The sequence below is a fragment of the Melozone crissalis genome, unplaced genomic scaffold (genome assembly GCF_028551555.1).
Source record: "Melozone crissalis strain CALT ecotype California unplaced genomic scaffold, PUWL_Pcris_2 ptg000023l_1, whole genome shotgun sequence".
NCBI classification, from domain to species: domain Eukaryota; kingdom Metazoa; phylum Chordata; class Aves; order Passeriformes; family Passerellidae; genus Melozone; species Melozone crissalis.
In genome coordinates this window covers 22,927,004-22,990,578 of record NW_026535801.1, presented here as the reverse complement: position 1 = coordinate 22,990,578, position 63,575 = coordinate 22,927,004, and the positions used below count along the sequence as shown (strand labels likewise).

Genomic DNA, 63,575 nt, shown 5'->3' with positions numbered 1-63,575 from the left:
CTGGCGTAGTTCAGTTTGCATTATGTTGTGGATATAGCTACAATTTTCACTAAACACTACATAAAGACATATAAAGATATTAATATTCACTATATTAATGCAAGTATGGCTGCAGAATATTAACATAAAGCTACTATACAGCTTGGCAATCAAAAAGTACCACATGATGGGTTGCTATGGTATCTGCAAGCATGACTTTTTTCTAAAGCAATATTGCAAACAGCAATACAGCATGTAATTCTCTGACCATTTTTAAGCATGACTGTTACAGATACTTACTACTTTGGAAATCAAAACAGTTTATTACACTCCATTTCAGATATACATTGTTTGAAAAATATTTTGTGCTGTTTGTTAATCAGCCGTCACATTCCACAAAGATGATTATCAAGACTGCTGTTAAAGAGAAAGTAACATGCTTTTAAGACAATAGAAAATGGAAGTGCAGAGCATGTCTGGAACTGCAGGGTTTGATTGTTATAAATTGTTTATGAAATGCCACTCCTTATTTTCATCAAAAGCTTTTCTCGCAGCAGATATCATGTGTGCTTCAGCATGCAATTTTTCCTCTCCAGAGGGATGAGAATGTGCCGCAGTTTACTTTGCTTGGGCTACACTGCAGTCTTTTTTTTTAAGGCAAGCACTAGAATATGTTTCTTTCCACTGTGCAACAGCTCCCACTGATCAGGGAGGAAAATTAAATATGCTGAGTGACAGAACCTGCATGCTGTATCACACAGACAAAACCTAGTTGTGCTCTAAGGATGAAAGAAATGGTACCATCCCCCACTGAAAAAGATGTTGCTAATGCAGAGGTTTGTGAGCCATTAAATATTCCTACACTGCAGAGATTTCAGATTATTTCTCCTAATGCCTTAGTGAGCTAGATAAGCCTTTCTGAATCTATACTATAGAATAAATATTGTAAGGATTTTCTATGTCCAAAAAAATCCCCTGCATTTTTAATAATACTTCATTATACATATTATATATATATACATATATATATAAATATATATATGTAATATGTATAATGAAGTGCAAATGACACAGATACTTTCATATATGATTCTTTAGAAGGCTGGGGCTGTTTCAGGGGTGCACCATAGGATTAGATGAATAATGCCTATTAAGAAAAGTAAACCCAAAGCTATTTGAGGAATTCCTCACTGCATCAAACCCTTCAGCTGTAGCTGCAAGCTGAGATGAGCACGGCAGTTGTTACCGACGTGGTATCAGGTCTGGATATAGATCCACATGTCCTACAGGGTACAGAGCTGAAATCCAAGGAGCGGCTGTCTCAGTCACAGAAGTGCTGACAGTGACCATCTCCGCACCACCAGAGCGATTATCAGGCTGTACCGAGCACAAGCCCGCTCCCTTCAGTGCCAGCCGGGCTCTGGCGGTGCCCGTGCCCGCGGCCGGAGCTCGCCGGTGCCGCCCGTGGCTCCGACCCGCCCCACCCGCCCGCAGCAGCCGGGAGATGCTCCCACCGGCCCCTGGAATTCACCCAAATTCCTGCCTGAAAATACCAACTACCCACGAACCTATTTTAGGTGTCTATGAAAACAAGCGAGAGAACAATATCCTACCTATTCCCCCTGCTACCTTCTCCCTTTTTCGTTTTTACAGGTGATTCCGTATGATGGATGCGGGACTTGTCTTTAGAAGTGACGTCTTGTCCTTAGAAGTGAAACATTTTTGTTACAAGACTGAGCCAGACCAGGATTTGAAAAATTCCAAAAATGTTTCACTTTTATGTTCCCATACAGGTTTGAGGAATAGTTGAGGCTTTTTTGGAGGATGGGGAAGGGAGTTGGAGGTTGATGACACCTTCAAAAAGTAAAATACACCAATATTCCTGGATTAGTAAGAGACAGCTCATTTCTTAGGCAGTTTTAAAGGAGGTTTTCTTACTAATTTTTCCTTCTCTGTGAGCTGGGACAATAAGAGAGTGGAGTGGCCTATCGCTCTAGGAATTTTGTTTAATGTTTTGCATAATGATTTATGACTGATCCATTACCTGAAACCACTGTCTGGTATCAAAACTAAAGCACAGATTTATTTCATACCTGCGGGTTAAGGAGGAAGTCTGCAAGTCAACTGTGTCTTCCATAAGGTTTTTACCTTCAAGGTATACTGGAATGATTTCAAAGAAATACAGAAGTATCCAAATTTATTCAAATATATACACTTGGAATCCAAAAATATATTACTTTTTTGGTAAAGGTCTGAGATATTGCATTTAAGATACTAAAAATGGAGTGACTCCAGCTGTATAATTCTTTCAATAGCCATAACTTTAAAAATAATAGAAATTGTATAGGGTAAAATTATTTTATAAATGACCTTATATATTCCTGTGCACTACCAAATTTGTAGAAAAATTATTACACAAATATTTTATGCTTATTCCACATAGATTTTTCAATTTACCTACACACCCATCCAGCACTGACTTAACTTTAAACAGCAATTTAAGAGTATAAAGTAGAGTATTATTTTAAAGTATTTACATTATTACATTAATACAAAATTATTAGCAACTGCCATATTAAAATATTAGGTATTCTGGATTAGAAAAAAACATCCATATTAATTCAAATCAGGTATAGCTACTAAAAACATGCATATTATCCTTCAAAGCATAGCATAGTTCAGTGTTTTTTCCTGTTAGTTATATTGGCCCAAGCATACAGCAGCTTCTCTTCACAAAAGAAATGAGAACACACACACACACACACAAAAAAAAAAGCATTAATCACGCCATGCCCAGGTCCAATGCACACACACCATGTCCCTCATCCTGCCACCTGTGTGCAGCAACCTCCAACCAGGGACCAGCCTGAGAGCCGTGCAAAGGCATCAGCTGCCTGACGACGGCTGTGACATGGCCCCTAAAACCTCCAACAGCTCCTGTTCCCTCCTCTTGGCAAGGATGGATTTCTTCAGATAGAAAGGAATTAAAGCAACTCTGTTATGCTCCCATGGGGTTATTCTGGTGACAGATCCAGGCTGCCCTATCCCACAGTGAGCAGTGTCTGCAGGAGCAGCTGTGGAGCCATCCCACACTGGACTTGCCCAACAGAAAATATCACTAGAGCTCTTCCTGGACAACTCAAAAATTTGGCAAAAAGACACATAGCTGAAATACATTATTTTTTCTGAATTCTAGGAAACCTCCTCTGGTCAGGACAACATCAGCATTTCATTTCATCTTGATAGTGACAAGTTGAGACTGAGCTAAGTCATGAAGCAACACGTGATCTAGAAGTCTAGATCACCTCACTGCTGAAGTGGCTCCCCTTTAATTTTACCAACCATTACTTGTTAATATTTATAAAATTCATACAATAAAAGACAAAGACTAAAATAATTACATAAAAAGGTTATGTTTATTCTTTTAGGTTGTTAGCAATGTAGTTATTTTTGGTAAAACAACTTCCTGCATGCAGTTCATCAGTATACTATGAGCCAATAATTTCCATAAAAGCAGGAGACCATCAATATTCTAATTCTTTTATAAGAAATGCAAAGTGTTTCACTGTCCATTGCACAAGTTCACTATTCATCCTCATGAAGGAAGATTTTTGAATAACAAATTATATTTAAAGTGTTTCTACTGCAGTGTGCACCAATAAGCAAAGGAGACAGTGTGATATTAACTCTGGGGAAAAAGTAATGTTCCTATGACTAAGATCCCTGAAAATTAATAGACAGGATAACATAAAAAAAGGCCTTCTATCTTGTTTCACATAAAAAGACCTACCAACAGATCAGGAAAAAAAAAATTTGTACTGTCCATTTGTTTTAAAATTATTCCTTATTAAAAGCTATTTAAAGCAATTAGCAGAAATTTTCCATTACACATTGTATATTATGTTTCTGAACAGTAAAGTGCCAAAGACAGACAGCAATAAATATTAATAACAACAGGAAAATATGTATAATTTCTTATAATGAGTAAAAAATGTTATAAAATAAACTATTCTTAAAATAAGAATAATAGATATACATTATCATTTTCTTCTAGCCCCATATTTTAAGCCATCTATTTGTCCTGTATAGTCCATTACCTTACTGCATATTTGCTGATTACAAGACTCACACAAAACAAAATCTTTAATAGCAGCAAACTATTGCTTACTGGTATGAGGAATGACGGTCTTGTCAAACAGTTTTTCTTTTTAGCATTCACATTTCTTCCCATGTTAAACTTTAACAGCTGTAGGATAATAGCAGCAAGCATGCATCAGTTAGAGCTTCCAATTATTTAAAGTATCACAGAATATATCATAATATCTACTGAAATGTTGTAAGCTAACTTACTAGGGTACATATTTGACACATATATGGTAATTAGGTCATTGCCTCCTTGTTCAAAAAGGTACCACTGTGTAAAACAACTGATTAAATAACAGAGGGTATTTTACTTACATGTATATTGCCAGCCTGAATGCAAAAAAAAATCATCTAAATCCCAGTGCAGGACAAAGCTGATTTCACTACCTGTTTTTGGTGATCTCAGCTCTATATGGAAGGTTACATTACAGTGGATACCTGTCTAAATTGCCAAGAGGGCGTCAAAACCACCTCTTTCATGCACATATTTTGTGTTGCTATGATCCATCCCTGCAAAGTAGAGAAAATGAAATCTGAGGTACATATTAAAGTAGTATTTGTCCCCAAAGGTACTCTGCTATCAACTTATACTCATAGCTTTATTTTCCTAAGTGGGATACACTCATGAGAAATGAGAAGTGTAGCAACAGACTTTGGAATAAAGTATGGAAGCTACTCACGATACTACAAGGTCAAACATACAATTTTAAAAAAAGATATAATTTCCTATAGGCAGAATTTGTCATTTGTAGCTCTTCTGTGAAAAGAATTGTTTGAATGTTTCAGGAATTATCAGCTATCTTGTACACTGAAAGTAATTTTTTTAGTAGTTTCACAATTTTCCAAGCAGGAGCTCTATGTAGCATCATTTATTTGTATCTGAAATGGACAGTACAATAAATTAAAAACTACTAAAAGGTAATAAAAATAAATACATTAAACTTAAAGGCTAAGTTACCAACCTCTTTTCTGTGAGAATTTTTCCCTTGTTTGATTTACTGACAAATTCTTTATCTGGACTCTTGGTTTTTTTTATAGTTTGGTCCTTCTTTGATCTACACCCTGAGGTTTAGTAATCTGGAATTCTGGCTTTTTGCATTTAGAAGTGGCTTGAAGAGAACTATGTTCATATTATGACGCCATAATTACATATTCCTGACATTTGTGTTTCTCGGCACACAAGAGTATTATTTAGCGTTTATCGAAATAAAGAGTATTTAGATTTTTTTCTCAGCACAGTAGAACTAATAAAGCAGTATGTTATTAAAGCAAATGAAATCATGAACAAGAACTGACACACGTGGAACACAGAAAAGAGATGAAATGTACACAGTGGATACACTTACTCCACAAAAATACAGCCTTATTAGGACCCCTTAAGGGTTCCTATATTCCAAGTAGAAATTTTGTGTCTCCTCTCAATTAGTAACAGCTGATAATCAAAACAATTGTTCTGCAAGTTTGTTTCCCTGTTGCCACCAAGGGTTTACTAGTGATGGATCATTTTCTTGGACAGGCACTGTCTGCAGTAGTGGGTAAATATGTAAAAACTTATAATTTTGGCATAATCCTCCAGTAAGAGTGCTACTGACAAAAACATATTTTCAAGCTTGCAAACATTCATCATGGATAAAAGTGCCTTTTATTTTTTGTTTCCTCTTCTGTCTTTTCCTTTGTCTTCCTTTTCTGATTTGTCATCTTCATATTTTTCTTTTTCTGGTTTTGTTACACTATCATAAGAAGGCGGAGCTGTGGTGGATGCAGACATATTCATTTTCTCTGGAGACGAATTTTCACTCAGCTTACCAACAATCACATCCTTTTTGATAAGCTGATCACCCCCATCCTTCTGATACATAAATGAAAGCTTCTTTACTGACTGTCTCAGAAGATGACGTCTGTAAGCACGCTGAATGATAGTGGCAGAAACTTCTTCCTGCTTTCGTTTCAGTGTGGTTGTAATTGGTTCATAGGAAGCTTTAGAAGGATTGGACGCCATAAACCGATCTTCCATCTGTATTCTGAGGGCGTCCATCTCCCCACTTTCCCCCAAAACACGCTTTGTGAAAGCAAACAAGATGTCAAGGCAGTGAATTCTGTCACCGCTCACCACAGGTAGATCCATTGCAATGAGATGAATTGTGTTTGGTTTTGGTATATTAAGAGGAGGATCTAGAGAAGCTGCAAAATCAGACAGTTTGCTGTATTCTATGAATTGTGTTGCACCAGGATCATATTTTTCCCAAACCTCATAAAACATCTCAAAGTCATCCTCACCCAAGGGTTCAGCGCTTTCCTCAGTAGCAACACTGAAGTTCTCCAAAATCACAGCAATGTACATGTTCACCACTACCAGAAAGGATATGATAATGTAGCTGACAAAGAAGAAAATCCCAACAGAAGGGTTGCCACAGTCACCTTTCACAGAGCTCCCTGGATGATCTTTATGGGGGTCACAGTCTGGATCTCCACTGTTTAGAATTGGGTTGAGCAAATTATTCCAGCCAGCGGACGTGGTGATCTGGAACAGGCAGATCATGCTGTTGCCAAACGTTTCAAAGTTGAACATGTCATCAATCCCATCTTCCTTCTTGACATAGGCAAAGTTGGACATGCCAAATATGGCATAGATGAACATGACCAGGAAGAGCAGCAGCCCAATGTTGAACAAAGCAGGAAGAGACATCATCAAAGCAAAAAGCAGAGTGCGGATTCCCTTAGCGCCTTTAATGAGGCGCAGGATTCGACCGATCCTGGCAAGTCGAACAACTCGGAACAAAGTGGGTGACACAAAGTACTTCTCTATCACCTCAGCTAGAAACATACCTGTGAAAAACATAAAAATAAATTAAGAAAGTAAGTTTTTAACACAGATTACATTTTCCACAGAAAATGTAAAATAATCAAGAGAAATTAAAATTAAGTAACTCTTCCAATTTTTGCACAACTTGATAAAGCATTAAATACACATATAACTATATTTCATTGTGAACATAGGAATTTCTTACCTATTATTGAAAGAATAACAACCACAAAATCAAAAATATTCCAGCCAATGGTGAAGTAATAATAACGGAGTGAAAATATTTTGAAGACACATTCACCAGTGAAAAGGACAACAAAGACCAAGTTAATCCAATATAAAATATTTTGCATCAGTTCAGACTGGTCATCTGTTTCTATCATCATTGTGATCATGTTAAGACAGATTAGAACCATAATGATGATGTCAAATAGTTGCTTGGTTACAATATCAAACACCAGACCTTGCAATTTGTTCTGAGGGAAGAAAAAAGAAAAGGTTATAGTATTTTTATGTAATAAACATCTGTTTCTTCCCTCCCATTTCATTCTTCCTCTCCCAAAATATACAACCAAGCAAAAGGCTCAAAAATCTAAGTAAACCATTGTCCAGTAATTTATATGCTAGTTCAAAGTTTTTCTCTCAAAACTCAACAAGCCTATATATTTCTTCATGTTCTTTGATTCTCTGTTTTCTGAGGCATATCAAATATGAGAGATTTTTCCTGCAGAACAGACATGTGTACATTTCAATTCAGAATGAAGGGGTAACTAATTAGGCTGAAACCATTTTAGAGTTAAAGGAGAAATTTTATTGTAATTGATGTACCACTGAGATTTCTCTCCAAATACAGATGACATAAGAATTGCACTATTCTTACCATTGGTCGAGGTATAGGTTTTTGTGGTTTCTTGGAGCCCAGCTTCTTCATTGCATTGTAGTATTTCTTTTGCTCTTCAGTCATGAAAATGTCTTGGCCTCCAAGGTAAATTAATAAAAGAAACCCCAAATCTGATTACAGACAAGCCTTCATATCCATTAATTCACAGCATTGCAGCACATGGTTTAAAAAAGCCCTTTAGTCATCCTTATACATTGTTACCAAAACCGAAACATAATAATTATTTCAAAGATTGTTATAAAATATCTGATGAATCTTGAAGGAAAAATGAAAGAAATTATGGAGCAAAGAAAATCCCCAAAAGTTCGATCTATTTCTTATTAAAAAAAAATACATACCTGATTAATTCAATTAAATAAATTTAAAAAACTAAACTCAACTTGGAAAATACACATTTCATAGACACTTAATAAATCTAGCATCATGATCTCCACATTGTAAATCAATCTACTAAAAATAACACGTTTCAAAGGTACAAAGATACACTGTGAGCATATATGCCTTCAGGTAAAACAAACCAAGAGAAACAAATTACTGATTTTCCTTCTCAGGATGTGCATCTTACCATTTGACTATAGGTATCTCAGATCAAATGATATATGAACAGTGTGTATGAAACTTGATCATCCCCCTACACTGTACCTAGATCATCAGAAGCATGGGTTTACTTTCGGGTTTCTTGTCTGAATAAAAGGATTTCTAGACTGGTGTAATGCATACATGGAACACTTATCAGAAATACAATTTATATTTTCAAGTAACTTGTTTTATTCCTTTCATGCACTTGTTTGTAATTGTATTCCAGGTATGCACGATATCAAAGCACTGGCATATGGAAATCAACTTCAGAGTCAGGGGTGATTCTGTGACTTTGTCCCACTGAATTTGTCAAATGTAGTGCCAATCTCATAGACAAAGTAATGATAAGTCAGAATGAAGGTGTGTTTAACTTTCAGCTGTGTCTATATATTGACATGAAGATTTAGAAGGCAAAAGAGACCATCTTTAACAAACTCTCCTCATAAATCAAATATTCAAGTAAAATTAACTTCTTGAAGAGTAAAAATTTTGGAAGAAAAACAAGAAGTTGATTTGATAATTATGGTGGAAACATTCTGTGACTGTTGGAATACTTCAGTCAGTGGGAAATAAAGAATAAAAGAAGAGAGCCATAAAGAAAGTGGGAAGGGGCTGGGGATTTCTTCTTCTGCTGTCTCCCTCATGTAATGGCTATCATTAGAGATCAAGCCATTCTTGTCTCAGTGCACTGTCCCCAGGGAGAGTAAAGGCCTCAAGGCAAGATAACACACAGGAACCACAGAAAAGCACAGTTTAACTACACAGAGACAGTATGCTGCAACACGAGCTCTTTTCCCATTCATATCCCAATGTGCCCAAGTGTCAGTGATATTAAAAAAGAACAATAGTAAGAAAAGTACTGCTCTTTCTTTCTTTTTTTTCTTTCTTTCTCTTTTCTTTCTTTCTTTCTTTCTTTTACTATGACAAATTTCAGACACTATAATTTATCCTTGCATACATTTACTGAATGCTCAACTACAATGAAGTATTGTGAAAATGAAACATGTGGTACTTATCTTCTTTTTTTGTTGGTTGAAGTTATCTATGATGACACCAATGAATAAGTTTAGGGTGAAAAATGATCCAAAAACGATAAAGGCCACAAAGTAAAGGTACATATACAGGTTGTGTTCATACTTGGGCTGTTTCTCTACCTATATAACACAGGAAAACAGCAAAGCATGACAAATAACGGTTAAGACAAATCAAAGATCCTGAGCAGGAGGAGAAGTTGCATCCAGATGTACAGGGGGGTAAACCCAACTCTTTTGGAGCATACGCTACACTTGCCTCATATTTGAACTTGAAAATCTATTCAATACAGGTTTCTGTAATTGCACACATTGCAGGACTTGCCATTCCTTCCCTCTCTGTTTTCTTTGATGAAATTTGACATTTCATGTAGGTCCTACTAAATTTGACAGAAATGTACAAATCTCAAAAGCAATTCAGTTCCTACAGACTATATGCAAATCAAGAGCTGGATTGAGGAGAGATGCAAACAAATATCAAGATTAAAAGAAAAATAGGTAAAAATTAGCAGATTTGGTTTTTGAGATCATCAGAGTCTGCAGCTCTAGATTAGCTTTTGCAGTGATGCCTCTTGACTATTTGGGTTATTTTTGAGGACACAGAAAAAACTTTTTTCCTGATCTGTACAATCTCAGACATAAACGAATAGAAAACTAGATCTCATTATTTTGGATTTTTACAGAAGAATTATTAGATTAGTAGTAATTTATGTAGCTTACAGCTATAATTTTTGTTACCTAATAAGCACTTTGTGGGCATAGATTGTAGAAAATTCATCAGGGCTTTACACTTAATTTTTTATATTTTAGATCATTTCAACTACCATTCAAGAAGTTTCACATCAGTCTTAGATTTGTTTTCCCTCAGTAAATTTTATATTTACATAGTAGATTTAATATTGCACTCACTTCTGTAGAATCAACTGCAGCATACATAATCTCCATCCATCCTTTAAATGTTGCCTAAAAACAAAGTTTGTTAATATTTTCTATCACAGCTCCAGTTCTGAGAACATTCTAAATAAACCAGTGTCTTCTGCAATGTATTTCTGTTCATAAATATAAAGAAAATATTAGAAGTCTGGTGCATTACGAGTGAAGCATTCACAGGAAGTTCATTGCTGCAGAATATCTCCCTCCAATTCTTAAAAAACACTGAATAAATTCTAATCTTCATGGAAATTCATATAAACACTCTGCGAGATGAGTTGCAATCAATATCATCATACCAGAGAGACAGTGATTTATCTCCCAGGGAACAGTGATGTGCTGGCTGCCATCTGTGAAGCATTACCTGAACAGGAAAGGCACTGTGCTATGTGACATCCCAGTAAAGCCAAGCCTCTCGTGTCAGGATACAGGGAACCTGCATGACCAGCTAGTCCACCTGCACAGGATGGTGTGGGTCACTCCACTGGAAACAGGGAGCTCCAAGCAGAGACTGAGTGAAGCTGCCCAGGGACTCAGTAGCTCCTTAAAGTGTGTGCCATCTAAGCCTATCACAAAACTCAGCCTGGTGTCATCTGCCAACTGCTGAGGGTGCACTCAATTCCAATACTGATGTCATTGATGGAGCTATCAGATAGTACTGGTCCTGGGGCAAATCCTTGAGAGACACCACTTACACTAAGCCACTGACTGTAAGTCTTTCCACACAGCCATCCAACCAATTATTTATCCTTCTAGAGGGTCCTCATCAAACTTCCTCTGAGGTCAGGAAAGGTGTGAATGATGTTAACTGCAATCATTACACAGGTGAACTGTGAGTGCAATACATGCTACAAATACTAAAAGCAGTGCCACTCTCTAAGCTGGTAATTTATGCAATTGGCCAGTGCTGTTTAGCAACAGCTACTGTCACCTCCAGAAGTAAACAGATGGCAGCCTGCTAGCACAATACTAACTACTAAACACTACCAGTTGGAAATCTTTAAAGGCAGAATAATTACCAATTGTTTATGAGTTCCCAGGAGCAGTTTGTCAAATGCACCCTATTATAAATATATATGCTTGTCTTATTGGCAATTTACAGACACTTTCTCTAAAAAGGCTCATGCCTAGAAATCTAATGCTCTCTTCTTGTTTGAAGACCAGATAAGTTCTAGAACCTATCTATAACAACCATGGTAAAAATATTAGTCAATATGCCTTAACAGATAAAGAAAATCTAGCTGCAGTTCTTAACCAGATATTTTAGCTACATACTGTATTTCCATAGCACTTGAAAAGGTACTAGCAGCTGGGTGCCAAGCAACCTTTTATCCATCATGCAAATATTAGATATTCCTCCTTTTACAAAATGGCCAGAGTATCACATGCTTACAATAAGCAACATTAATTAGCTCCACAGAACAAAATTATAAAGACAAATCCATATGCGTTTGCATATGCAACATTGAAAATTATAGAATTAAACGATACCACCACTAAAACTAAGGGTGGAAAATTTATGCACTTACCACTTGAAGCAGAGAAAGATAACCAATTGCAACATTATCAAAGTTTACTTTCACATTTTTCCACCGAACATTTCCAGTAGTCCTGTTCATATCTTCACACATACTTTTATTACTGACTTGTTCTGGTGTGAGCATCTCATTATTTGTGGTGTTAACACAGTGATAGAACTTGCCAGCAAACAAATTTACTCCCATGATGCTGAAAATTAGCCAGAATGTAAGACACACCAGGAGTACGTTCATGATGGATGGGATTGCTCCAGTAAGAGCATTCACAACCACCTAGTCAATAAACACAGAAAAAAAATTAAAAACAACACAAGAGTTATTTATTTTTTTAATCTAGAAGATGATTTAATGTAAAGTATTACATTACATTGAAGTAACACAAATAGAAAAGTAGTAATGCATGTCATATAACCCAACATGCAACTGTTGGCCTTACCAATAGACATTGAATTAGTATTATTCCATGCTTTTATAATTTGGCATATTTTTAGGGATTTGTTTTACACATTATTTCCTTTTTTTTTCCTTACCCTCATGCCTTCAAAGCGTGACAAAGCTCTTAGAGGTCTCAAAGCTCTTAATGTTCTGAGAGATTTAATTGCACCAAATTCTGAGAAACCAAGGGCAGTAGCTACTAAGCTAACCAATGAGACCTAGAAGAAACAAAACAAAACAAAAGCACTTTTCTAAGTAGCTTCAAAACAGAAATGCCTTGAGGGGAAAAATTTTGATCTGGATATTGGGAAAAAAAAAATTCACAAGTTCCCTAATTTCTCAGTGAAAATAAATTTTAAAAAAAAGAAGAAAAGGAAATTAAAGAAAAAATTAGTCTAATATTGCATGTAAATTTCAGAACAGTTTGAACAAAAACATACTTTAATCCATAATACTATCTGGGGATATGTGCGTATGTATATTTTTATTTTTTAAAAAAGTAATTTCCTCACCCTCCATGTGTTTGATTGTGGCTTGGACAGCCTGTGATACCAGCTATAAACTGGCTTCTACATACATAGAAATCCTAAATAGAACATTAGAAAACTGGAAAATTCAAAAGGTGTGTTGCAAAAAAGAAAAAAGGGGAAATATTACAAAACATCCTGTAATGATGTGCATGAGACAGAATCCCAACCTCAGCTTCATTTCAACTTTGTTTCTGTAATTATCAAATAATATAATTTCACAAAAGTACATTGTTATCATAAGCTGGAAAAATCTTTGGATTTTAAAAATTGTTTGTATTTTGGACAATTAATGTGCCTCCTTTTGTGGAAGAAAGGGTTTAATCCACAAGAATTTTTGAAACCTTCAGTACAGCTGGATTAACAGCTCAAAAGTTGATTATCCTGCTGGTTTCCAGTGAAAGTCAATGACTTGTGTCCTCACTGAACCCCTTACTCCAGATGGCTATCTCCTGTTGTGTTTACACGAGAAAGTCTTCTGCAGATTTCTTTCCTCTAAGGGTAGCTCAAGCAAGCTGCCAAATATGACACAATCCCATCTTTGCTCTTCTCTGTGATACCATTTGTAATTGCACATGGAAAGCAGAGCAAAACGAGCTTTTTTATTTGTTTCGGGGCTAATTACCTGTTTCTGAAATAACTGTGAACATAACAATGGGTAAGAACTTTTGTCTGTATACCATAAGTCTTTTCCCAAACAGGGAACAGCTGGAGAGCTTAGGCTGCTAGGTACAGAACAGTTTGCCTGAAAAGATTCTGTAAAATGTCTCACAGTGATAATTTAACTTGACTGGTACTGGCAAATTTGTTCAATGCTAGCTGGATAAAGGCATAGGACCGAAAGATAAAACTAAGATCTATTTAAGCAGTTGAGGGCAGCACCTGCACGCTAAACCAGCAGGAAGAGAAATAATTATAATTCCTTGTTAGTGGCTGAAAACAATAGCAAGTAAGTCTAGCAATAATATCAGAAAAAAGCTAAGCAGACCACCATGACTTCAGGGGTGGAAGAAGTGGGTTTACAATACAGGAGGTCAAACACTGGAAATTGCATTGCTAAGTAAGGCATTCTCCATTCAAAACAGAGTATCAGCCTGAGCTGTCTTGTCTAACCTTGAGGTTAGAGCTACTTGAAAACTTCCAGTGGTGCCCCTCAACACAAATTGTTATATAATCTGCTGCTGTAGGACCACAAAATGCAGACACTCTGAACAAAAGATTAAGATGGCTACATGAAAGCACTAAGATTGCTAAAAAAATGAAGAGCCCATACCTATCCACACAGATACACGGTATGCCTAATCAGAAGAATTGATCTTAAAACTGAATTCAAGATCATAATTTCCCAATACAGGCTTGTACAGAGACACTAAATCTGAATACTCCTTAAATAGTAAAATATTTACTTATTTCTATTTTGTTTTCTTTCTTTTTTACCAACGACCGTTGTAATGGGAAAAACCCTCAAAATTTACGTATCACAAGCTTCTGGAAACATACTGTCTGGTTATTCATAGTATGAAAAGAGTCTAAAACATGGCATCAACAAATTTATGCAAAGGTGACAGAATCTATCTAGATGATTGCTGCGGATTTCCCATTGATTATATAATTTTCATAATTTTTCACTTAAGTTATAATAAAGAAAAATCAGAATGCTATAGCATCCACAAAGAAAGCAAATATACAAAAATTATATATTCAGCCTTACTCAAAGACAGTCCTAACTTTTTTTCCTTTCATGTGCTAAGGTTATCTTGTTTTGGAAAATTTAGTCTTAGGGGAGGGCCTTTATACTTGCTAAGTTTCTTACAGGTCAGTACATCTTTTCTGGGAATGTGTTGACTTTTTTCTTGGTGTAAGTATTAACTGGGAGTTCACAACAAAAGAAATAGAGAGGCCATGAAAGTAAAAAGCAGGAAACTGCATATCCCAGAAAAAACATATCATGTATTTTCTCAAGTCACTGAGTTAGTCCATTTGCTGAGAATGGGGATCCACTGGAAAAAGAAGCACAGTTAAATGAGGAAGACAAATAACAAATGCCACTTGTGCCTTTTCTTCCAAAAAGCCTACTTTAAAAAGGGCATTAGGTAAGTTTCAATTCTAAAGATAGGGGATAAAATTTCTGTCCTAGATTCCAGGTACCATCCAATCAATAGAGTTTTCTTTTGTCCACTTGTTGAATTTCTAGTCCAACATTTTCACAAAAAGAAAGAACTCCTTTAAATGAACATATCATGCAATGTCACTAATTTAGTTTCTCTGGAGTGCAATGTCAACACTAGCTTTTAATGTTATTGCTGAAAAACAATTCTCCCCTGCAGTTCTTTGTCAGCGCCCCATTAGCCCAGGATCAAATGCCCAATCCCAAGTGCTCACTTAAATTCCCCTTTCCTTTTCTGTGTCTGTGTCCTTCTTGCTCTCTGCTGCCACATCCAGCAGACTGAAATCAAATCTGTAAATTGTGCTCCCTCACCAGCTGGGACCCCGCACAGTAAAACACAGAACACATGGTGTCAATGGCAGCAAAAGGCAGATTTAGTTACACACTGGATAACTGCAGCAGGGTCTTATTCACCAGTATGTATTTTCCATTCCTTTAAACCAAACTTATATTATTCACTGAATGTATCTCTATCAGACTGAAGCTACATAAAACCACCTGCCTAAACAACAGAAACAGTCTACTTGGAAAGGATAGTACCTACATCAACAATCAGGAAGTCCAGCCAGCACCAAGCATTAGTGAAGTAAGTCTGAAAACCATAGGCCACCCATTTTAGCACCATTTCCAGAATAAAGATGTAAGTAAAGATTTTATCAGCATAGTCCAGCAGGACCCTTATGGTCTTGCGCTGTTCAATATATATATCTTCAAAAGCCTGTAAAGAATGGGTTACATATAAGTCAGATATTGAAAAGCCTTTGAAAATTACAAATTAAGCCAGAACTAAATGAAAACAGCAAAGTAAAATCACTTTCAACTTTATATGCTTTACCTTGAAAAACCAAATAACAGAAATTACAATTACATTCTTTCTGAGTTTTAAATTTTATTGTTGTCTGAAAATGGAATTACAATAAAAAGTCAGAGGTTGCCCAAAAGATTTTTAGAAATTTCAATTATATTCAACATAGAATTATAATTTTTCACCCTGAAAAGTCCAGCCAGGTTTGTCAGAAGCCACTCTCATTATTACATCAACTTAAATTAACAAGAGACCAGATACTATGTTGATGATCTCTAGTGAATTCCTGTGGCAGGAGCTGATGGCAAGGTTTCAGTAGTGGGAGGCTGTAGATGTGGCCACTGTGAGAAGAGGCCAGGGGACTGTTTTGTGCCAGCTCTACCATTGACCCCACACAGGAACAGCTGGGCACAACAATGAAGCTGACAGTAACTCTGGGAAAACATGTTTAAGAAAGGGCAAAGCACTGCATGCCCATATGAGCACTGAGGGAAAAAGTGAGAGAAACTACCCTGCAAACACCAAGGTCAGCTAAGAAGGAAGGAAAGCACCTGGTGCTTTAGGTGCTGGAGCAGAAACCAAGACAATATATAACAAATCCTGTGTCAATTAGCAACCAAAATCAAACCAAATATGTGAAGCAATTAATGTCCCTAAGAATAGTAAAAAGAAATTCAAGAGTTCCTCTGTAACAGTCCAGAAATACTGCAACTAAAACTGCAGCAAAAAATTAACTAAGAACATGATGAATTCAGTATCTGCTTTGGGGGACAATTTTCCGTTTAAGTAGAACAACTTTTTCATGCGTACGTTTCCCTTTTCACGATTTTTGTAATTTCTTAGGTAAGATTTTTTAGCATAATCCTTTTCATAAACATACACGTCACCTAGTAGTCATCAAAATTTTAATGTAATCTAAATTAAATGTAATACACAAAATATTCTGGGAATTTAGTTCGAAGTTTTCTTCAAAGGCAACTTCAATGTTTTATTCTTAAGGAATACATGTGTTATAATACTAAACTTAGATAAAACATTTTTATAGGTACTATTTCTATGGGTGCAAGCTCTACTTACCAGAGCACCACTGCTGAGAAGAATCATGAAGACAATGAATGATTCAAACCAGTTGTGCTCTACTATGTTGTAACAGGTTTTTCGAAGGTTCCACCAGATTCTTCCTCTTGTGCTCTCTGTACTGCCTCTACAGCACTTAAACTTCCGTACACAGCCTAATTGCACAAATATTAAGAAACTGTTATATGGTACAATTTTCATTATCCTGAAAAATAAAATTATTCTTAGCTAGCTTCTGTTTCACAAAGTTCAAGTTACTTCAGGCTACTTATGCCACTTATCTTTTCAATTTTATACTTTGTTTTAAATTGAGTGTACACAATTTTTCCTCTACTCTGATGGTACATCAAGTTTATAGTAAAGGACAGTCATCTAACGGAACTAATTTTCATTTACAAACACATTTAAAAATTTATATTATTCAGTTTATATACAGATAATTAAAGAATATATGCAAATTGTCAGGGAGTAGAAACAACAAGCATACATAGCAACTTCCACATGAACTTGTTCAAGAATACAGAAGGTTCTTCTTTTAAAAGAACTGCTGCCTTTTAGAAAACGTTCAAATAAATCAGAAATTCATACTATTTTTTACAATGCTGAGGAACAACTGATGCTCCATGGGCTGATGAAGGATAACTCTTTACATAAGCAAATGTTTTAACAGGAGAAAATGAGAGCTTTTCCAATGTGATACAGATTTGTGGCAACTGAACACAGAAATTTGCCTCACATTGGAGAGCTCCCAACTTTATCATGGGACCTCAAGGCACTGTTAGTAATGAATCTCAGTAACTGCATAGCCAAGAGTAGCCTCCTTAATTCTTTAAAAATTATTAATCACATAGAAACAAAATCAAGTTGACATGACTTTAACCAATCCCAAAGGCATTCTGGTTTTCCTGTGAAGTGTCATTAAGTTCCTATGTTACAAATAAGTTACACTGTATTTCATCATCTCAGCTAAAACAGCTACCACTGTGAAGAACATGAGCTACCTTACCTTCAACCACTCAACACGCATATATACTATGAAAAAATAAATCTTATGTCCAAGAATGAGTTGGACACACAAAACAAGGATAAGGAAGAATTTTAATATATTGTCAAATTATTTGAGAAGGGTACATTTTTTTGTTGGATTTTTTTTTTTTTTAATTAAGAACTTGATATAGTCAATTCATCCCCACACTAACAATTCCGGTATATAAAGACCAGTAAAATAATACTTCAAAGGACAAAGGTTCCAGCCTAATATCAAAGATGTCTGCAAAACAGTGAACTAAAAAGTATGAACAAGATAGGGGAGTTAATCCTGGACCATATTTTGTTCTGAATTATTTTACTCATGATTTAAAAGGAAATTAAGATCCATAATATCAAAAAAACCCAGATATTCTTTCCTACATAGTAAATTTCAGTAGTCCCCTAGAAGATGCAGCTATTCAGAACTAAAATAAATCAAAATATTTAAGGACCTGCAAGTATGCTGTTCTCACTTCTTTACTTAAATAGATACACAGGATCTCGTCCACCTGTTTTAACCCACAGTATATTTATACAACCTCTCTCCCCATTAATGGTGCAATCTCAACAAAAGTTTATTGTTTGAGTCAAACTCTCCATTGAATGATGGTGCATTAGGAAGTGATCAATCACATGATTTCATTTTAAATTTCTTAGTAAAGTGAGCCTAGTGTAGGGTTTGATCTTGCAGATTTCACTACTGACAAAGTGATTAAAATTAAAAGAATTACTGTCTGCTGAGAATAAGTTTGTAGAATTGAGCCTAGCAATTATTTTAAAATATTAAAAATTACTACATACACACATATTGAACTTTGCTTTAACAAACAGTACTTTGTAGATGTCAGTATTGCTATCTACAGCAGGCAAAGTTAATCATACCCTAAGACTTGATGAATTACGATCCAGGACTGCTATAGCAAATAGCTTCCTTGAAGAGCCAATGTTTGTTGCAAACAAGCAAAATGTAATTGCTAGGCCCAAATTTTATTTCCATACCTTCTGTAAAGCATGCTTGTATCTCTGATGCTTTTTCTGGTTCACTTTCACTTTTTTCTTCTCCAAAGACAGTTAAATTAACTGTACTTCCTTCTGATGAGCTGGAAAAATCTAGCTTCTGAAAATAAAATTCAGTTATATTTTTACTTTACTAATATTGATATTTTTAGAAGTGTAATTAACCAAGCATGCAACACCATGTGCCGATAATAAGAACAACCATGTTTTTCACCAGAAATACAAAAAAACATCCACACATAGCAGTCAATGCTGTTGAAATGTGCATAAATTGCCACTTTCTATCTACAGATTGTACAGCGTATTATGGAATCTTTCATGGAATTTCAGAATTTCTAGAACATTAACTGTCACCAAGTTGATTTGCTGGTACATATTCTATTTATTTTGCTTTCTACTATTACTTTCTTATACATTTCAACTGGCATTAATTTGCATTCTTCTTTGCCAATGCACATATGTAGTACATTGTGCATTCTGAAACTACCCATTACTCTGGTACACATACCTGTACAGTCAACACTCAGAAATAATTTTGGGTTTTTTCTGGGTTTTTTTAAATAATTAATATTATAATTAAGTCATATTATTAAAATGATCCCCAAACATAAAAACAAACATACACACACAAAACCCCAGCCCCATTCCAATACAAGAATAAGTAATATATTATTTTGCAATCCGCCTGTGTACTGCAGAGATGTGGAGATTTTAAGGGAATATGTGGTGTCCTGTACACTTAAATTAAGTATGAGTACCAAACTAAATCAGAGTAGTTTTGGTCACAGCATTCTCTGACATTTTACAATGTTACCATCAAGAAGTATAAAACATCTGTAATGAAGTCACACAAGTAAATGTCTGTAGGGAATGATGTAAGCATACTTTATAAAACAACCTCAGTTTTGCTAAATCAACACCAATTTTACTAATTTAGTTATATTTTTATGATTAAGAGATATCTAAGAGTTACTATCCAATCAAGTTGTATTTACATCTCAATTGTTAAATGTGAAAGGACACGACTATTTTTGGTAATAAATATTTTTTTATGTCTATGAAACAATACAGCCAATATGATAACAATAAGTAACACTATTCTTCATTAACTTAAATTAAAAAAATTTTTTTATATTGTCTACTTTCCTATTACTTTACAAACTGATTATCTGGAATAGAACACCCATAATACTTATGTTTACTGTAAAAATGTATTTTCTTTTTCAGGAACATAATTTCAAAACAGCAATACTCACATCAAACAACTTTTCCTATCATTACCTCTACTGAACCCAGGGATAGCACAACATGCCTTCCACAATTCTAATATTATGCTGCTTTCATCATTCCATGACATAGCATATATAATGCAAAATGTTGCAGTGGTGGTGAGTAAACTAAAACAACTAAGTCAGACTATTACTTTTAAAAGATATTCTTTTTAAGAATAAAGAAATTTTTTGTCATATTATTAATAAAAAAATGATAGCAATGTGAAGTACCCTAAGTAATTTGAACTGTAAGCTTAGCAGATGACATTAATTCAAATGAAAATATAAAAGATGAACAACCGCAAACAAAATAGTAACTGAAAAGAATCAATATGTTTAGAACATGAAGCTATGTATTTCATTTAACTCATGGTAGAAGAATCAGAGTTTAGAGCTTTTTAAAATTTATTTTTAATTACAAAGGGCAATTTTCTTTACTCTAGAAATAAAACTAGAGATTCTGTGAACTATTTTGATATAAACCAGGTAGTCTGGTCTCCTCTTCTACAGATGGTGTAGAGTATAATCCTACTGGTTGAAGAGTTACAGATTTAATTAAACATTAGTTCTCTTTTTTATGTGAGGGGCTCATACTTTTCACTGAGATACAGGTATCAAACAACAACAGCAACAACAACAACAACAAAAAGTAATCATAAAAATCAATGTGCATAGCACATTTCTAATTAAAAATTAGAAGTCTAGTTTATTTGTTATTTACAACAGAAGTCTTTGCAGAAGTCTAACTGATCTGGGGAATAACTCCAGGAAGAGAACTTTAAGGAAAGACAGAAATGTTCCTCCTTCCACTTCTGAGGCCCTTAGCTGCTGTTCAGTTTACTAAACAGAGGTAAGAAGGCCACATTAGACGTACACTAAACACTGGATTGAATGGAATAACTTAGAAAAAATTGCCACACTTATCTATTAGAAAAAAGCACGGCCTTATTATGCAGGGAAGGGTAAGTAAGACAAAGTGACATTCAAATGAAAAAGATTTGTGTATTTTTCAGTTAAATGACTGGAAGCTCCCAGTTTACTGGTTTGCATGCTGCTCTATGCTGGTCCAGACTCATGTAAGCAGAAGCTTGAGTTAGGAGCAGTGTCACAAAATCAACATCCATCAAATAAGACTCATCCCCTAATATCTGGGACCAGTAGATGGGATATCACGATTCCACTCTTCCCTACTGAAGTGCCTTTTTGAAAATAGCTTCAAAAATCCCTAGAAAGGTATTTTTCTATTCTTTCTGAACAGTTTAGTGTTCCCTTGTACACAGAAGAGACACCTAAATACTTCCAATATGTAATACAGTGCAAAAGAATAGATGGAATATAATGGTTCCACAACAAATCCACACAAATAAAAGCTGTATTTTCAAAAGGATTATCTCAATGGTAAAGAGCAGAACTGTCAAACTACAGAGAAGAGATCATCAGGAATAAGAAACGCACAGCTTGGTACAATTAAGTGAAATAAAAAAACTTTGTAAGTTTCATGGTTCTAGAGTTTCTGAACTTAGAGGTTTGGGAGTGTAGTTACTCCTATTTTGTCTTTCTAAAAGTTGTCTTAATTTGATCCTTATTCCGAGTCTTCCTATTTTATATTTCTTTATTTTTTGAACATCCTTATTTATGTAGTTTTAAACCATACAGATTTATTTAGATACCTGCATAGAAATTTTGGTTAATGCTTTATGATTGTCTTGATAAAAATAAAGCAATTGGATTATGTTCACAAAGAAAAAATAATTTATGCTGAAGAAGAACACTTACATAAATGATTCCCTACATTCCAACCTTGCAGACATATATAAACTTCATAACTAGAATATAACTACATCATTACACCCATATTCAAGGAAGCTATGCATATGTATGAAAAATTACATTTGATTTTGATTACATTTGATTCCTAGGAGTGTATCTATCATCTTATATTTTAGCTTCTCTTACATGAGAAAACTGAAATGTGAATTACAAAAACATTGTGAACAAACACAAAACAATTTATATAAAAGATACTAACATTTTAGCATACAAATAACTCTATATATGTAATATTACAGAGGCATTGGTCAAAATGAATGTGATCAGAAAATGTTCGTAATTACACGACAGCTAAAAACATAGTACAACAGATGAACAGAAAACATCAAGTGAGGACAACCTTCCCATTGTCATAAAATCATAGGTTGATAACCTCTTTTGATCTTGAAAAGTGCTGATGCTTAATCATTCAGTTAACAGGAATAAAACTTACAAAGCATGCATGTTATGCCACAGATATAGTACAGAAAATACCAAAGATGCAACAAGGAGAGAAGAAGGTGTGGGCGTTGCCCTCGGTCATGCTGTGATGTGAGTCATGGGACTCGGCTTACAGAGCTGCACATGTTCCCACTACATTGCAACATATGGGGAAAAAGATACTGGAGCTGAGTAGCATGCAGGCCAATCAATCTCAGAAGTGATCAAATATGTATGATTTGTTTAGGTAACCTGTGTAAACATGCTGACACGCTGCTCTGCCTGGTTTAAAAGCACCAGTCTCGACTGATCCAGCTTGATTTTACTCCTGTGAGAGAATGGCACGCAATGAAATTAAAATATGGTACCCTTGAGGTTGTTTGAGTACTGGAAACAGAAGTGTGGATTCCTACTTACTTAATATATGTCACACATTTGCAAAATATAATATTTTTAGGTGTGGATTAGAGCTTTAGGCATATCCAAATATATAATGGAAGAGGTAATATTAGCAGAACATCTGAAGCTCATAGATGGAAACTGGACTTGGGCCTGAACATAAATAACACCCAACAAACAAAAGCCAAACCACCACTGAAAATCCCTTCACCCTCAAATCTTCCTCCTCCAGAAAAAAAAAAAAAAGACCCAAACAAAAAAGAAATACAGATGCACCCACACTATTTCAGCTTTAGGTATCCTTTAAGTGGTAGTAACTAGACAGAATTTAAAACAACAGAAACATATTTCTCCTTGCATTTCATTTTCAAGGTCTTCACTAGATGCTAATTAGGATACATCTAGGTCCTCTCTTTCAGAAAAGAGCTGCAGGCAAAATAAAAAGTAAATCATACCATGTTAAAAATGGAAACGTCTGCATAAGATTTCCCCAGCATCTTTAAATATTTAACTGAATGATTTTAAGAAAAATTTCAAACAGTTCATTATGGATTGTAGCAGATATAGCAATGAAAAACAAAACCTCATGCTGAGCAATCAACCTCTAAGTTCCTCAATTTGTCTTCTGGTATAAATCTGATCTCACTTCTTAGCAATGGCTTCTCAAGGGTTCATCCTATAATGTAGCTATGTAACAACTCCAACACAAACTGCTCCATTTAAAGGGGAAGTCTGAAAGAAAAAGCTGAACTAATCAACAAGATGAAAGACCATTTCCCTACTGACTATGAACAAGTGTACACAAATAAGGGGTGTTTTCTTAGTTCAAGTATCTCCTGTGGTTGCCAATTCTCAGCCAGTTTTCCAAATCTGAGGAAGTGAATAGTGATACTGGATAACAGTATCCTATAAATGGCTAGTGCTTATGTATAATCTTGAATATCAGAGGTAAGAAGGGACAGAATTTGTCACTCAATTCTAAAATATAAAATACTGAAGAAATAGGTGTCTCCAACTGAAGGCTAATTTCCAGGCAAGTGGTAGATTTCAAGTTAAATTACCCAGATTCATTAAATATTCCTTCCACAAAATCCAAGTTTTATTAAAACACTAAGAAATCCAATATTCTTCAGTCAGATAATAATATGTAAAAGTTGCAGTAGTTATTCAGAAAATATTATAGCTTCATTACATAGAGTAGTTTCTGTTTTAAATGGGTAATAATACTGATGCTTTGCTATAAAGAAGCCTCTTACTAATCTACAGTCTTCTCAGCTGAGTGGTCAATGTAACATCTGCAGTAACACAATCTTCAAAAAGCAGATGGAACAAATCAAGGATCAGGAAACAAGCTACTGAAATAACAAAAATAAGTGTAATACTACTGAACATAGTAATCTGTAATAAAAGAAACACCTAAAGAATACTTTGTTACACCTTTCTAAATTTAATTTCACTACATTTCCCAGGAACGAAATTATCTTCTAAACATTGGAAGTAATACTGGCAAATGAACTGCCCGTTCAAAACAAAACATCTGAAAACCTAAAAAGCCCACAACCAATCAAAAATCTCAGACTCATCAACTGAATGCCCAAAACCCAACCATACACAAAGAAAACCGAAAAAAACCCAAAAGTAAACAAAAAAAAACCAACCCAAAAAACCCCAAAACAATGCAGACAAAGCAATCCAGACTGGAGTACAGCTGTCTGCACAAGTGATGATATTCTATTTATGTCCTTGTGTCTTCAGGTGCCAGAGATGGTGATACCAGACACAGTTTGCTCGAGCCACAGATTGCAATCTGAATTTTTAGTGTCTTTCAAAATCCTGCCAAAATCCATGATCTTGCTTTTCCCCTCAGACTGAAGCTGCTAACAAATGACTGCAGTCCTAGAGATGACCCAGTTTAAAATCAGACAGTTTTCTTAGAAATGACTGGTTTAAAACTCCCCCCCAAAAAATAAGAAATTAATATTTTTTCATTCAGTAATTCTGTTTTTTTCCTTGAGTTTTTAGTTGATATATTCACATTATAATACAAACATTGCTCGCTTAGCTTTCCCCCAGTATTTTGATTTCAGAACATGAAAACTGTTGCTACTGCTCTCATCAGCCTGAGTCAGCACCTCTGTTAGGCTGATTTTCCTTTAAGAATATGAATATTCTTTATTATTATCTTCCCTAATATTTTTAAATAGCAGTTGACCTACATTTAGCTCACAGAAACATTACAAAAGACTGGGTTATAAAAAACCCAGTCTTTTGACACTATTTATTCTGTACATAAGTACTAACTTCTCTATTCAACTAACAGTTTGGTAGTTGGCTTTTCAAGCATCTTTATAAATGGGTTCACATAAATTTATACAGTTCTATCAGGATTTCCTACTCTCTCAAACTCCACTTTCCCACTTCAGATTATTCACACTCTGTACAGTCCAAGAATCTTGAGTTACAATTGCTTTGCATTTCTAAGCAGGAAGAATTGCACTATGAAACAATACAGTCAGTATAATTAATTTGTCTAAAATATAAAATTTTTAAATTTTACCTCCTTGCTTTCATCCAAATCTGAGTCACTGCTAAACTCTTCTGTATTCAGACGTTCAAAATCAGACTCTCCAACAGCTATTGGTACCGTAACAGTAAGGCTTGGGTTGGTTATGAATGGTGCATAATCATTGTCACCTATAACAGTGGCCATTCCATTTTCAGTTTTGCCATAATTTTTATCTATCCTTTGTTCAGTGGCAGTACAGTTGGGAGTGCAATGGTTTCTCTCATCATTCTGATCTGTTGCTGTTCTTTGATTTACAGCAGCTTGTTTTCCCAAACAAGGCCTTCGGATACATTCACCTGCTTTTTTCTTCACATAATCTATTCCCCTCTGAATCCTTGCAACAGCAATCTGCAAGTTGTTCATTTCATTATCATCGTCTGTAGCAGCAAGGTTATCTGAACTAAATGAACTCAGCAGCAAGGCCAGAAAAAGATTCAATACCTAAGTAAAATAAAAAAAAACAAAGACAACAGAGCTGATTTTTCCCATTTTTCATCTACATGCTTATTATGAACACATTATAAACACAGATTTTGTGTTTTCATCTACAGTAACGATTGTGAAAGTACACAGTAAATAAAATGCAAATGCAATTTAAGTAAAATACCTTCCCTATACCTCAACAGAAGGGATTTGATGGCTTTACATTGCTTATGTTTGTAGAAGGTCAGAAATTAATGATTCTTTGGCACTGTCTGAAGAGATTCAACATGTTTACCTTTCTAGCAAATCACAGCACTCTGATCTATGCAGGAAACAGATTTTCTATGTGCTGGTCCAAACTCACACAAATAATTTTTTTGCATGCAACTTAAAAAATGAGGAATGCACCCCACCTTTCAATGCCCAAGTCATCCTTTTCCCACAATAAGACAAAACATAGAACACACATCAGTCACAAAAGCCCAGAGGTTACCAGGAACTCAAATGCCAAAGCAGCAGAGTACCAGCTCTTAAAATCTTGAAATCAGCTCTCCCATCAGCTTGGAATGCAAGAGGATAAAATATTTTAGGAATACATAAAGACAAAACAGCACTGAACATACAGCAGGGATGTGTGCTCATGTAAGAAGTTTTCCCAGAGCTATGGAATAAAATCAGAATATGGTAAACACTGTGGAAATATTCACATAGGTGGATACTTCATTCCACAAAATTCAATTTTCTGGTATAGAAAACTACTTATGGAGTTTAATCAAACAACTTCACAGTTCTCTTCATTATAAGACAATAGATTAATAGAAAATCCTGAAGCAAGTGGCTGTGCAACTAGAAGCAGGGCTGTCTTAAAGATACTTACCTGACTCCTCTCAGAAATTTTATTCTTAAAGAATACGCACAAGACGGCTAATTTAAAAATTAGCCATCTCCTCTGCTACAGAAAATAATTTAAAGCAGAGATGTTTAATAACAGAGGGAATGAGAAAAGTGGTGCAACAGGGAGAGCAAATAATGTCTTAAATACTGATGAGTTAAAGAACATAAATAAAACATTTAAAAAGAGAAATTTATATAAACTAGTGCAAATCTGATGCTTTTCTCCGAAAAAGAAAAATGCAGATATATTACAGGCCATGTCAGAAATATCTGTAGAAAACACATATGAAATATCAAGCAAAAAAGTGAAGAAGCAAAAGAAAACCTGAAGTAATTGAAGCTGGGATTTTTCCTGCATAACAACTTTCCTTCTAATTCAAGTTTCCTTACTCCATTTGTGCAAAATGCTGGTGGTGCAGCAAGCAGGTCTCAAAATGGCATATGCTTCGGAGTCTTAAGAATGCAATACCAGTCATTTAGACAGGAGAGATCAGAAAAAGATTTACAAAAAGGTCCAATAACCTGCCTAAGTGTGATTGGAAGCAAGGACTAAATGAGTTAGGGAGAAAAGGCCCTGCTATATCCTCTTCTGCAAATAGGAAACTTCCACTCTGGATGTCCAACATTGAGGGTGCCCTTGCTCTTCTCTCCCACTCTAGGTAAGCAGGAGCAGCACACAACACCCTGAGCACCTGGAGCTGCACACTCTCACCCACATCCTCTGAACTGCACTCTGAACCTGGGCTGGTTCATCAAGCCAAGGACTCTAGATAGGACCAGAAATCTAACAAACAGAAAACTCCATTTCAAAACTCAGACTCATAACAAATCCAGACAATAAAATCATATTTAAAATCACATTAATAATACTTTTATAATTAATTACTGGTTCTCTTACCTTTCATATTCTAAATGAATTGTAAAATTATTTTGACTACATACCACTAGGTTTCCAATCACCATGACCATCATGAAAACAATAAGGCACATGGTTTGGCCTGCAACCTCCATGCAGTCCCACATGGTTTCTATCCATTCCCCACACAGCACTCGGAATACAATCAGGAAAGAGTGGAAAAAGTCGTGCATGTGCCAGCGAGGGAGCACACAGTCACTGGAGATCTTGCAGACGCATTCCTTGTAGCTCTTCCCAAAGAGCTGCATCCCAACCACAGCGAAAATGAACACAATGATGGCCAGCACCAGGGTCAGGTTCCCCAGAGCCCCCACTGAGTTGCCAATAATCTTAATCAGCATATTTAGAGTTGGCCAAGATTTTGCCAATTTGAAAACTCGCAACTGGAAAAAAAAATACAGGGATTATTAGCAGTAGTTACAAAAATGTTATAGAGGTAGCAGTGTGTTACAAACTAGTGACTCTCAGCAAGAGCAAAAAGAAAAACTTCAACATCATTCCAACAACCATAACTTCCATAGCATTTCATGAAACCCACACTTTTAAAATGTAATAAATTTTAGACGTTGCTTTTTTTTCCCCTGTGTGGTTTTTTTTTGTAGTGTTTTGCTTGTTTGTTTTAGCATATTTATGCTTTTCCACATGAAAGAAACAGCACACTAGTTGTATTTGTTCAGACAGTGGATTCTGAATACATACACTTTGGATATTACATGTAGAAACAAAAATATTTTTCTAATAAAATGAAGATTTTTTTTTTTTGCTAAGGGGAAAAGAAAAATCAATCTTCTTAAAACTTATTAAACCCATGAATTTTTTAATTCCTACATTTAAAAAAAACACCTCTAGACTTCTTGCTATTTCCAGACATGAAAGCCAACAAGACTACAAAGTTTTCTACTTCTCAATATACTCTAAAAAAATTGTACATTTCACTAAACTTTACTCATTCATGTTTAAACAATTACAATAAAATTACAGCTCTTTCCCCTTAAAGAATAATTGCTTCTGAACAGTAAAATGGCACACAGTATTCAATGATAAATAATTTTTAAAACAACCTGCAGATATACCCTGTGTCATTACTAAAAAGTATACTAAAAGGTGTCTTATTTATATGAACAGAGTTGAAATACAAATATAATTCATTAATTAATGCAGATGTATTATTTACCAATCGGAATGACCGGAGAACGGATAATCCATCCACATTTGACAAAAAAAGCTCCACCAAACTAAGAGTAACTATAAAACTATCAAAAATATTCCAGCCAACTTGGAAATAATTAAAAGGATGCATGGCAATTATCTTGAGAACCATTTCTGCTGCAAAAATTCCAGTAAAAACCTGAAGAAAAAAACATTACTGTTACTTTATGGATGAATATGAAGACGCTGAACCCACTGATAAAGAACAATTGAAGTAAGAAGTACCATCCCTTGACAGCAGGATGTCACTAAGTAAAATTATCACAAGCTGAACCCCAGAGAGAAGGTAAGTAGCAACATCAAAATGAACTGCAGCATAAATATGTAACATCAGTTAAAGCTAAGGTACATTTAGTATCTACTGAAGAATAAGCTACTCCGAACAGGCTTCAGTTTGCTCCTTTTATCTGCCATCTATCTAATTAAATCTAATTAAAGGAACTTTCCCCAGCAAGATAATGCACTTGCTCTTGTCAGAATGGAAGCTGCTTTAACAAAGGTGTGTGGGAACACATGAATTGGTCATAAATTGGAGTGATGTACCATTAACAAAGTCTATATAACAACTCATAAGTAAGCTTATCTTCTCTAACGGCCAAAAAAAAGCTCAATTATGCCAAGGCTTGAGTAAGTAAAACTCCTTTCTGACACTGAATGCCTCTGACATCTTCTGAAGCAGCAGGCAAACCACATCTCTGAAATAAATTCCTTGTATTTACTATAGATGTATGACCACCAGTATCTACAAAACTGCATAAATTGCTATCATTCATGAGAAAGATCAAAAAAAGTTCAAAAAAGTCAGGAGCATTTTACAGTCCCTAAAATGCAGAGCTACAGAGTTCAAAAAGGAAGAAAGCAACTGCTGAAACCATACCAGTGTCATAGTGGCATACTGGCTGACTGGGAGCACACAAAAATTCCTGGCATGAAGGAACACTTACACTCACACATACTAAACTACTCCATTACATAGGAAAGGTAGGAATGGGAGTTTTCTGGGTAAAACATACAAACACAATCACAAGACAGCTCTCTGAAACAGTTACTGATCCTCATCTATTTGTCTGCCTTATCTTTTCCTCAAAGGCATCCTGCATGTATTTTAAACAGCTAGATGAGATATTTCTCTTGTACAGATAAGGATCTCTAATTCCAGGTTAAGGTGAAAAAACTGAAATATATCCATATTGAATAAAAAAAAAAAATCAGCATATAATTTAAATGCTGATACTTTGACTCTTTAAGTCTGAGTATGTTACCAACATGTATTAGAATTTCACATATTCCAATAATCAAATTTTTTTATTATTTTTCTAGATCATAATTACCAGCATAACCAATTAGAATAAGCATAGGTTAAGAAGTATAACATACCTGTATTATTGCTTTTATAAACAAAATAAAGCTACTTCACCAAACCCAACTCACACACTGTCTCCAGTAAGGAACAAAACTCAGCTGTACCAATAGATACTCTTAGAATAAGTCACACATTCTTTGCCTTCCAAATTGTTATGGTCCAATCAAATAAATGGTCTTCAAGAAAATCAACACACAGTAATACCAGTGAAAAATAATAATACAAATTAGCATTCAGCTCTTTTTGTGTTGTCAATGGTACTTAGACTAAAAAGGATCTAACTTGACTCCTACTTATTTTTGTAATACTAAACAAAAACACGTCAGATTTCTTTCAGTTTCATGTAATTCAAACTCTGGCTTTTGGAAACGCTATTGAAGAAGTCGTAATACAGAAGACAAAATTTAAGATGCAACACCTCTCATATACTCTTATATACAACATATTCCAAATGGTATTTTTAGACTATTTTTAGTACAATTAAAACTTTAATATTTATTTTATGGGATGACAAAAACTATAAAAGCAATTCTATTCCAAAGAGAAATCAGGTTCCACCAGTATAAAATTTTATGGATTGAAGGACTTACCAGATTTCCTACTGTAAGTACAGTCTCAAACTGCTTAGTCATTGGATAATGTTCCATGGCCATAAATAATGTGTTTAAAACTATGCAAACAGTGACAGCCAGATCAACAAATGGATCCATTACAATAAATTCAACTATACTCTTCACTTTTAACCAGGGCTCACAACAATCCCAAATCAAGAAAGTATGGGCAAACTTATCCCAGCAAGGTGGACATTTTTGTCTGGATCCTTCAAGTTCTGGAGAAAAAGAGAAATTTACAGTGAACAAGTTTTGGAGAATGTGAAAGTAATTTTTTGTCTGGTTTTTCAAGTTTTAAACTGTATACCTGGAACCACTAAGGACACTTGGAGGAACATCCTCAGATTTCCAGGAACTTAATTTATTGTTTCTGACACAAAAGCTTTTAGAAGACTTACAGAAAAACCTCAAGTGTTCTGAGCAAATTCTTTAAAAACATGTCTATTTTTAATAACATATGATCTTGTTTAAAAAAACACAAAAAGCCATAAGAATTATGCTTACGATTAGGGATCTTTTTTTCAATAAAGCTTTCAACTTCAAAGTCCTTTTAAATGTCTAAGTACTTATTTTCAGGAAAAAATAACATTAATTTTAGCCTTAAAAGGGTTTTGAAAATTATTCAAGCTTTTTTCATTATTTTCACTAGTAGTCATTCCACTGTTCAAAGCAATCCTTGGACAAATTTTCTTCTCCTTATTAACTAAAGCCTGGCCTGGAATTTTCTCTAATATCTTTATGGTATGGTTAGTGGCAAATGTATCACAAGGCATTTCTTCCAATAACTGCATTGCTAAGCATGAATAACAAGCATAAAACACATACATAGTACCCATTTTAATTACAATGAGTTTTCTACATCAGCCTGCTTACCTGCTTCCTTTCTTTTTTCACTATGTGCATGCACTTTGTTTCCTGTTATTCAGTTTATATATTTGCAATGACTACGTATTTTTTTTCTTCTCTATTTGTATTATGGTATAATACCTTCAAGCAATCTAAGACTGTGTCAAGAAACTTCAAGTGTCTGCAGTTATAACATACCTTCCATTCTGTTTGTGATAACATCAGCTAGACTCATGGCCCTTTCCCTTAAATCAGGATCCTCCAGCAACTCCATTGGTATTTGATACGAACTTGTACGTCTGTTTTTTATTCCTATTTCTGTGGTAGTGCTCTAAAAAAAAAAAAATAAAAGGTGTGTAAATTTAATTCAGCTTTAGAAATACAAGAAATACTGTGGATTTAAAAAAAATTACTATTTTCATTATATACATCCTAATACAAGTAATACTTTTAAAACATTAAGAAAAACATTTGGATACTTAGTTCCCATACTTCCACTGCTTTATACTCAAATAACATTACTCCACTTTAGACACCAATAAATTTTGGAGGGGGCTACAGTCAAGAAAACAAAGAAAGATTTGCAGAACTTGTGTAAAAACAATTCCCAGTTCTATACTTGCTCTACCAATATTTCCATTCTAAACTAGTTCATTCACAAGACCCTTCTAACAGGGGATTAATGCTAGGAAGATTCTGCAGCAACTATTCCATAAAATAAAGTTTTAAAGATCAGTTTTGATCTCTATACCCATTCAAAACTTATTTAAATTATATTTTCTAAATTCAATCATTATCAACTCTGATTTATTTTATGACTTTCAACTGAAGTAACAGCATAGGTCTGACCTCATTGATCCCAAAAATAAATACTTGTTTTTCATGACTTAATTTTAAAAAATGAAAGTTGTGTTCTAACTATAGTATTGAGCACATCTCAGTTATGAAGAATTTTTGAATGGATAAGGATGGGTAGACTTTTTTTCAGTCCATTAAATAAATGCATTAAAATAAACGTATAATAAACTGCAAGAAAATTACAACTGCAAGGCATCTGGCTGATAACTGCGAGGAAGCTGGCTCATGTACTTTCAGGTGCTATGACGCACAGAATTTGACCAAAAAAATTTTAGTAAAATAACATTTTTAGGAAAAAATATGCAAATGTCTCTGCTCCATTCCCAAAGCAGACTGAGGGAAAAGGAAAAACAGAGCAGAATTAAAATGTTTTGTTGGTTTGGGGTTTTTGGGTTTTTTTTAATTATACCCTGATCCTAGGCAGTGAGCAACTCAGTCTATGAAACCCAGGAGGAAAAAAATGCTTTCAGGACTTTTAAGGTGTCAACATAATTTTTAAGACTATGCTATATTTGCACAATACCAAATGTATGAACAAATGCATATTACTGACTGCATATTTACTGCAGAATAATGCATATTACTGACTTTTCTTTACTAAGAAAAATACACTTAAAAGGAGACTAAAACCACAAAGAAAAAAAAATTGAAATAATCTAATAATGTACAGGAAGCTTAGAGTTGGACATCCTATTTTGCACTAAAAAACAGATTTAGCAATGGAACATTACCAATCTGATTCATTAAGCAGATGTATTTACATCTTTTCTTTGCAGGTATGTAAAACTTACTGCTTTATTCTCTTTCATGCTTTAGCCTCTCACTTTTGACTAAATCACTTCAAACCCATTTCAACACAGCAAGATTCCAAAAGCATTCACAACTTCCCATCTATTTTCAAAGCAATAATTTTTGAAACATTGTCCATGCAATAAAGAAAGGACATGAAACCTGGAGTAATTTTAAACTTTCTTACATTGCCATCAGTCGATGGTTTATCTATTATCACCTCTGGCAGAAGTTGTCCAGTAGGAGACAACAGACCTGGTGGTCCATCCACCAAGGAAACCACTCCATTGCAATCCACAGTGCTGTGCATCTTCCCATTTACTGGGAAGACTGTCAGCCTTCTGGATGACCCACTGGCCTGGCTGATGTTGCTGCTGCGCCGCTCTGCGTGCCTGCGCGGCAGAAACAGAGACCCTCTCCTGCTCGAGTTATCCTCAAACGTGCTGTGCTCATCGTCAGCAAACTCATTTTCTGAGCCTCTCTCTTGTCCGTCGCCTCTAAAACTGAACAGACTTGTTCTGCTACTAGGCCTGGGAGAAAACAGGGAGCCATGAACACTCAGCAAAGACTGCAAAGGAAACATAAAAAACGACCATCTCAAGATGATAAGCATACAAAATTCATGTCTATGTACAAGAAAAACAATAATAATTTATATTCCCCTGGAATTTTTCAGTGTTATCTTTAATACACTGCCTCAGGCTGGTCTCAAAGATGCATTACAGATGAAAGTCAACTGAATGGGTAAATCTACAGTGTACCTAAAATAATGACTGCAGAGAAAAAAAAATAACCTATATAAGGTCATAGTTTTTTCATGCTCTAAAGAGAAAAACCAAGCTTTACATAAACTCTCAACGATCCACAAAGATCATGCATTATGTTAGAAGATACCAATACCTTTAGTCTTCTACATTCATACATTATACTTAATTATTCCTTTTATGAATTAAGAAGGCATTTCTATCTCAGATTAACTAGGAAAATGCAATACTGCTGTGCACGTTCAGGTCCTAAATAATAAAATGAGAGGCAACAAAACACTTTTTGAAGGTACACTTGAGAAAATAATACCAACTTACAGTTGGTATTTAAGAGAATGCTACATTATTTTTCCTTTGTTGCCTTACATTGCAAAGTTGCAGTGAAGTTTGTTGTATATGACAATAATCTCACAAATTCCAAAAATTACAATTGCATTATTCACAGTACCTGGTGGGATGATATAAATGGCTTCCCATAAGTTAGTCTGTTCCCATCAAAAGAAAAACGGAAACCTTTCTTTTTGATACTGCCATCTGATTCAGATTTTGGAAGCTTTTCATCCTTCATGTCATCCTCTTCTCCAGAGAGCTCTCTCTGCCTCCTTTTCTTCCTTCTATTTCTCCTTTCTTTGGCACTTTTTGAACTAAGCTTGGATGCATCTGAAGAACTATCTGAGGGTGCAGCATTCCCACTTTCACAGCTGTACTCAGTCATCTCTGCTGCAGCTGCTGCTATTGCCTGCCACAGCAATTATTTAACAAGATACTTTATAAATCACATCATTTTAAAAGAAAGATAATCTTATTCCTAAGATTTGTATCAAATTACTTCTAGTAAACAATGTAGTTGGATTGTGCAAGGCTACAAATGAAATTCTGTAGTATGAATGGAATTTGAATGGAGTTCTACTTAGCACCCATGTCATGGAGTCAGCCCACATTGTCTACAGTCACAAAGTTCATTAGAAAATATTTGAAAATTATTAAATTTATTAATTATAGTGAATGCAACAGAAAACAAAAGAGCCAAACAGAGTCATACTTCCACCTGTATTAATTTAGTAAACTAATCCTAGTTTTATTGTAAATTTTATTGTAATCCTAGCTTTTATTGTAAGTAGCTTCCTTAAGCTGCTTCCAGTCTTAGATTCACTAGTAGCAGCACAAGTAGCAAAAATGAATCAGAAATTTATAGATGAAAATATTCTACACTCTAATCAAGGGTTGAAAAGTATTGAAATTATTTCTAAGATGAGAATTTGGAAAATCATCATGAAAGTTTACAAGCTACTACCCCAAGATAACAGAGATTCATTTAAAACTATTATTCTGATTTGGATGCTACTCTTTGTTCTCAGTTCAGAAATTGATTACCACTTTAGATATTATATATTTTAAAAACAATAAAGAGGCATAGAAAAAGCAGTCTACAGTATTTGCAAGTTATGTTAAAGAATGCATTTTTTTAATATGTAAATTTAATTATTGATTTTGTTTTAACAAATAGCAGGCAAAGGAACACACTAAGGCCCAGATTCTTGATAGAAAATACCTGAGCTTCTTCTTGCTGCTTCCGCAGTTGTTCAAGCTTCAGTTTAAAGTCTGCCTCCCTCTGCTCTGCTTCAACAAGAGTTGCTTGATTTTGTTCTTCATAGGCCATGGCAACCACAGCCAAGATCAAGTTAATTAAATAGAAGGAACCCAGAAAAATCACCACAACAAAAAATATCATGTATGATTTGCCAACAGCTCGTAGTGTCTATAGGAGGAGAAGAGAAATCCAGCTGGTGAAGAAATGTATCACTTCTGCAGTTCCCAAGCATTAATGACTTTGAAAAGTTCAAAACTTTGTTGGTTTTCCTTCTGTAGTAAAATCATACACGTTTTCTGAATTACGAAGTAATTGTAATTCAGAAATATAAATATAAAGGGAGCATTCTTGAAGGTGAAAACCATGTCTAAGGATCATGCTGCTTTGCGACAAACCTCCTTCAATGCCTAATAATCTTGGGAAGTATGTGGGATCAGAGTTCTTAAGGTCAGTCACATATCACAGGTTGGAGGCTTAGAATGCTTACCATGTATTAGCATGCTTTCCCTTTGAAACAAACAAATGATCTAAAAATGGCACAATTGGCTAGTTCTCTAATGAGAAGATAGTATTTATTATAATTACACATTTGCACACACCATATAATGAAAAGCTAGTGTAAGAAAGTTAATTTGTATTAAGTCATGCATTCTAAGTTATAAAAATAGGACTAAGGGTACTGAAATTAAAGTTCAGGTTTTGCTGTCATTAAGTCTTTTTAAACTCAATATTGACTATTTTGAAAATATAACGAGGCACAAAATGAAATATACACTGCAAAAATTAAATTATGGACCAAAAAACCCTTCATGTGCCTCTTCAGAAATCATGTGAGATTCTGTATCAAGTGCCCATATCTGCTTAGTTTTGCAATTGAATTTGCTTCCTTTGATAAATGGCTAACAATAGCAATGGTATGTAATACAAATAAGAACAATTGATTTGGGGCCAGTAATACATTGACCACAATTTTAAAAATACACTCACCAACTGATAAAGATTTTCCCAATAGTCCTGTGTCATCAGTCGAAACAGTGACAAGAAAGCCCAACTGAATGTGTCAAAGCTAGTATATCCATAGTTGGGGTTTTTACCAGCTTTCACACAGATAAACTCTTCTGGGCATTTACTAGAAGAGGGAAACAAAACAAAAGAGGCAAAACAATCTATACACAAATTTCATATAACACTATTTTAAAAAAATTATTGTTTCTTGAGCTTCTTATGAGGCTTCATCTGTGGATGGTGCTGCTATTTATGGCTTAAAACAATTCAAAGATTAGTGAGGCAATTAAAAGTCTGTTCTTTAAAAAATAATCCAGAGAGTAAACAAGTGATGACAATATTTCCTTCTATTGTCTTTCACAATTTTAAACAAAATAAAGTTTTTTATCAACAGTTTGATATTACCTCTGAAAATATCTATTCAATGAAAATAATAAATGTACTTAACATAGATATTCCAATAGGTGGATACTTCCATGCAGGAAAAAGACAGCCAGCACACATATTTTATGCTTAACTTTGTCAGTGAGGCTGGCATACCAGATTTCTTGGCTTCTTCACATGAGCCTAATTAACAAATTCTACCAATTTGTCAAGAGCAAATAACCAGCACAAGGACACTTTTATCTCAATAAATTTTTCATATTGGTTTTGAGAGTAGGCGATGCAATCTTGATATCAAATGTAAGTACACTGTTTCAATTAGGACAGAAGAGCCTCTTGTCCCCAAAACCTCTATAGAAAAACACTGTGAAGATTTCTTTTCATGTATGTGTGCCTGTTTGATGTGCATTTATACACGTACACAAAATTATCTCATAGTTAGACACATGAGTTAAATGTTTACTAAAATAGTTTGAATGTTTTAAAATTATTACCAACCAAAACCAAGGGATGGACTGATACTTCATAAGCATATAGAATGATATGATTTGCTTATTATATGATTGCTCTTTTAGAGTTGAGAAATGGCAGGAAACCCATGGCAAACAATGTTCTTAAGTCCTTGATAACACAAGGTCTACCAGCTACATGGAATTTTCCAGTTACATATGAGCTTTTAAAACAAATTTCCAGCAAAGTATTTTGTCATTTAACATTTTTATTCATTCAAGTGTCCAGCTGCTAGGAACCATGACCATATTATTATTAACCGTGACATTAGGTAACTAAATTATCTTTTTAAAGTTTAGATTGATATTTTTTACATGTTTAGACAGATAATATGTCATTTTCAGTGCACCTTACCCTGCATCTGAGCTATTGCCACAAAGCAGAAAATCCGTTGCTCCTTCTGGGCGGTAGAAATGACCTAAAGAAAAAATAGAAATAACGTGTGTACAAATAAAAGAAGGTTGGGGTTTTGGGTTTTTTTTGTGAGGATGAATCTATGTTCAAGTCATCAGGTTTTGAATGTTCATAATCTCCCATTAGTGTTTTCCCAACAGTGGGTTTAAATACTGGCAGAATAATGTAACTGCTTGGGTTGGAAGTGACCTCAAAGATCTGTTTCCAAAACACCTGCCAGGGGCAGGAATGCCACTTAATAGATCGGGGCCCCATGCAACCTGGCCTTGAACACTTCCAGGGATGGGGCATCCACAGCTTCTCTGGGCAACAAAATAAAAATACATTGCAAAAATAAAGTCCTAGAATGATGCCTTTTTTATACCCTACAGATACAAAAAGAGCCTAAAATAATTGGTTTTGTGAGGCCTTGAGAAGACCAGGGAGGGAGCAGGCAGGGAGGGAGGGATGTGCGAAGATCTTCACTCTACCTGCAAGTATAACATGAAAGCTGTAATGAGGATGAAGCCTGACTCATCACAGGAGCGTACTCCTGAAAGATAAGAGGCCACTAATCAAAGTTTGAGCACAGGAAATTCTGAAATGATTTTCAAGAAAGTTTCTGTGAGACTGGTCAAATGCTGGCACATGCTGCCCAGAAGAAGCTGTGGTATCTCAATCCTTAGAGATGCTAAAAACTTGACTGGAACAAGGGATTGAGCAGTCTGCTCTAACTGGACCTGCAGCTGAGCAGCAGTTGGTCTGGACTGTGGAGATCCTGTCCAACCCACATGATTCCATGACCCTAAAACTAACTTAAGCCACTACATACATCTCTAAGTGCAGTTAAAGGAAAGAGCCATCACGTCAGCATGAGTTTGGGATGCAATATACACAAATTCCTATTCTTTGCCATCCAATTTCACCGGGTTTTTTTTAATCTTTAGGCAGAGTATAAAATAGGCTAAAGAGAACATATTATCTTGTGATTGTGTGTTGGTTTATATACAAATTTTAGCAAATTACAACAGTATTTCTTACTTTCGTCATTAATGTACGCATCCCAGTTCAATTCTGTATCATTAAAGTAAGGAACTACATGTGTTTCAAAGGCTGTTGAATTTTTTGATGGCCAGAACAGGCATTTATTCTTCAAGTTGCCCATGAACAGCTGCAGTCCTATCAGTGCAAATACACTCAGACAAAACACAGTGAGGATCATCACGTCTGAGAGCTTCTTCACAGACTGAATTAAGGCTCCAACAATAGTCTTCAGGCCTGCAAACAGAGGCAGATTTTTATCATAATATTAAATATTTAACTAAGCTAAAATGCAATCTAATCAATCTACTCTCCAAGACACTACTAAATACCATGCACAGCTTAAATAAAACAGTCTTAAAACATTTTCCAAAGGAAAAGCTACCAACAAGTTTCATCATTCCTGAAAAATAATTTGAAAATATGAATGGGAATGAATGGCATACATTCCAAAGCACCTGCTCTTCAAATCAACAGCTTTGAATTCATGCTCTCTATACATGTACACTACATCTAAAGAAAATAGTTTATTTTATTTTGTTTTTGATGCCTCTTGCTCCAAACCTTTGCCAGTATTCTATTACAATACACAACATTTGGTTCTATAACAGCAAACAAAGATACCACAATTTTATTTCAGTAGCAATTTTAATGTCTGCATTCTAATGCTTCATCTTCTGTTGGACTTGGGGTTTGGTGAAGATCGGCATCATAAGTTAATAATTACATCATGCAATCGCCATGCTACTCATTATTATCTTATTCCTCTGTCAGAAATTCAACTTTTACAAAACTCTACAATTTTCAATCCCAAATGTCTTTCATAAATATTTATATGTAACATTCACATTAAACAGACTTAATTTTGACCCTTAATGTGCGAGAGAAAATTTGAAATTATTAAATGGAGGAATATACAGGCTATGCAAATGAGTTCTTCATGCAATTGACTATTAAACTCTGAGGCTGACTGTTTTACAGAATTAGAAAATGAAATGAAATTGAAATTAAGACAAAATTCTGAATGTTTCTGTTAAAAACATGAGTTCAGCTTCTGTGCAGTTTCAGTCAGCCTCAGTGTTTAACCTCGCTCTCACCTGGAATGACTGATATTGTTTTCAAAACTCGGAGAACTCTGAATGTTCTCAACGCTGAGACATTGCCCAGGTCCACAAACTCTGTCACATATCTGTAGTGAGGGATTCCACACACAAACACAATGACAGCACACACAAAATTAAATAGAGGTGATGTAGAGTGTCTACTATTTTACACAGTTACTTCTTACCTGGAATTACAGAAATAGTTTTCAAAGCTCTCAATACTCTGAAAGTTCGAAGAGCTGAAAGATTGCCTAGGTTTACAAATTCTGTTATATACCTGTAGGATTAAATCAGAGTTATTCAGAATTGAGGCAGAGCTTATACTACTTACCTGGACCTGAAATCCAGAAATCCTGGTGCCTTTTTTTTTTTTTTAAGGAATAAGTTAAAGACTTGCATTCATATTTTCATGTTTCAATTAAGTTTTCCCTAAGAAATTCACCCTTAAGATTTACCATTAACTGCAAATTTAAAAGGAAACCTATAGACCTGCTTTTGTTTTAAAATCCTATTTTAAATTGATTGTTAGTGGTATCCACTGTACTGTGGAATAGTCCACTAATTCTGCTATGTGCTACACTAGGTTAAAATATTCTAGTGGAAAAACTTGAAGCACAATCCAGCTACAAGTAATTTAATATGAACTAATATAAGCCAACCAAACTATTATAGCTTGGTTATTTTACTTAAAAAAATATTATATACTTACGCAAAGGAAATGACAACAAAATCAAGCCAGTTCCAGGGGTCACGAAGGCACGTAAAATCATTTATACAGAAGCCTCTTGCAAAGACTTTTACTAGAAATTCAAAAGTATAAATTCCAGTAAAAGTGTACCTATGAGAAAACATGCAAGCAAAAGTTAGAGATTGTTGTGTTGTTCAGTGATACACCATGAGCATACAGCAAATTAACTCAAACCCAGTAATTAGTACATGCACTGAACACAAGTTATAAACTCACATAAAGTATGACTGGTTTTCCACCATTCTTTTGTGAGATAATAGGATTATACTTTTCCATTTTGTCAGAAAAATATTTTTGCAGTTTCTAGCACATAAGATTTTTTAATTTCAGCACTAATAATGATAACCGTGAATAACATGGAAAAAAATTTTTGTTCAAATAACATTTGAGCATGGTTGCCACATCAGAAATAAAGTCCATGGGCAAGTAAAACCTAGTACTTACTGAAGGTGCTTGACAGTTGACCACGTAGACTTAAGAATGATAAAGAATAATCCTCAGCAGAGGTATTTTCTTTAAAGAGTGGGTGTGTCCCATAATTAGATTTTGCTACACAAAATGAAGGTGTTTTGGAGGGGCTATGGAAAGCATCTTCCACACTGAAAGCCAGTCATTTTGGGTGGAATGACCAATTTCTTTTTTTCTTTTTTTAGTGATAAAGAACAGCTCAGGAAGGAGAATGCATGAAAACACTGCTTGTATGAACGTTCTGAGGAAATGTATTTATCAGCATTTTGTTCAGAGAAAAAGGTTAACAATGTCACAGCTTCCTTCCTTCGCAGAGCTTGCAGGACTGTACTGCTTTGGGATGACCAAACTCCGAGCAGGAAAAAGTGGATACTGGTATTATACAAGTAAGTAAAACTGCATGGTCTAGCTCTTAATTTGCTTTTCATTTTTAAAGCATTTTGAAAATTATTAGCCTATTTAAGTATACTTACTCTACATATTTTGCCCATTCTGGAAGATTTCTCCAGGTCATTAATACACAATTTGCCAAAATAGTGAGCATAATGACCTTGTTGAACAATGTTGACCATAGTTAAGGAACATATCAGTTTTAAAAGCCAAATTTGCATAACACAATATACAAGGAATTGACCAGGACATAGAATACTGACAACATATATAATACAAATCAGTTTACTATTACCAGCAATGTCATAAATAATGCAAAGACATTTCACAAGACACCTATCACAGAATCATTTAGGTTGGAAAAGACTGCTGAGGTCACCAAATCCAGCTTTTGACTCTTGACTTGTCAACTAGACCATGGCACAACATGCCACACCCAGTAACTTCCTGAACATCTCCAGGGATATTGAGTCTACCACTTCCCTTGGAAGTCAATTCCAATGCTTGACAACCTCTTTTGTGAAGAAATTCCTCCTGATGTCCAACATGAACTTCCTCTGGCGCAGCTTGAGGCCAGTTCCTCTTGTCTTGTCGCTGGTTACTTGTGAGAAGAGCCTGCCCCCCCACTTGGCAACACCCTCCTTCCAGCGAGTGGTAGACAGCAGTAAGGTCCCTCTGAGCCTCCTCTTCTCCAGGCTAAACACTCCCAGCTCCCTCAGCAGCTCCTCACAGGACTCACACCCTTCACCAGCTTTGCTGCCCTTCTCTGGACCTGTTCCAGCACCTCCATGTCCTTTCTGAATTGAGGTGCCCAGAACTGGACACAGCACCCAAGGTGTGACCTCACCAGTGCCGAGTACAGGGGGACAGTCATTGTCCCAGCCTTGCTGACCACACTATTCCTGATACAAGCCAGGATTGCCCCTGGCTTTCTTGGCCAGCTGGGCATGCACTGGCTCATGTTCAGCTGTTGTCTACCAGCACCCCAAGCCCTTTCCCACTGGGCCACTTTCCAGCCACTCTGCCCCCAGCCTGTAGCACTGCATGGGTCAATCTGAAGTCAATTTGCAGGACCGAGCACTTGGTCATGTTGAACCTCATGCTCTTGGTCTGGCCCATCCATCCACCCTGTCCAGGTCCCTCCACTTTTCCTGCCCTCCAGCAGACCAACACTCCCACACAACTTGGTGATATCCACAAACTTACCAAGGGTACACTCACCCCCTTCATCCAGATCATCCATAAAGATTTTAGACAGGGTTGGGTTCAATACTGCATCTTAGGGAACTCTACTAATGACTTCTCTTCTGAATTTAATCAGCAGATTAAATGACTAATCTTAGCCCAAACTGATTTTGAAAGAATATTTTTTTTTTTGGCAGGAACACATTCAAACACTAAATCAAAACTCCTAGTGTTAACATTAGTAATATTAATCAGTAACCATTTTTAACAAACCACTTGAAAAGGATATGAATGAACCAAGATCTTAATAGCTAGTCTTCTAGTGATATTGAAAGGAGATAAAAGGTACAAGGCAGGTGTGGCACTGAACCTGTGGATTGTCTTCGCTTTATCCAGTACTAGAAATGTCTTTAAAAATAGACAAAAAGGGCATGAGGGTAGTGGGGTTAGGAAATTAAGGATTTTAGAAACCTTGTCATAGTACAGGCTGCTTACACACATCTAAGTAGCTAAATTTATTTTCAGTAGAATTACAGAAGGAAATCACAGATTCTAAATTTTCATATGAGCAAAGAAAATGCTACACCACACATTCTTTGTATCTGTGCTCTTAAAATCTGCATTTCAGATTTTCTAGTATTAATTACATTAAAACTATAATTAAAATATGACTTTTTAAATTTAAAGCAGCTCTTTTACTTGCATTTCAGAACAAAATTGGCAATGCAAAACAAAGCACCTAAGTAACCATTTTTGGGACCTCACAAAGAACTATTTAAACATTCTAGCATGTTAAAACTGCTTTTGGGGGAGACATCCTTGACTTTTAAACTCCTTGACTTTATTGCTTGTGCAACCGCTACCACCATAAATGTAATAATTTTTTATTTTAAATAGGAGACACAATGAAATGTTCATCTAATGAAATCTTAATTCAATCTACATTCAATGATTATTCTCCCAAAATCTATAATCTGGAAATAAGCAGGTTATAACACTGAATATTTCTGTTTTCCAATGACATTTAACTATAAAAGAAACAGGTCATTTGTCAATAGTGATTGTGAAGTTAAGAGAACAAAAACTAAAACAACTAAAAAATCTGCATGATTATTAGTCTTCAACATTTTATACTAGAAAAAAACTGCTTTAATTAGGTTGTTATTACTGATATAATACAGCTATTTTGTTAAATTCTTATCTTGCAAGGCACTATTTTGTTGATTATTGAGTATTTAATTTCAAAAACTTATTCTATGGTTTTAATTCAACAAGTCATTTATTACACAATAAAACAGCCACTTGCTGCTTATTTTTTACTGCCTTTTTAATGTAAACTAAGCTTTGTATTCCTTCTTGACATCATTTCACTTCACATGCATATATAAAAATAACTTTCCTTCATCTGCACTTGCCAAAGTAAACACCTTGCTCTTTTCTTCCTTTTTATCAGTATATCTATAAATGAAACTGAATCAGTATATATCAATTTAGATTTTGTCTTTGCCTGTAACACAGACCCAATACTGAAACACAAAGACTGGTTTAGTCTTTAATTTTTTTTTTAATTTTGTAAAACAAATATTTTTATTATATTTTCAGGAATGTTTGACAGTGATTGTTCTGTCATAAGACTGAGTGAGGATTTTGTCTAAAATTGTCTGTAATAAGCTAAATATCAGGCATCATGTTTCTTACAAAAATCCAGAGAGCAGCCAGAGAGATGGAAAATTTTCAAATGGTTCAGCATTAAATCAGATCTGCAGAGATTACAGGACATTTAATATAAAATCCATTAACTAAAATACCATAATATGACACATTATAAGAAAAGTGTCTTTTCTTTTCTCTTTTTAAAAAGCACAACTTTACCAAGAGTTACAGTTGTCTTTATAGAGAAATCAAAATAACTAACATGATAGCACCTACTGCATAATACTTCCAACCAGTGCCTCTGACCAACTTCCCAGCAGAGCATTTATCAGGTTATAGTAAAACAGGAGTATCTAATTACATTCTTAGTACAAAACACTTACTTTTTTATTGATGTAATATGGGTCCAGGTCCTCCAGGGGTTCACACACCATTCCTGGAGGAATATCACCATAAATAAATGGCAGTGTCTTTCCTGCCTCTAAGTCATTATTTGGCTCTAGGTGATCTGCTTCATGACCAGCATCATCTGCAGGCTCCTCTTGGTGGCAATGAAATTTTTCATCAGCAATACGTTTTTCAATGGCTGCAAGAGATTCTTCAGTGAAATAGAAGAAGCTGTCAGGTCCTGGTGGTACCAGCATTGCCCGCGCCATCTTCTCATTCTGCAAATTTTAAATGCTTTTAGGCTCTTGTGTAAGAAGATCCTAGGAGGACATGTAGGAGAAAGAAAGAAAAAACAGAAGATCACACCACCAACAAAATCCCCAAATAGAAGCTTTTGGCATAGTCAGAATCTGCCTCTTTTCTCTTTATAAAGCCCTGTAGCAAGAAATATTTCAATTAACAGTCAAATATTTAATAGAAAAGTAGCTACCCCAGGCAAAGAGATAGAAGTTAAGAAGTAAAGAAAAAAATAAAGAAAAAAGAGATCAAATTCTCTTACAGTTTGTCAACTCAGGTTAATACCTCACAACAAAAGAAGAACAAAAAAATCTAACTTTCACTGGCCTAACATTAAGTTACATTATTGTGAAAAAGTAAAAAGTGTTTCAGCACAGCTAATTATTGCAGTCAATGGTCACAACCTCTACCATACAGATCTATGCATTTTTGGCGCACCATCTTAAAAAATCTTGCATTTATATTACAAAAGTAGAAAGAAAAAACATGCTATTTTTATTACTGTCAATTTCTTATGGCAACATTGCTCCATCTGGTGGCTTATACTATGACTGCCAAACAAATGTTTATATTATACTATCAGGTACTACACAAACACATTCTATCTATAAAGCCATATTCACAGGCAGAAAGCAACTGGCCTGAAATTCAGTCTTTCCCTTTTAGGCTTTCTGATTCATATCTACCTGATTTTTAACTGTAACTTTGACAGTGCTATCCCTCTGTAATTAAGGAAGTTACGATGGATGAAGTGTTTTAGATTTATACAAAAAGCACAGCACAATCAAAAGTAAAGTACTCTCTTTGAGACCAAGGTTATTTTCAAAATACTTAAAAATAAGAAATTCATTAAATTCATTAATTGATCATTTCTTTCTAGGTTATATTTTCCACAGTGAGTGTACAGTTAGCACCTAAGGGTGCAGTATCTTCAGAATAAACCAATTTTTTTTAACAGACACAAGATGGAGTCCAGTCCCACTTGCTGACAGTCATTAAGTGTTGTGGCCTTTGTCAACACAACATTGTGGTGAGTTGACCTTGGCTGGCTGCTCTCCCACTCACGCTCCACAAAAGGAACTGCGCAGGGGAGAATGAAGTGAAAAACTCCAGGTATTAAGACAAGCAGATCATTTACAAATTACTCTAATGGGCAAAATAGACTCACTTCAGGAAAAATAACTTACTGCCAATTAAAACAGAATTGGAAGGTAAAAAACATAAATCCTAGAAGAATTTTCCCTCTGCCTCCTTGCTCCAACAGTGTGAACTTCACTGTTCACACTCAACTCCTACACCTCCACCCCCAACAAGAGGCATGGGGAGGGTGGGGAATGGGGCTGGTATCAGATCACTGCTGTTCTTTTGCCACTCCTTCCTCCAGTTTTTCCCTTGCTCCAGCGTGGCCTTTGCAGTGCCTCTCCCTGAAGGAAAATTCACTTTCTCCAGGCTGGAGTCCCTCAGGGCTGCAGGCTGGGTGTCTGCTCTGGCACTCCCCTCCCCTATGGACTGCAGGGAAACCCCTGCTCCAGCATGGCCTGTCCCACAGCTTCCAGGGGGCTTCTGGAACCTGCAGCCCTCCTTGCACTCCTGTTCCCTTGGCCCTGGAGGCAGAGCTGTTTCTCACAGCCTCTCACAGTGTGCTCCTCACACTGACCTGTAGCATTTTGCTCTTTTCCAGGTGTGTTTTCCCATCCTGCCTGAGCTGGGCACAGGGCAGCCCTGGGCTCTCCACTCAGGGCCTGCCTGGCAGCTCCCAGCCCTGAAACAGCGCCGCCACTGCTCGGAGTCACCACAGGCCTCAGTGTCAAAAACACAGGCCTCACTGGAAAAACCTTAAAACAGATTGAGGTGATGGCAAATGCTATAGGTTCCTGCCACCACAAAAGCCACAGAGTGAGCCAGGGAAGATGCACTGGGAAGGAAAAATACTGATGGAAAATACTGATGGCAGACTTTTTCAGGAAGTGTAACAGCTCCAAAGTCAAATAACCCATGACACAGCGAATCCCAGATAGCTGCCTCTTCTATGCCAACTTCTAGGTCAACCTAATGTTAGTTGAGGAAATTCTCTATTTCTAACAGGAATTTCTCTATTTCTACAGCAGGAATTACATTGCCATGGACAGACAGACAACCCATGATGCAAGCCATCTCCTCTTCAAAATTAGTCAGTTGGGGTTATGGGCAGGCTTCAAATCCCTGGTTTTTCAGCTGAGCCACAACAGGTTCCAAGTCTTTGGCACATACCTCAATAGACATAAAAAGAATGGGGAGGCTCTTTATACTGACTACTAAAGAGGTGAGAAATTTCCTTATAAATAATTATAGGAATCAGACATTTTTCATGTCACCTGCTAAGCACTTTAGGAAAACAGTTTTTTTCTCTGGAAAAGAAAGCCTGAGAATGCCAAGTCTTTCCTTATCTATTTAAAAATGCCTCATCTCATCTGTTCCATCTTAAAGCAATTCACCATTTTCAAATGCAGGATTTGATTGCTGTTTAGCCTTTTGGGGCAAATCGTTCTCAAATCCATAGCACCAGTGAATCTGAAGATCTGACCAGTCCTACTTGGACTGAGAACCAGCTGTGACCCAAAAGGTACTTTTCCTTCAGAAGCTGAATAACAGATGTGGCTCTAAACCTTCACCAGCAAAAAGGGAGAGAGATCTGTCTTCCAAAGAAGAACACCAGGATCTCTTTCCTTCAGTTTCATTTTCACCTAAGAACTAAGGTAACACAAATATTACTTTAGGTCATTTATTTAGCTTACAACTCTGGGTTTGTTTTTTGTTTTATAAAATGGAGGGGTATGTATTATCTGCTTCTTCATTTGTAAGCTGAAAATTCAGGAAAATAATTTTATTAGCGCAAGTAGCTGAGTCTATATAATTTTTTTTGAAGTCAAGGAAAGTTCCGACTAGTAGGGGCTTCCTCCTACAACAAGGTGGTAGCAGTATTAACTCCTAAAAAAAAAGTCTGTAACATATAGGAATGAATTTTTTATACCAGTACTAAATGCATTGTAACAGATTCTGAGAACAGCCCTTGTAATAAAATTTGTATTTCATGAATGATGCAAAGAGTTAATGCCATTGCAAGTAGTCCACACACTCAGTTATTATTTAAAATGGTTAGATGGTTGCACAAAGTCTTTTAGAGGCTGAAGAGACAAAAAAGCAAGATCTACAGCTATTAGACCAACTTCTACCTTATAACCAAATAGAACAGGAGCTTTACAAATGGTGCTGCCCTGTCACAGGAATGGTGCTCTTTACAGGCTGAATAAAATACAAGCTTTTCAGCACAGCGACACACCACTGACCAGTCTACTATGCCTATGAACAAGTAGGAGTACACTTGGCAGTCTAAGAAATACTTAGGCAACTTTGTGTTTCAATGATTATCTTCAGAAGCAAGCATGTCAACAACCAAAATCAACCAACAAAACAAAAAAAAAAAAGAAAAAAAAAAGAAAAAAAAAAAAGGGAGACACTGGATGAGAGTGTAAATATATAACATAACATTCAGCTAGTCTTTTAGAGGATGTTTAGATGGATAAAGACTCTACAAAACTTGAAAAACAGTCTTCTAGTCAATGTTAGGAATATAGACTTGGAAAGTGATGAATGTGATGCCCACAGAAACTACTCAAATCAAACATGTACTTGAAAATGTCACTAACTGCTTTGTCTCTGCATTTTGTCTAAATTTACTCTTTAAAGGTTTATAAAGCGTAAAACTAAAAGTTCATGACTGTTCATTTTAGCAAATACCACTACAGCCTTATGGCAGTTTTATTGCAGTGGTTATCAGAATGAAAGCCAACCCTTCCACTTGCATGTTCATATTCTGCTGGTTTATGCAGCAAGGCTGAATTGGGACCCTCAGGGCTGGCATTTCTCTCTAGAGACACCACAGCCAATGTTTGCAACACAATTCCCAATGTTAACACAAAACAAAACAAAAAAAAAGTTATTTTCCACTACATGACAATCTCTTCTGTGAATGCCTCATTCTAGCAGCCTAATCACAGCCCATGCTTGGAAAAAAACCCCACACCTATTAAATACTTCTTGAGTTTCAGTTCAGTGACAATTTACTTTTCATGGCTTTTTTAAAGTACTGCAAATATATAAATGTTGTAGCACTGTGGAAGAAAGTGATGCTGCTTATACTGTTATCTCATGAAGAGAAAGAAAGAAATGGAATGAAAAAGATAAAGCAGGATGGATTGGTTCAATGACTTAAATGTGTCTCTTTCCCGCAATTTTGACAGCATTTGTATTACAAACTAAGGTAATAACCATCAAATCAGAAAACCATATTTAATGTGAATCCTGAAGAAACTGTTACCCTTCCATCCAAAAATCCCACAAAGGTCCTTTTGAAAGCCCAATATTAAAAAAACCAACAGTAGTAAAAACAAAACCCAACACATAAATCCCCATTTTCTCAGCTTACTGTTAAAAAACAGGCTTCTAATCTTTCATGGCTACGTTGCGCATGTAAGGCTGATTGGAGACTGTCCATCAAGCAGGACAGAAAATTCAAATTACAATGAAAGATTACAGAAAACTGCTACAAACCTGACTCTGTAGCAGCATGGTACTAGGAGGAAACTCCTGGGGCAGGAATGAGCCAGTTAACAACCTGATACTAATGTTAACATAAATAGATTCTTATGGAACATGGCTGAGTGAGCAAGAATAATTTTTAAAATATCTTTTAGAAAATATTCTAATACGTTTACAAAGAAAAGCATTAGGGTCATTTATATCAAGTCAGGAGTTTTAAACTTGTGTCCAGGATATGAAAAAAAAGCACAAATTTATAGTTTTTATTGTTTCCATATATATGAAAAATTAATATATATATATATATATATTTATATCTATATATTACGTTTAATATTTGCAAAAATAACGGTCAAGCTTAAAACCTAACCAGCCAGCAACAAGACCTCAATACTTAAAAAATGTGTTTCCCTAACACAGCATTTTTATCTTAACATTCTTCAAATGTAGAAATAGGACATCTGCTCTTCCTACTATATATTCTACAACATAATGACCAATTTTTTACAGTATTGTTTCCAATGTTCTCTCTGCTATGGTACATTTCATAGTGTTATTTGAGTTACTTGAATCAAGCTTTCAGTGTACTAAAGAAGCCATACTACTGAAATTACTATGCCTCAAAAAACATCTTAGCCTCACATGTATTGAAATTTCATTAAAAATAAGGCAGTCAGGTAAAGATGTTCAGTGAATTTCATTTAGGCAAGTGATCAAATCTGACAAGTCATAAACAAATTTACAGATTTTTTTTTTCGCTATGCTCTTTTTTGTGCATTTCTGTATATTAAAAAAAAAAGTGGTTTTTTTCCATGGACATTTAATTCTGCTATATAAATTAAGACTTACTCTATTAACTAATATAATGTCATTGAGCAGTGATGCAGCCTTCAACTTCTACAGAAAATAAGCTGGGTTTATTATTGCTACGTCAATTGCACAATTGTGTGAAATTCACAATCTGTGACTGCAAAACAAGCAGGAGGCTATAAGACAAATCAAGAAAATTCTTAGGACGGTGGTTTAATCTAGAAAGCATCTGCTCCTAAACATCAATAAGAACTAAAAGGTTTCTGAATTATTTATTGCTTTGAGACTGAATAGATTAGACCTATATTTCACCCCTGGTACTTCTCAACAAAAGATTGTGCTAATGCAATAGCACTAAGTGGGACAGCTGATTTTTAAGGAAAATTTTTACCATGTCATTCTTTTGTCTGTAAGTCACTTCATTCTCTATACCTTGTCCATGAAAATAATTTTAAAACTGAAGTAAATGCTTATGGAGGACAAAATTAATTTCTGTTCAGTTTAATGGAGTCTACTCCTTATATGAAAATTGCCTTACATGACCTCTAATTCTTCCAAAGGTATTCTAAACTAGATATTTTCAATTCAATAGCCTCTGATGTCAATTTATGAACTTATGGTAATACACAGAAGACATCAAAAATATTAATATTGCAGGAATGAAAAATGCCTAAAAGATACAAGATGCTACAGCTGATCTTCAAAAATAAGAATTCTCTAATATAAGCCCATTTTTAGAATCTGCAGCCACTTAGAGGCAGATCTAAAGTTTGTCTTTCCTTTATGTCAGAAAAATGCATTAATTTGGTGCAGATCTAGGAAATTCAGTCCTCACAAACAAGCAATTCAATCCCCATGTATCAAGCAGCCACTTTGGAACAGAGCCAATACACAGCAAATAAAAAACCATAAGAGATTTTACTACTGGCAAGGCATGGAAGAACTGTGAAAAACATGCGACATTGCCACAAATGTGATATGCACACACGATGATATTTCTGTCATTTGCATGACTACTTGGACATTTTTCCAGGTCAGAGGAACACTGCTCAAAACATCAAGACCCTGCTTCTAGTTAGGTCCAAATAAGTCATGTAGCCAACTCTCTGCACAATAAGCCTAATTTAAAGCTTCTTCAGCCTGTTAACTCCTCTTACAATCCAAAGAAAAGTTTATATCAGATTTGCCCCTACACTAAGGCTGTTATTCACTTCAATAGCCCATCAGTGCTTCTTGCTTTGATGTATTTATAATAAAAAATCTCTCAGAATTTTCATTTGGTGACATTAGTTCAGTGAACCTACTGATGTCAGGTCTTCTCCCTCAAATTTTTGAATACTTTTTTTCCTTTTGGCAAATAGGAGAACACAGGAAAAAAGAATGTGGGGGGGATGAGGGGCAGGGGGAGGTAGAAAGCAACTCTCCCACCAAAGCAAACACACAGAATGGGAAAACTGGCTGCAGAATGTAAAAGAGATAAAGCAAGGAGTACAGCCAGACCTCTTTCCATTCCTCTTCCTGGCCAGACAGGCTCCCTGTATCTCATTTAATGGCCTCATTAGTGTAATCTGAGTCTACTTTATGTGCTGGTCTGATTTCCTAGAAAGACTCAGCTACTGTTCTGCAAATGGATACAGGTTGGGATGATTGGTAAAACCTGGCTCAGTTTATAGCAATGTGGGGGCAAAATTCCCACATCCATTCTAGGGCTTCCTGCAAACACACCAAAAGGGGAAAATGGCATCAGCATACATCAACAAAGAAATTTATGGTAGGATGTTCTTGAAAAGGTTCACCTGTTAGGTTCAAAAAGGATTTTGCTCCTTCCAGTATATGACTGAATTTTTGTATGTATCAGAAAAAAATTGTTTACTAATGACATCCATTAAAAAAGCCACAGAAGCAGAATAAGCCTGTAAAACTGAAATGAGAGTTCAATACCAATGACTCTGTTTAGTTCAACAGCCTGAAACACAATGCTGTGTTGGTACAAGAGAATTTCAGGCTGTCAATCTGATTGACAAAGTTCACCATCTGCTTCCCAATGAACATGAGAGCATGAGAAGGAAAGCAAGAATATGCTAGAATACTTGACACTATGATGGCATTCAAAAGTGCATTCGTTCATTTTTTGGTTGATTTGGTTTTTGGTTTAGTGGAGATTCAATTATTTATAAAGAAAAGATTTTTAGTGCAGATTGCCATGTGCTCTGGGATGACTCTACTTGAGCAGGGAGGCTGGACATGATGATCCACTGTGGTCCCTTCCAACCTGATCTATTCTGTGATTCTGTAATGGGGTGCAGTATAAACAGTGGCATTAGCATCACTCCAAAATATCTCATTCCTGTGGACAGAACTTTTAAATGGAAGTCCATTGTCAAGGCTTTGTCACGGAAGGAAGCTTCTCTTACACGTCTGCTTTGGTCCTTACCTCCTGTGACTTGTGTTCCATAGAATGTTACTGGTTTGTACCTTGTTACTTGTCCTCTACATATTCTGTCCTAACTAATTCAATTCATATGGCAGATTAATACTAAAAACTCACATTATTCAAACTTCACTTAATATTAAAATTTCACTTACTGTACATTTCCATGAGTTTACAAAAACCACTGTTTTTTATAAATATGGAAACTAATGTAAGAGCATGTCTTCTCTTGGACACATTAGCTGTGGAATAGCCACAGAATAACCATCAAGCAAAGGTACCAGGAGGGTATAGACAAATCAAAGTGTTTTGGAGAGCCAAAGAAACTCCTCTAGCTGAAGCAGAAAATATATACATGTTAATAGCGCTGTAGGAAATTGCAGAACACGCTAAAATTACAAATAGCACAGCACTTAGAGTGGACATAACAGAATTAGGGGAAGCACTGATAGCCTTTTTCCTCATGCCAAGTTCATCCCAAAAAAACCCCAAACAAACCAGGCACCCTCATCATCATCATCCTCATTTTAAGCCAAGTATTAACCAAACTAAATCCACAACTATGCCAGGGGCTGAACTAAAGAGCTAGAAAGCATCTCCTTTGGTTTTTCCTCCATGTTCTAACAATCAGAACTAGTTTAATACAGAATTGCTTCCTATCACGAGTGAAAGACAAACGGAAAAGAGATTCTGAAAGAAACTGGAGAACAGGTTACTTGAATTTAAAGTGTTAGAAAGTATCAAGGTGAAACTAGTTTGATAAGCAGAGGCCTCTTTCACAAACAAATAAGCCCTGGATTTACTACACTGTCTGTTCTGCTCAGTTGTGTTCAGGGATGTAATTATTTTTAAAAGGAAATTTTTTCTTATGAGCACTGATTTTTTCCTATACACAATGGCAATTCTCTTACTCTTTATCAGTCATTTTCAGACATTCATGTGATCATAAGCCAGAACAAAGGAACTTCAAGACAAATTTGGCAGTGGTTTTCTCTGGGGCTTGAATCCAAAAGTCTTAACATTTTCTGAAGTATTTGTCCTCCTTCATTCCCTTTTATTCTTGGCTTTATATTGTGAGACAGGTCTGCATTCAAATGTATCTGACATTACATCCAGTTGGCAAGAATTCAACAGGAGACTTTCTCATACAAAACCCTCACCACTGGAGACTAAAGGACAGCTGGAAACACATCTCATGTTTTCATTTACTTCCCATATTTACTTGCTTTTGAAAATTACTCCTGTTCTATATTGTGTAAACAAAAATTATGGACAAGAAAATGAACTGGATTAGATTAAGCTATTATAAAAAAAAAAACAAAACCAAGTTATTACTACTCTTGTGCCGGCAGAGGAAATGATGAATAAATAAACAGATATGACAGTATGCTCCAAAAGAAAACAAAACCTGCTGAATGAAAAAAGGTAAGAAAATTCTGAAATATTAATCTAATTTCATAATTGTTTTTTTCCCCACTGAACATGTTTTACCCTTTTTTCCCCACTGAACATGTTCTACCTTCTGCATTTCAATTTAGATTTTCAAAATTAAGACTGCACTGGCTGATACCAACTGCCAGCTGAAAAATGAACAAGAGGCAGCAGTAAAACACTATATCACATTGGATTATTGAAAAATACTGAAACATTGACAATTATTAATGAAGTATTACCATTAATAGTACTAGAACCTAGCCAGGGAAATACATTTGACAACCAATTTACCTGATTGAAAATCCATTTTAAAGGATTTCACTGCTTGTACAATGAGAAGTAACATTCAGCAATTAAGTATAAAAGATTCTTGAAGATCAGAAAGAAAAGGATAGACTTCTATGACCTTTTTCATTATAATCTTTAGACAAAGAAAAATGCAGTGTTCTGGTTCAATCTCCCCTTCTGGTCACTAACAACATACTGAACAATTGAAAAAAAGTTCTTTTTCACCTCAGGTTAGAATGCCAGATATCCATATTTTCCTGAAGCATGCTTAAAAACTCAGAGATTAAATATAAGGAGACAAAGTTGGTAGTTTTATTGCCCTAGCTTTTGTAAATTGTGAAATATTCAAATTGCTTGCAATCATTTTATTAGCAGCATACCTATATTTAAAAAAATCTGCCAAGTTCACACTGCCTTATCAGGGCGTGCCACTTGGTAAAAGAAAAAGAACTGCATAGAAAAGTGTCTGCCAGTAATAATTATTCTGAAGTCACAGAACCATCTACTGGCTTGGAATCACCTGCCTTGAACTCAGTGATTCATAACCCTTCTGAACAAACCCACCTGGACCCTGGGGGTGGTTCAGCACATCAGGCTGGACAGGGCTTTGAGCAGCCTGATGGGGTGGAAGATATCCCTGCGTGCCCCTGATGCCAGGCCTGTCCCTGTCCCCAGCACAGAGAGTAAAAACCCTTCTGACCAGCAAAGGCCCCACCTCCCACCATGAAAGCACTTGCTGAGAGTCTCACTTTTGTTACTACTGCAAGATCAGCACAGGGACCATCCAAAGATGGCCTGATAGTTAGCAGTGTTTGTTCATCATAAAATCTAGAGGCATTAGGAATCCTTTCAGAAACGACACTTGATAATCATTTACTTTGCAGAAAAAAGCACCAGGTGAATATCTGGTGGCATCTACAGGCAGATGTTTGAAAATTTACCTACAGCACCAGTGACTAGAAGTAGTCATGAGGTTATAGGGGACAGAGTGTAAGAGCACTCCCTCCCTCACTAGCCCCAAAAACCCATAAAACCCACCCAAAACTAACTCTAATCTTGTTCCTCTCTGTAGGCACACAACTTTTCTTTATACATGTGCCATAGTAACAAGGGAATCTTCACTTGAACTGCAGTCATTATTTATATTGTTGTTGTGCAACATAAAACAGAATTGCAAGGCATTCACAGAAAAGAGTCATTAAAAGCGTAGGATCTAAAGTGCAGCAGTTAGTTTTAAAAAAGTAATTTTCTTACTTTTTTTTACATAATATGCTGCCATTTTCTATTTCAGACAAATGGAAAACAGCTGTTTCAGTCCAGACCACCAGAGCCACTGTACTTTGTCAGCACTGTGGAATGACATTCAGTTTCAAAACCTTCTGTTTCTCCCTTCCCAGTCATAGAGTAGGAATCAATAATTTAATCAAGTATTCATCAGGAGAGGGGAATATCCTATTAGTCAGTGCCTGCATTCCTTCCCCCTCACTTCTCTGCATCACTTAGATTTCCAGAAGAGTACATAAGTCTTTTTAGCTTAGCCAAACATTTTCTAAACTCATTTTCTATGAGTTTAAGAAAAAAAGAGTATCTGCAAACTCATGTACAACTTTCTAAAGCTAGAAGTGAATACATACCCATTATAAACATAAGGTTAAAACTTTTAAAAAAGAGTCAGAAAATTCACAATGTTAAAGAAACTGAGGAAAGGCATTAAAACACCAGTTTTGGAAAAACAGTTACTAGAGACTTCTTCAATAAACACCCATCTCCATCTAAAAGATTCCAGCAAGCACACATCACCATCACCGTGATGCAAAAACCATGAAAAAGGATTTTGTGGCTAGCTGATTTGCTGGTAAACACATTTACATCTCTTGAATTACTTGCAAAGTACTAAGCTACTGTCACTTGACACATTTGTCTAAAGATGGAAGGAACATTGTCCTTAATCTGCCTGAGAACAGATTTTTAACAGAAAAACTTGAAGATCATCCTTTTATATTATTTTCTGAAGGCTGTAATTTTATTTTTTTTCATCATTCATTAAGTAGTATGTTCCCTAAAAAGGAGAGAACTCTGATTGAATTTAGTGAAAGGACAAGATATAACAAGATAAGAAAATAAAATATGCCTCCAGTGACCAGATGGAAGGAGAATGAAGGAAAGACAAAATAGATGATCATGGCTATTAGGTGGTTGAGACAAAAGGCCTCTTCTTTCATTCAATTTATTTAATCTAATTTAAAAGATAGTCTTTAGTAGGTCACAGAAACCTCTATATAATGTTGTCAAACATTACCTCTAAAACATTTTAAACCTCTTCTTGTCTATGACAGTCTGGGTCTAACAAAAAGAACTGGTAATTGATATATCACTTGAAAGAGATAAGATTTAAATCCTTAAGATCATAAAAGAAAATTATAATAAAAATTCTTATTGGTTTTACTTCTTTATAAATTCTTTAAAATCATGCAAGACATCACTCCAATTTTGAATTATGTTTTCCGACAAAAACCGAGGTTCATATTATTAATGAAGTGAATAACTTGAGAGTAAGTCAGGAGCTTTTTTTATAAAAATACCTGTATAATCTTTTTAACAAGGGAAAAATATAGTAACTCCTTAAAAACACATCAGTTGACCTGCAAAAAGAAAACTAAGCTTCCAAGAAATAGGATCTGAATCCAAATGTAAGTTCATTAATATATTTTTCTTAAGAGAAATGGTATACAACATAGAACTCAAATTTATCTAACACAGCAGTCCACTATGTCATGTATTTACATGCCTGGAAATCTCTTGTGGAGGCTCTGGAAGAAATCCAGGCTGTGTTGATCAAGGCTATTGTACCTAACAGGATTGCCTGCAGGGAGAGGTCAAGGTCTCTTATATCCTCTAGGACAGATCAGGAGATCAACAGAAGTTTAACACAACTCAGTACTGCTCTACACAAAAGCTGGAGTCCAAGTCTCAAAGCAGAAATACTCTAACAGAAAAGAAACTGTCTTTTGATTGGGATAGAAGGAAAAAAAAACAAACTACACTATGAAAACTGGTATGTCCTAGCCAGTAAGGGGCTCTATTCTTGGATGAGATTACTCTGACTGCTGAACCTGAGGTGTTAATTGTCATAAAGACTTCTCAGATTTTGATGGATTTATATGGAAAGCAGTCACCTTCATGTTACCCTTAATATGAGGTGATTCCAAGTATGAAGTTCCTTTGTTTCCACTGGACCTTGTATGGACATGTTATCCTAAGTAGTGCCTTCACCTGTTATCTTCCTCATTAAGTACCACCTCACTGTGCCAGTTGTTCCACCCCTCCTCTCTCCTTCCTCCTGTCCTGGTTGGCCTGTATGTAATCAAAGACAACCAACACTAGAAATACTCTGTCCAGTGACTCAATTCTCAGGTAATGACGCTCTCCTTCCGCCACCATCTAGGTAGGAAAAAACCTCAAAACCTTATAACGCCCTGTGCACCAGATGAATATATACAGAAAAACTTGTAGCAAATCAGAAGGTTTGGGGTTTTTTTCAACAGAATGCTGCAAAGCCTTTATAAACAAATTGTAGATTTAACAATCTGATTAAATCTAGATTTAACAATCTTCCTTCTGTCTCTTATTGTACCAATTAATCTGGCTATGCATCCTAAAAACACTGAAGGTACTGCATATTTAAAAAAAAAATTGATTTATTTAATTTCCTTTGATGTTTTCTTTTCAACGTAAACCTTGCTGTAAGAGAAGGGTTCCCAGACAGAATCAGGGTGGAGATACAAAAGCTGAGCCAGCACATAGAAACACACCCCTTGTTGAACACCCACAATCCCAAAGCTGAGCAAACCCAGGCAGCAGGTCCCAGAGAAGCCACTGATGGATTAAGGGCAAAGAAGGACAGGTCCCTGCTAGGTGGCACACCTTCAAAATAAACACCTCCTCACTGGCTGGCCAGCTGCTCACAAGGCACATTTCTCATTATTATAAAGAATTTGCATGCTAGCTGAGCAAGCCAGATGGTTAAGAAGCATATTCACATTCATTATTTGGGTACTAGAAATAGAAAGCCCCTTCCTGGCTGCTGTTTGATTAAATATCAAACATTTCCTCTACACATGCAGCATGAGAACAGAACAACTGGGTCTCACCTGGGAGGGAAATCAGTGCAGAGGGTGGAGGCAGCGGGTGGGGGTACATCAGAAGGAAAGGGTGGCTATGGTAAGGCAGGTGAGGTGTGAAACAGCCAAGAATTACTAAAGAAATTGTGGAAAGAAAAGAAATACAGCAAAGGCAGGAGGAAGGGAAAGATGCAGTCTTTATACAATCTGTAATAACCTAACCCCTGGTATATAAGTTTTTATACACAGTAAAAATAGTTTGGCAAAATACTTCCCAGGGATGTCGTAAATATTCTAAGACATATATTACACATTCAGAAAATATAAGTATATCTTACATTATTATATCTTCAAACTTGAAGATATAATAATGAACACAGTAGGATTTCATATTTCACACTTAAGGCACAAAAAACCCCATCTTATCAATGATACTGTTGCAAGGTAAATCAGTATCTATAAAAGCATTGTAAAGTTACATGCACTTTAAAATTAAATCAAAGTGAGTGTCAAGATTGTGCTTGTATTCGGTTATTTCTTCACTGTAGTATATCATCACTGATTATCAACTCATTTTCATATCAGGATAATGTGTTCAGTGAATCACAGCTGTCCAGACACAAAGCCAAGCAGGGAGACAAATGCAAAGGGGTTGCCTGTTTTGTCCCAGAACTCGGTGAGGTCTTGGGAGCACCCAAGACAGAAAAAAGCTAGAGATGACCTGCCAGGTCCTGCTTTGGGTGCAGCACAAATGGCATCATCTCTGCCTGCTGGCAAGCACCCGGGCACAGCACCAGTCCTGAGGGACCCCAGCACTGCCCTGCCCTGCGTGCACACAGGGGACAGCTGCTAGAGGACCCTGCTCCAGTCTCTCTGCAGCAGCAGGTAACACTGCAAGGACACACAGGGACACTTTAGGTCTCTTGGCCACTCAGGCCCCACTCAGATATGGCAACTTCAAACAAGAATTTTACAGGATAACACTAGATAATGATTCTGCAAATGCATCATCTGAGAAAGCTGTAGTTTCAAGCTGAAGAAACCCCAGCCTAATCTATACATCACTGGTTTCATCAACACAGTAAGAACCCAAGAATAAATTAAAACTTTAGATACAGAAGGGACTCCAATTTAATATATGTCACAAATACATTACAAAAGGGCACAAAAGAGGCTTGCTGGAGCATAACTGCTGAATTTCCTTACTTAACTTGTTGAATCGAATTTCACAGTGAGATTTTCAAAGAGAGCCCAGTCCTCACAGGAAACATGACAAAGCTTCTATGGAAATAACTGTATTAAATCTATCTTTTCACATATGAAAATATATTCAAATTTCTGTTGGGGGGAAGGGGCCTTGTTTAGTACACAACAACCGCATCCAAGAAAATTTAAAATTTTTTTAAAATTTCTGCTTTTATACCAAACTTCTAGAATGGATTCCTTCCACAACTTTAAGAAAACTATTTATATTGAACTTATTACATCACATGGAAAAATGCAACCTGTACTTAAAAATTTGAGAAAGAGGTAGTTTCCTGTTAGACATCAACTAGTTAACACTGACAGAAACCTTTACAAGAGTAACAAGACAATTAATGGAAGATCTTCCCTGGTAGCAGACAGTGTGCTTTGAACACAATTGCTTCAACCAGTGCAATCACTCATTACTGAGGATGACTCAACCCTCTCTGTGGAGCATGACATCTGTGATTATTATTGATAAATACATCCTTGTCCTGGGCTGAGTTTACAATTTATTTCAACAGGAAAGGAAAACATTTTTGAAGATTAAATTATACCAGTTCTGTCTCCATGTGTTCTGGATTATATGCACTTGTGCAGTCCCAAAGGACATGCTGCAGAAGGCACCTAACTCAGTGTCCCTATAAAACAGTTAAATAAGGACACATATTCTTGAAGGATTAGATCCAGGTACAGTATTTTCCTTTGGACTGGCTTAAGATGAAATGTCTTCTACATGCTATCACCACTTACTAGCAGTGAGTATGTATTAACAAGAAATGAAATTTACTTATATGAAGGGAAAAAAAGCGTTTTTCAACATTACCTCAAAGCTTCATCCTTGCCTCAAATAAGAGAAACAAGTTTTACGATAAAATATTGAAGGCAAAAGCTGTCAATGTTGATACTGCACTGCTGGTAATAAAACCTTAGACTAACAAAATCTGTTTAAAAGCCCAGAAAATTCTTCATGTCTCATACTATTTATCTGCACTTAGTATTTCTTTTGATGTATGCAGTTTTAAAAGCAACAACCTGTTTTACCCACTTCCATTTCTCTCTGTTGAATTTCATCTGCAAACACCAAATAATGTTTTAAATATGGAAAGGGCAATGTTTGCCTTTGTGTCTCTTAGGAATAACATAAAATTATCAATGCCCAAGATTTACACAAAAATTGTATTTTCATCAAGTCTTCACTTGTATAAACTTTTGCTAAATACACCTTTAGAGGGCCAGTTAAAAGCCACAGTATTTTTAAATATAGATAAGAAGAAAAAAAAACAAAACAAGAGCCTACATGAAACTATCCTCTTGAACTCCCAACACAGAGAAAGGGCAGGGATGGAGTGGGGTGAAGAAGTGGGTGACATCAAAGCCCTTGGAGTGGGTGACATCAAAGCCCTCAGAGTGCTAATGGCCAGCACGGCCCTTGGCAGCTCTCGTAGCATCTTGTACACAGCTCTGACCATCCCGACCCTCCGTGTGAGATGCACACCCAGAGCGCTGCTCCCACCCTGACACACCCTTCTTCCATCAGGAGCAGCCAAGCAGCCGCCGTGTCTCTCACAGGGGGATCAGAGCCAGGATGGATTCCTCCTGTTTGCCCACAGCAGCTGCGCTTGGCAAACAACAACAACGCAGCAACTGATCCAGTTCTGACAAAAGTAAATTTTCAGTCCACTTAAAAGCTGAAAAACGTTTAGGCAAACATATAAATCACATGAAAATGGCACTGTCAGAACTGCCTTTCACTGCATATGAAAATTCTCACCTTAAATGGTGCTGTGGTGCTATGCATCAAATCGTAAACATGTCAGACAGTAACATTAATTTTGGGGGGAGGGGGGTTAGTGGGTGGTTTTGGTTTGGTTTGGGGTTTTTGTTGATTGCTGGTTTTTTGGGGGTTTTTTGTTGTTGTTTGTATGGGGGGTTTTGTTGTTAATAACTCATATGCTCAAGATCAACAAGTTCAACTGGGAAAAATAATATTAGATCTATCCTTCCACTACACTTAATTTTTCTTTTTGCATCCCACTCAGACTAGAAGTTTGTTTTTTTTAATCCAGAAACTATGAGATATATTTTGGTGAACAAGGAAACATGGAATACATCAGCGTCTTCAAGTTCAACAGCAAAATCTGATTTTACAAAAGGAGGGGGAAAGTGTACTGAAATTAATTGTTGTAACTAAAAGCTTTCTTTTTATAAATCACCTTACAGTTTCATGTAAGGATTATTCCCATCATTTGTTTTCCTATCAAGACTTTTTTTTTTCTTGAGGCTGAAGCAGCACGACTAACAGGAAACACAAAGTGCACTTATTTATAAATGACTTCTCTTTGTATAAAAGTCATGACAAACCAATTTGGTTGAACGAAATAACTTTGGTGCACCTGAACTATGAGCTGGAATGCTAAAAGTTTAGAGTTAAAGAAACAGGCATGTAAGAAGGATTAATGCATTGGTTTTAATTCTCTACAAGAATACCCAGCAGATAAGGCTGCCCGAGAGGAGATTCTGCTGTTCTTCCTGGCTTTCCCTGTTGCTCTCTCCTCTGTGCTTCTTCCATCTTTTCACAGATGTGGTCACCACTGCTTAGCAACCAAGGGGACATGATGACAGAGGAAAATCCTCCATCTAGAGCTCACCCTGCTCCACCTACAAAGCAGCAAACTATCTTTCACAGCAAATTAGGAGAAATATGTTTTCTTTGTTAGCACAGAGGTACCCAGTGGGATCTCCTATGTAGCTTCATGTGAGACGAATTTTCTCTCCTTAGTGGATGCACAGGAGAGAACTTAAGCTGGAGAAGAATCTGAAACTTGTCGGTGAAAAAGCTCCCCAAATACTAATGCCAGGTAAATAAATACATAAGTAAATATAAGGAAAAGAAAAAAAAGAGAAAGCTCCGATACCGCGGGGATGGCAAAGAGAAAAGCGAAGACAAGAGACTCAACCGAGCACCCTACCTACTTCTACTCAAGTGCTCCAGCCCACCTCCAGGGAGAGCCCAGGCAGCTTAGATCCAAGTCCGGGCAAGACCCCCGCCAACCCGCCGGCGGAGCGCCGCACTCACCTCTGCCATGCCACAGGTAGGTGCGGTCCGGGCGCCGCCGCTCCGCTCCGGGCTCCGCTCCGCGCGCCGCCCGCTCCGCTCCGGGCTCCGCCGGCTCCGGGCAGCCCCGCCCGGCCCCGCCCGGCCCCGCCGCCGGCGCCGCAGCGCCCCCTCGCGGAGCCCGCGGGCGAAGCCGCTGCCGCAGGACAGACAGAAACGTGAGGGCTGGACAGCGCCTTCCCTCCGGGAGGCCATCCCCAGCCGCCCGCCCCGACCTGCAGTCCCGGGGGGAGTCAGAGCGGGGTTCGACCGCCGCCAGGGACAGGCGGGAGCTG

At 36.1% G+C, this 63,575-nt stretch overlaps 1 protein-coding gene across 8 annotated transcripts; it reads right to left on the bottom strand.

The window, feature by feature from the left end:
- Positions 1-5,724: 5,724 nt before the first annotated feature.
- LOC128938312 (sodium channel protein type 2 subunit alpha-like) lies at positions 5,725-45,253 on the bottom strand. 8 transcript variants are annotated; one of them, XM_054278499.1, is made up of 26 exons: positions 44,975-45,253; positions 43,228-43,346; positions 41,837-41,926; positions 40,857-40,985; positions 40,142-40,233; positions 39,045-39,281; positions 37,965-38,028; positions 36,699-36,840; positions 35,673-35,879; positions 34,569-34,859; positions 33,577-33,924; positions 31,908-32,040; positions 30,843-31,081; positions 28,855-29,028; positions 27,707-28,063; positions 25,439-25,888; positions 18,944-19,061; positions 16,916-17,070; positions 15,578-15,751; positions 12,435-12,557; positions 11,896-12,177; positions 10,346-10,399; positions 9,422-9,559; positions 7,806-7,910; positions 7,131-7,401; positions 5,725-6,948 (listed from the first exon to the last, which is right to left on the bottom strand). In XM_054278499.1, the coding sequence occupies exons 1-26, from the start codon at positions 45,245-45,247 to the stop codon at positions 5,765-5,767; spliced, it is 5,949 nt and encodes a 1,982-aa protein (XP_054134474.1). In that variant the 5' UTR covers positions 45,248-45,253; the 3' UTR covers positions 5,725-5,764. The 8 variants fall into 8 exon arrangements, with proteins under 8 accessions (XP_054134474.1, XP_054134466.1, XP_054134468.1 ...); XM_054278491.1 differs by lacking the exon at positions 40,142-40,233 and adding an exon at positions 40,333-40,424 and having other exon boundaries at positions 33,544-33,924; positions 44,975-45,247; XM_054278493.1 differs by lacking the exon at positions 40,142-40,233 and adding an exon at positions 40,333-40,424 and having other exon boundaries at positions 44,975-45,247.
- Positions 45,254-63,575: the final 18,322 nt, after the last annotated feature.

What these genes read in the sequence shown, in the direction of transcription:
- LOC128938312 (XM_054278491.1), bottom strand. Translation starts at nt 45,247, where the DNA reads ATGGCGCGGGCAATGCTGGTACCACCAGGACCTGACAGCTTCTTCTAT. An exon ending in AACCATCGACTGATGGCAAT is followed by an intron (nt 32,041 to 33,543) that starts GTAAGAAAGTTT and finishes TTTTTTTTTTAG; the next exon opens with AGCACTACCACAGAAATAGG. An exon ending in ACAAGCATGCTTTACAGAAG is followed by an intron (nt 17,071 to 18,943) that starts GTATGGAAATAA and finishes TTGTGCAATTAG; the next exon opens with GCTGTGTACGGAAGTTTAAG.